This window comes from Podarcis tiliguerta (genome assembly GCF_965153285.1).
Source record: "Podarcis tiliguerta genome assembly, chromosome: 9".
NCBI classification, from domain to species: domain Eukaryota; kingdom Metazoa; phylum Chordata; class Lepidosauria; order Squamata; family Lacertidae; genus Podarcis; species Podarcis tiliguerta.
The window spans coordinates 15,325,065-15,397,000 of record NC_139542.1 but is presented as its reverse complement, the minus strand read 5'-3'; the positions used below and the strand labels follow the sequence as shown (position 1 = coordinate 15,397,000).

General features: G+C 43.3%; 3 protein-coding genes across 4 annotated transcripts in view; all 3 read right to left on the bottom strand.

Annotated features, from left to right (window-relative positions):
- LOC310685134 (uncharacterized protein) overlaps positions 1-10,543 on the bottom strand; it is a 12,587-nt gene extending 2,044 nt beyond the window's left edge. Inside the window, exons 1-5 of one of the 2 annotated variants that reach the window (XM_083456744.1) lie at positions 10,493-10,543; positions 7,685-7,750; positions 5,766-5,819; positions 2,617-2,719; positions 1-649 (exon numbers count right to left, since the gene is read on the bottom strand). The exon at positions 1-649 is cut by the window's left edge and continues 2,044 nt beyond it. In XM_083456744.1, the coding sequence (XP_083312870.1) occupies positions 1-155 (155 nt within the window). In that variant the 5' untranslated portion in view covers positions 156-649; positions 2,617-2,719; positions 5,766-5,819; positions 7,685-7,750; positions 10,493-10,543. The remainder of the gene's footprint in view (positions 650-2,616; positions 2,720-5,765; positions 5,820-7,684; positions 7,751-10,492) is intronic. The other variant, XM_083456743.1, reaches the window with a different exon arrangement.
- Positions 10,544-16,168: 5,625 nt separating this feature from the next.
- Positions 16,169-34,907, bottom strand: IBSP (integrin binding sialoprotein). Its single transcript, XM_083398058.1, has 7 exons — positions 34,839-34,907; positions 31,137-31,202; positions 29,186-29,236; positions 29,015-29,086; positions 24,153-24,227; positions 17,760-17,879; positions 16,169-17,157 (listed from the first exon to the last, which is right to left on the bottom strand). The coding sequence occupies exons 2-7, from the start codon at positions 31,188-31,190 to the stop codon at positions 16,591-16,593; spliced, it is 939 nt and encodes a 312-aa protein (XP_083254184.1). The 5' UTR covers positions 31,191-31,202; positions 34,839-34,907; the 3' UTR covers positions 16,169-16,590.
- A 20,561-nt stretch (positions 34,908-55,468) lies between these two features.
- LOC310657480 (uncharacterized protein) lies at positions 55,469-64,866 on the bottom strand (the record flags this gene model as incomplete). Its single annotated transcript, XM_083398076.1, has 4 exons — positions 55,469-57,152; positions 59,867-59,935; positions 64,112-64,212; positions 64,836-64,866. 4 exons carry the CDS (start codon positions 64,864-64,866, stop codon positions 55,512-55,514), a joined length of 1,842 nt encoding a protein of 613 aa, XP_083254202.1. The 3' UTR covers positions 55,469-55,511.
- Positions 64,867-71,936: the final 7,070 nt, after the last annotated feature.

Sequence of the window (71,936 nt, the reverse complement as noted above, 5' to 3'; positions counted from 1 at the left end):
CCACCTTCTTCTTTTCCTGGCTCCCTATTGGTGGCATCAGTTATGACTTTCAAATGGACTTTTGAATAATCTTTGCTTGGTGGGTCTTTAATTTTCTTGGGAATATCATGGAAAGGATTGTTTTCCCAGACTGCACTGGCATCATTCTCCTTCATCTCTATTTTGATGTAGGGATCTTTTGATGTCTTGGTATTACTAGATAACCCAGATTTGCCATCTTTATCTTTCCCCCGAAGTTTATCAGTGCCTCTTGTGTCTTGATGGTCTTTGACTCGGTCATGATATTCATTGCCAATAATGACGCCATGATGGGTGTCAACTTGGCCTGGAAAGCCTATGTCCCCACTTCCATCTATCTCAATGGTATTATCTCCTGTAGCAATTTCATTTCCTTCCTTGTTGACAATTACCTCCAAGTGATGCTGGTGGAGATCCTGATTTGTGGTGTTTCCATAATGTCTATATAAATTTTGGCTGCTTCCAGTAGTTCTTCTGCCCTCGGTCTTCCTGCCATTTCCAGTTGCATCAAAGTGCTTCTGCTCTTCTCTTGCTTCTTGTGTTGTATCAGTGAAATTGTCAGTGGCCTTCCTTGGTACATTTTTTCTGTCAGACCCGTGAGTGATAATGGAAATGTTATTTCTGTTTTCTTCTTCTTCTTCTTTCTAAATTCCAAAAGAAAATAACGGTGAGCTTGACAGGTGAGTGTATTTAATTTAACAAGCAAGGTAAAACTTATTCATCGTTTGATTTGTTTATGGCTAATGTGTTTATCCATTGAGTAGGTGAGCCACAACCTTTGCTATTTCAGTAACAATTCAGTCTGGAATTTCCATGCTTTGTTCACTTTTTTATTTTTTACAGAGAATCCAGACCATGTCACTGGCAGACTGTTGCACTCTCTGTTTTCTATGTTGTCCTTTTCAGTGTTTTCCTTAGACCTGATTTGTGGGAATTACTTTGATTTTAAACAGTTTTAGAACCATCCTGCCCAGTGCCAACTGGCAAAATGCCAATGAAACATTTCAGGGCCACTGTGTGTGTGTGTGTGTGTGTGTGTGTGTAATTTAAATGCTTCCTGTTTGTAGCTTTGGCCCTTCTTATCATTTTCTGCTGAATGTGGCAGTGGGAATGCTGATAAATAGCTTGTTAATTGCCTCTTGGATTGCCTGTTAATTACCCTTTAATGTCAGTTACTGTTCTTGGGGAAGCAGGGAGCTCATTTCGGCAAGGCTGTTAAATTTGTGGGGTAGTTTTTTTTTAATGAGAATTACTTACAGAAGAATATTGGCCATTGGGATGGGGCATTGCTGGATAAATCAGCAGGACCTGCAGAGCCAGCCCACTTATGAGGCAAACTGTGGAGTTTGCCTCAGGCAGCAGGAACTACAAAGGCAGCAGATCCGGCCTCCAAGGAATGCATTGACTGCTGTTGCTCCAGCAGCGAAAGCTGCTGCAAACTCCTTGGAGGCTAGATCTGTCATCTTTTTGACAGCTCTCCCCACAAGCCACCTCTATAATGGCCTCTTGGCAAACAGAAGAGGTGCTGCTGGTCTCTTCCCACCCTTGTTCCCTATGTCGGTCATTATCCCCACTTGTTCCTGATACAAATCTTCACTCACTCTTTCCCTTGCTGCGAGGGCACCATTTTGTGGTTCACCTCAAGTGCCAAAATGTCTTGGGCTGGCCATGCTTATCTGTGTTGGACCATCATTTAATTCTGCTCCCAGCTGCTTAAAGGTAAAAGTAATGACATGCTCTGGTCCATGGGGTCATGAAGAGTCGGACATGACTAAATGACTAAACGGCAACAAAAGGGACCCCTGACCATTAAATCCAATCATGGACGACTCTGGGGTTGCGGCACTCATCTCGCTTTACTGGCCGAGGGCGCCGGCGTACAGCTTCTGGGTCATGTGGCCAGCATGACTAAGCCGCTTCTGCTGAACCACAGCAGCACACGGAAACGCCGTTTACCTTCCCGCCAGAGAGGTACCTATTTATCTACTTGCACTTCATGCTTTTGAGCTGCTAGGTGGAGCAGGGACCGAACAACAGGATCTCACCCCGTCACAGGGATTCAAACCACTGACCTTCTGATCAGAAAGTCCTAGGCTCTGTGGTTTAACCCATAGCACCACCCCATCCCATCCCAGCTGTCTATGGAAAAGCAAAACACTCCTCTGACATGAGCACCGGACCATGTTTCTGCAGATCTTGCTCAAGAACAGTTTACTTACTCGGCAAAAGCTGAGGAGTAAAGTCACTTTGGTGGCATTGCATCAGGACAGATGAGTGTGCAGATTTCGATACGTTTACAGGCCAGGGGACATTTCCAAGCTTAATAACCCAAGCACTTGTGCTTCAGGCTGCATGAATGCTTGTCATCCTGAAGGCAAGGGGTTGAAAGGTGTATCTCCTCTTTCCCCATGAGCCTTTTTCAAAATAAAATAAAATGGATGGGATGCTGGGATGCTGGGATGCTGTTTCTTGGTGCTGCAAATGAGAATGAAATAGCAACTGCAAGAGAGTTTGTGGGTGAAACTGATGTGCTCCTTGTATACCGTGTGGCGCTACTGCAACAAATGCAGACAACTAAAAAGGTGTATGAGCCAAAACGTTATTCTACCTGAATCTGTGTTTGATTGTTGGTCACTGCAGACGAGTACACGTAATTAAATATGTAAAACCCGTGCTTGGAGTGACGACCTTTGAGCATTATCTGGGGGCAGAAAAGAAGGCATTAAAAGTACTCTTGGAAATACCATGCTTCTGTTCATTTCAGCTATGCCTGCTTCTTGAAATAGGAAAACAACAACAGCGGCAGCAACACCCAATGGACACCAGGATGTTTGTGTGATAATCAACACTGCCTTCTGAATGGTCAGTATAATTATTTTTACAGTACTTTTAAATTTCATTGTAATTATCACAGTCTGCATTATTATTATTAGTCATTTCCCTCTGACCTCTCTGCTCACCTTTCTACCCCATGAAATCTTATGCCACATAATACATCTGTTCTACTTTAAAGAGCTGCAGGATTAACACGGCTACCTCTGTGGAAATTATTACAATCCCCACCAGAGGGCATGCTTAATCTTCCTTCCATATTCCAGAAGGCCGGTCTCTTTAGTCTGTTAGTCAAACCAGAAAGATGCAAGCAAGCTTTTCCAAAGCCGTCGATTTTGGGGTCACGGGGACTGTGCAGGGGGTCGGGTAAAGACTTAGGGATCAAAAGGGGGGAGGTCAAAGATGTGCAAAATAAGTTTAAGAGGTATAGCACAAAAAATATAATTCGTGCACTTGCCAATGAGGAGACTGTATGTAATAAGATGATTTCACATTTCAACAGTATTTCTCATTGTTTTCATGTTGTGGTTCATAGTAGTGGTGATAAATGGTTAATAAATGTTGATTATACTGTGGTACCTTGGGTTAAGTACTTAATTCGTTCCGGAGGTCCGTTCTTAATCTGAAGCACCACTTTAGCTAATGGGGCCTCCTGCTGCTGCTGCTGTTGCTGTTGCTGCTGCGCTGCCGGAGCACGATTTCTGTTCTCATCCTGAAGCAAAGTTCTTAACCTGAAGCACTATTTCTGGGTCAGGAGAGTCTGTAACCTGAAGCGTATGTAACTCGAGGTACCACTCTAAGTTGATATTTCTTGACTTCATTTCATTTATATTCTTAAGAATCTGCGTTGGGGCTAACAACAGCTTTATAAGCTCTTCAAGGGATCAATGAACTCAAGTTTATGAAATCCTGCCTTAACAACTAGGCATTGTATCAAATCCATTTTTCCCTGTCCATTAAAGCTTACACCACAACATATCTATGATTCTTTAAGATGACACAGGACTCCTGTTTGCTTATCCTTAAGTGTGGGAGTATCTCTAGGTAGTAATTTTAAAGGACTTTCCTCTCAACTTAAACAATGTTGATGGCATTCAGAATTTGGGCAATACGGTTCTGGAACATGTATATGTCCCCAGAAATTCTAGACTTCCTCCCCTCACATTTTCTTTAAAGAATAACGTGGAAGCTCAAAAATTGCTGTAACAAAGTGGAATTTATCTGAACTGTGTAATACTCTTCATTTCTAACACTTACAAAAGCTTGTCATTAACTTACAAAATGGCAATGCTACAGCAGTTCAAATATTGCACCCAAACAAATGGAAATGGGGGGGGGGGATTAAACCTCCCAGCAGCCCTCCTCCACATCAGCAAAAGCTTGTCAGAAAAGGATGAGCTGACATTGCTTCCTACCAATGATGTGGTAATCTGGATCATGCCTAGGGTTAGTCCCACCCTTTAACCAAGATGGGCCCTTGCCTCTAGAAGGTAGAGACACGGTGAATCAGTGGCCCTGTCACTCTGACCACTGCATCTGAAAATGCAGGTGCTCTTCGGGGACACCCCATCCTCAACTGAAATACTTTATTGTCACTTGTACAACTTGTATACAGAGAGATTACACAAGCACCCCCCACTCAGCTCTCTTAGTCTTAATTCCCCTCATTTACTGACACACACACACCAAACCTGAAAGTCAGTTGCCCTGTTGTTATCTTTTCATTCAGCAGCCTAACAGCCCACGGATAGAAGCTGTTCTTTACCCTGTTGGTGCGACTAATCATGCTTCTATTTCTTCTGCCTGAGAGCAGGAGATCAAGAAAGTGCCGACCAGGGTGTGAATCATCCCTGAGAATTTTCCTCACTCTCCTGAGGCAACGTTCTTCCGCTATTTCATCCAGTGGATTCACGGGACAGCCCATAATATCCTGTGCTGTATTCACCACCCTCTGTAGGAACTTCCTATCAGTTGATGTCAAACCAGTGTACCACACTGTGATGCGGTATGAAAGGACACTTTCTATTGTGGACTGGTAGAAGATCATCAAATGTTGATTGACATTGTTCTTTCACAATACTCTGAGGAGATTAATACTCAATGCTTCACGCTGAGGAAGGACCCTATGTTCCTCAGAGCAAGTTGTAGATCCTAAGAAGGGCCTTAAGGAACCTCTGAACAGGAGAGGGAAGAGAGTTGGCAGCGGTGGCAGTGGAGGAGGCAGTGGTTGGCCTGTCTTGCCACAGGTGGCATAATATTTTGTGCCAGCCGTGGCGCGGCTACAGAGCTGGTTCCAAAGACGCAAGGCCTCAGGGTGAGAAAAGAAAGGCCCATTCCTGTTCCAGCAATGGAAATTAGCATTAGAAAGCAAAGTGCATTAAAACCGAAGAGTATCCTATTGATTATGCCTCCGCGCAGCATCTTTATATTGAAGCACACTACTCATCCCATGTTTCTGTGGAACAGACAACACTTTCCCGCCTTCTTCTGCTAACAGAAGCTGAAGGAAGCCACGTTGTCATCAAAATACCTGACTCATTTACCTGGTGTATATACGCTCGGTCTTTATCACCCCTGTTATACAGAAAATTCCAGGTGGGTCTGAACCTCAATGCTTAAAATCCCTGATAGAGGATAAGGATCCAGAGATCACGCTAGGGGTGGTCAAATTTTGTGCGGCTGCCATAAAACTCAGGGAACAAGCTGTGCAATCACAAAGGCCAAGGCCTCAGATGCAAACTCTAGAAAATATTTTAGAGACTAAGACCTAAACCACATTTCTAATGGCTGTCATACTTGTATTGTTTATTGTCATATTTGATTGTTAATTCAAACTTAATTCTATTGTGTTTTATGTTCGCTTACTATGGTATGCGAATCTGGTCTGGGACCATAATAAATTTCGTTTCATTTACCTGGTGATCTCCCCGGCACTTCTGCTTTCCTTTCCTGTAATGGGGTTGAAGCTCCTGGAGAAAGATGGGAGGGGAAAAAACAATGTCAGGTAAATCTCTTCTGAATTGTTGGTGTGCTCTGCTAAAGGGTTGTCTACAGGTTTTCAGAGGGTGGCTGGGTAAGAATGTAACTTTGTTTTAGCTCTATAGCAGCAAACTCCTGGTCTTGTTCTGACACTCACCTGAACGTGATCTCAGAGAAGGTGAGGGAGGAGGCCACATATGCTGGCCCCACCTCCATGTTCTCCATCTCCACTGACTGCAGCCTCAGGTCTTTGAGCAGTGAGTGGGAAGGTGTATGCATGTTGGGACCTTCCACACAATTGGGAACCCTGAGCATTCGGGATTCCTTGAGGGATCTTACACCATCCGTCTCTATCCTATCACTTCAGCCTGCATATCTATAATGTTGGTTCTGTGTTTGTAAGGAATAATCCCTTCAGTGTGGCAGCACTGGAACGCACAACCTTCAATGTACTGTATAGCAAGGGACTATGGGACTCTGGGCAGGAAGCTGAAGAGCCTTGGGACACAGGTGGTCTTTTCATCACTCCTTCCTGTTGAAGGTCACGGCCCAGGAGGAGAGAGGAAAATATTGGAGGTAAACCACTGGCTGTGCACGAAGAGTTTGGCTTCTTGGATCATAGTTTCCGCTTCCTTGAGGAAGGACACCTGGCAAAGAGATGGGCTGCATCTCACAGCGGTTGGCAAGGATGTGTTTGCTAAGAATCTCGTGAGCCTGATCAGGAGAGCTCTAAACTAGAACTTGAGGGGGAGGGAGACAACATGGTCAAACCTCACCTGGAGTACTGTGTCCAGTTCTGGGCACCACAGTTCAAGAAGGACACTGACAAACTGGAACGTGTCCAGAGGAGGGCAACCAAAATGGTCAAAGGCCTGGAAATGATGCCTTATGAGGAATGGCTAAGGGAGCTGGGCATGTTTAGCCTGGAGAAGAGGAGGTTAAGGGGTGATATGATAGCCATGTTCAAATATATAAAAGGATGTCACATAGAGGAGGGAGAAAGGTTGTTTTCTGCTGCTCCAGAGAAGCGGACACGGAGCAATGGATCCAAACTACAAGAAAGAAGATTCCACCTAAACATTAGGAAGAACTTCCTGACAGTAAGAGCTGTTCGACAGTGGAATTTGCTGCCAAGGAGTGTGGTGGAGTCTCCTTCTTTAGAGGTCTTTAAGCAGAGGCTTGACAACCATATGTCAGGAGTGCTCTGATGGTGTTTCCTGCTTGGCAGGGAGTTGGACTCGATGGCCCTTGTGGTCTCTTCCAACTCTATGATTCTATGATTCTATGAACATTACAGATGACAGAAGAGCACTTGCTACTGGGGATAATAGCTTCATTGATGCACAGGAAGCCGAGGTGGGGCTCCAGAAACCTGCTAAAGGGCAGGAGATTACAAGAAGGAAGCAGTTGGAAGGAATGACTCGTGGTTTCAGTTGTCTCCATACAATTCTATTATCTAGTTGCTCTCTTTGCTCCATTCCTACTAACTCAAAGCAGAAATGGTGCCTCTCCATGCAAATAAATGTCACTCCTTGACTTTAATTCATGTAGAGGCATTTCATACAAAGGCACATGGGGAAAGGGGAACATTATGAACTACATCCTGTCATGTGAATCTGCCCGAACATTAGAATCAACACTGAATTCCAAAATGTGGAGTCCTAGCCATAGTTTTTCACCAAATGTCGCACTTCTCTGAATGTTGCACAGTCTGTTTACGTCGTGTCTTTTCATAGGTATGCGTTCCTCTATTGAAACTTTCTAAAAACATCTGTCCTCCAGATGTCACTCTTCCCCAAAAGTTACTCTCGGGAGAATCTGTATATCATTTCAGCCTGAAGTTTGGAATACTCACCAACTGAGCCCAGGTTAAGCCACAGAGAGTCAAGTACAAAACAGCAGCCTTCATCTTCAGAGCTTCCTAAGGACAGAGCAATATAACTGAGAAATGTTTTTATTTCACATTTAATGCCTATGATCACAATCCAAAATAACCCCTCCTTGCTCCTGAAAGCAAATCACTCATCGTTCTGAGAATCAACAATTAAAGAGTAATGTATTTTTAATCTTTGTTGGAAGCTGACAAGAGTGGGCTGGGGAAACTCAGCCAGATGGGCGGGGTACAAATAAATTATTATTATTATTATTATTATTACAACAATCATATTTCTGAATCAGAATGAATGGAGCATTGATTTGCAAAATGTGGAGCACAATCCTATCCTTGTTTATTTATTTATTCATGACATTTATAGCCCAATGTTCCTTCAGCGTGGTATACATTGACCCCCCCTCCCGCTTTTACTCTTACAACAGTCTTGTGAGGTAGGCTAGGCTGATAATCAATGTCTGGCCCAAGGACACCCAGCCTATCAGGCTTGAGTAGGGATTTAAACCTAGATACATGGTCAACTCAGCCGGTAGAGCATATATTGGGGAAAAGTGTGCATAAAAATGAAGCTGTTGGTGGAAATAATGTACAAAATTACATTATATTAAGGGGTATTGCTTTACAAAAAAAAATGTTTGCATTAGGCAAAACTGCATATAAAACCGTGTTTATCAGGGAAAAAATTGCACTAAAATGCTGATGAGTTTCCATGAGGATTTTTTTTTAAAAAAGCAGAAATAGTGGAGAACTGAATTTGATATAGGAAAAATGAGAAACTGACAGATCCTTCCAGTCCCTTGTTCTGATTGCAGTTTGCTTCAATAGGAGCTGTCCGCTCCTCCCCCCATATCTACTGCAGGCACTAGCTAATGGTGGTACAAATTGGGACCATTAACAGAGACCAAAAAATTACAGCCCACCCTCCCCCACATTCCCCAAGCTAAGGTCCTGATGGGAATTGGGACCCCGCACTGGCAATTTGTGTTGAACAACAACAGCAACTGTGCACTTAAGGGCACAAATACAGAACTAATGTGACACCTAGTTAGGCCCTTAGTTAATTTTACTCAGTGAGACTTAAGTCATAATTAAATTCTTCTATAGATTTCATTAGGATCCATCTAAACTGAAGACGGTACGCAACTAAGATTTGCTGAAGCCCACTGAAATTAATTGAAACCTGACTAAGTTAGGTCCATTAACTTCAACATGTCTACTCTGAGTAAAACTTGGTTGTTTGGATCCAACCTAATGTAAATTTCAAAGCCTTTGCATGCACATCCAAGCCATGGGGTTAGGTCAGTTGTGGATAACAGAGTATATTAAATAAAACAAGAGCTATTTGCACCTGCCAGCAATGGCAAAAGTTATTGCTGACGTGTCTCTCCTCCCGCTATCCCTCAAACAAGCAGAGTTTGCCTCGAAGCATCTAGCTTAAGTTGAGCACATTGCACCTCCAATCCTCGAATTCTTCAGTGAAGATATACAACAGCCTTTGCCAACCTGGTGTTTTGCAGTCCAAAGCCTCTGAGGGGCAGCAGGTTGGCAAATGTTGAAATGCAACATACCTGAGGTCAATTATGTAGAAGTATTGCTTTAAATTATTCAAATCCATAAAACTGCATAGCTACGAGGGAGGACCCAAACACCATTTAATCCACCTTCTTAAACCTCCACATGTTAAACCACATTATGCATAGCACATTAATTTACTTTTGCTTTATTTGTTAAAAATGTGTGTGCTGCAGTCTCTCTGTCATTGTAGGTTTTGAAGGTATGGTGGCCAGTGGGAAGAGAGCTCCTGCACTTTTAATAGTGGCGTAGAAGAGGAAATTTCTACACTACTATTAAAGGTACAGGAGCCCTGTCTATTTGTCCATTTGGCCACTTCTACTTGAAGTATCAGGATAGTAAAAATATAAAAGTGCAGATAAATTCAAAATACATGCCATTGTACAGAAACAACAGCAATAACAAAGGAAGCAATTAGAAAATCAGTGGCAAGCAGATCCAACCCTAGGCAAAAAGAAAAAGACCAAATTAAGAAAATCAAATCAGTTTACCTACCAAAGATCTGAGCAAATGTAACCTTTCTGGGAAATGATTGGGAAAAGAGGTGAACGAAAATGCAATCATTTAAAAATAAGGACTGACATACATGGTTGACAGGATACGGACTTGGGTGTGAAATAAAGAATAAGAATTGAATGGTTCCTAATATTGAAGGTAATGCTGTAATGTTGTACTGGAGGAGAAATATTGTTGATTATAATATACAACAATAATTGGAGAATCCCCCTTGGGCTTCTTGCATCGAAAGAAACGAAGGAACTGGAGGCTCCTGGGTCGAAGACTGGAAAAATATTGGCCAGCAGAGGAAGGAACAGCTGAATATTAATCTAGATCGAGCATTTGACCACTGTGAAGAAATATTGGATGTATGGCTGACAGATCTGAGCAAATGGGGCAAACTTTGCTTGCCATCTAAATAGTAACATAATACTCTCCTACCCATATTTTTACAGATCTTTACCTGGCATGCACTATGCACAAAGCTAAGTATTCTTTAATACAAAGGTGGAAACCTTCCATTGATATAACTAACATATACTGGCTCAAGGAAATGGGATTAGACTTTGATGGAGGTCCATCCAATTTCCATTTGTCATCATTCAAGCTTTGCAGCGTTAGAGAATGAAAGGCAGAATGTTAGGTTTAGCTGATCCAAGAGGAAGCAGGAGATTGTTATAGAATAGTAAGGAAATAGCTCACGTTTCCTGAAGAAGACAGGGTATCTTCAGCCGATGTTGGCAGCCTTTTGCCCACCTTGCTGAAGTTTAAAGTTTATTATAATGGTAATGGCCAATCAGCTCTGGCTGCTTTTAGCCCTTGCCCACAGATAAGTGGAGGAGGGTCGGTTTTAATCTAAAAAAGTCTTTGTGGTGGAAGCCAGCCATCTCATGTTCCATCGAGGTGGATAAACAAAATGCAGGTTATAAATATCTATTGTGCTGCTGAAGGTGCCTGATAGTGACTGACATTTCATGATGAGTGCTTCTAACTTCTTCAGTTAATACAGTGGTACCTTGGGTTACAGATGCTTCAGGTTACAGATGCTTCAGGTTACAGACTCCACTAACCCAGAAATAGTACCTTGGGTTAAGAACTTTGCTTCAGGATGAGAACAGAAATTGCATGGCAGTGGCAATGTGAGGCCCCATTAGCTAAAGTGGTACCTCAGGTTAAGAACAGTTTCAGGTTAAGAACAGACCTCCAGAACGAATTAAGTTCTTAACCCAAGGTACCACTGTAATATGGGTAGAACTATACTTATGAAATGGGACGCGGGTGGCGCTGTGGGTAAAAGCCTCAGTGCCTAGGGCTTGCAGATCGAAAGGTCGGCAGTTCGAATCCCCGCGGCGGGGTGCGCTCCCGTTGTTCGGTCCCAGCGCCTGCCAACCTAGCAGTTCGAAAGCACTCCCGGGTGCAAGTAGATAAATAGGGACCGCTTACTAGCGGGAAGGTAAACGGCGTTTCCGTGCACTAATCTGGCTCGCCAGAGCAGCGATGTCACGCTGGCCACGTGACCCGGAAGTGTCTCCGGACAGCGCTGGCCCCCGGCCTCTTGAGTGAGATGGGCGCACAACCCTAGAGTCTGTCAAGACTGGCCCGTACGGGCAGGGGTACCTTTATCATTACCTTTATACTTATGAAACAGGGGTGGTCTCAAGAGGCCTGATCCAGCCACCCATCAAGACTCCACTGATTTTGACAGCAGCAGCAAAAAAGAAAAAGAAACTGAAACTTAAGGGAGATAGATGGCTCATTTGATGAACAGAGAGGAGCAATAACCCCACTCCACAGATTAGCTGAGGAGATGAGGCCTATGTTCCTGTGCATATGCTTCTGTGTGTCCTTTGTATGTGAGCATCCTGTGTGCAGGTAAAGGTAAAGGAACCCTGGATGGTTAAGTCCGGTCAAAGGCGACTATGTGGTGCAGCAATCATCTCGCTTTCAGGCCGAGGGAGCTGGTGTTTGTCCACAGACAGCTTTCCGGATCATGTGGCCAGCATGACTAAACCACTTCTGGTGCAATGGAACACTGTGACAGAAACCAAAGCGCACATAAATGCTGTTTACCTTCCCATCACAGCGGTACCTATTTATCTATTTGCACTGGTATGCTTTCAAACTGCTAGGTTGGCAGGACCTGGGACAGAGCAACGAGAGCTCACCCTGTCATGGGGATTTGAACTTCCAACCCTCTGGCAAGCCCAAGAGGCTCAGTGGTTCAGACCACCTGCGTTCTGTGTGCATGCTCATGAGTGAGTGTGGGATGACCACAGCCACTTGAGACCATTACTGGCATGAGACCCCTGGAGGGTTAGCCAATGGTTGGCCCTTGAGACCCCAAAGATTAGCCATTTCTATGGGTGAATATTATGGTTTGATTTTTCTCATTTTCTTATTTTTTTATCCAATCTTAAATTTACTTCTCCATATTTTCACATCAGAAAAGAGTTTTCATGAACATTTTGTTGCAAATGTCTTCTCATATACACACCTTTGAATGTCATTTTTCTTAATATACACATTTCTCAAAGCAATTTCTCCATATATATATATATATATATTGTATGCCATTTACACCAATATATGCATTTATAGGCACACTTTACCTTATCATATGCATTCTTGTACTTGGCTGAAGAACTGCTTGGCTGAAGAACTGGATTTCAAAATTTGGAGATACGCAGAGTTCAAAGGATGGCTGCCTTCTGGTTTGCAGAAAGTATTTCAGAAAGTGAGAATTAAACAGGTTTGTCTTAAAGTGTGAACTGAATGGAATTCCTCCCCCATCACCCCGCCCCTGGCTGCAGGACACGCATGCCAGACCTGGGACCCGATGGCTAGCTACGCCACTGCCCTACATAACAGCTAGTTCAACTTTCCCTGTATCTTTATGATGTAAGCTGCCATATCTGAGCTCCTACTTCACATCATCTGCCTCTGGCCAGGGGCAGAGTAGACACACTTTCACAACATCAGCACATGGGATAAGTTGATATTACAGAGGGGATGGAGGAACCTGGCACTGAGCCACCATTTTTATTGGAAGCTGTTATATGTGACGCAAGGATGGGAGATCTGCAGCCTTGTAGATGATGGTGCTGGACCTCAACTCCCATCATCCACTGCTGGCTGGGGCTTATGGGAGTTAAAAGTACAGCAGTATCTGGAAGGATGTGTACTTCCCTGTTGTATGGCACAGTTCCAAACTCAGTGCGGTTTTGTAGGTTCCCTTCCATCTTATTTACCATCATGGGTGTTGAACTGAAAGCGATAAAGTTAAAAAGGAGGGCTACATCGAGTGAGTCAGAGCAATTATGTTCTGCTTTTTTGAGTACCGGGAATGCATTTTTGCCTAATTGGTTGTAATTGCAGCTTTTATTAAGTATACAAAAAAAAAAAAAAGTTGCTGTGGAAAGTTTAGGGAGTAATTGGTCTATTTTGCTTGAGTATCTGTAGGCAGCAAGTCTGCTTAGCCAGATGCATCAAGCAAATTTGAAGCATGGTAAGGAAATATACCTGTGGGCTGAGCTGAGGTAAGTTAAAGGGTAAGGCAGCTCACAGGGTGAAGAAAGAGGAGGCAGGGAATGAAATAGCAAACACAGCTTGATTGCCAGACCAGTACCGTGCCAAGTCAATACCCGTGAAAGCTTAAATATTTGCTGTGGTATTAAAATAAATGCAGAGCATGGGCAAACGGTAGATAAAATAGGGAGCTAATTGCTCATAATCCCCATTTAGATTTATTAATAGGTTCTGGTTTTCCAGTCTGCTGCTTTTATTAAAATAACGGCCATAATTCACAGTTGTTTTATTGGCGTAAATCATTGCTATGGCAACAGCCAAGGAGTGAAATACTGTGGTTGTGATTGATGAGTAATTTCAAGTAACCTCCTCTGGATTAATCTATGTTAGAAAACCCCAGCAGGTGTATGGAGGTCGTGGGCTGGCTGGACAACAGGACCTCCCTCAGGTAGGTCCATAGGAAAGCAGAGCGATGTGTTTGGCATCAACTTGGCTGCAGGAGTTGCTGGAAGGAGGCGCCATCCAACCATCTTTAAAGCCCTATGCGGCCTAGGACCCTCACACTTATGGAACCGCCTCTCCTGGTATGTCCTGCAGAGGACCCTAAGGTCCATGAATAATAATAGCTTAAAGGTCTTGGGCCCTAAGGAAGCCAGACTATCCTCCACCAGGGCCAGGGCATTTTCAGTGACAGCTCCAAGCTGGTGGAATGCTCTGTCCCACGAGACCAGGGCCCTGCAGGACTTGATTTCCTTCTGCAGGGCCTGTAAGACAGAGCTATTCCACCTGACCTTCAATTTGAATTAGCCTGATCCTCTATTCCCTTTTCCCTTCCTCTTCTATGAAGAAACCCTTTCTGGGACCCCACATTTAAATTCTTCCCTGGTCTCCTTGCTGGCCCTAGTAGGACCAACTTGGCCAGTTAGCCCTGGTGTTCATTTTATGTCTACTGACTGAGTTTTTTTTCTTCTTCCTCAAAATGACCCCTGAATTTTTGAATTTTATTGATATTGATGCTGCATTTTATGTTGTATTTTATGTTGTATTTTATGCTGTTTCTAAGTCACATTTTAATCATTACCCTCCCTTAGCCTGGTTTTTAAACTGGGAAGGGTGGGGTATAAATAATAATAATAATAATAATAATAATAATAATAATAATAATAATAATAATAATAATATCATCTTAGGGACTCCACACCAGATTTGTGGGTGTTTTCTCCTTAGCCTTTTCTTCTCCTGAAGATATCCCACGGGGCAGTGGAGGTTTAGGTTCAGAGTTTTCCTTTTCCTAGACGGGCTAATAACCAGAGTGTAGTTGTTGATAGAGTTTCCTTTCCTCTTCAGAGAAGGGGAACCTGTGGTCCTCCAGATGATGCTGAACTACATTTCCCATCATTCCTGACCACTGAACATGCTGCCTGGGACTGGTGGGAGTCCAATAGCATCTAGTAGGCAACCAGTTCCCCATTCCTTCTCTGTCTGCTTACTGCTAAAGTATTATGGTGGAGCATCAGCTCATAAGTAATGTTAGTCAGGTAGAAAACACTGCATGCATGATGGTAAGACTTGTGTGCTGTTTACTCGGTTGAAGGGAAGTTACCGTATTTTTCACTCTATAAGACGCACCAGACCATAAGACGCACCTAGTTTTTGGAGGAGGAAAACAATAAAAAATATATTCTGAATCTAAGAAGCCAGAACAACAAGAGGGATCGCTGCACAGTGAAAGCAGCAATCCCTCTTGCTGTTCTGGCTTCTGGGATAGCTGCACAGCCTGCATCCGCTCCATAAGACGCATACACATTTTCCCTTACCTTTTAGTAGGGAAAAAGTGAGTCTTATAGAGCAAAAAATACGGTATAATGTGGAAGAGGAAGCAGTCATCAAAGCTAGTTTACATTTTTACACATACACGACTAGAAATGCACAAGGGAATGTGGAAGTTCTACATTGTTTTGGTGGCTGCAACTTGAAAACTTATCTGCAGTGTTATCTGCGTCCAAACATGAAAAAGTGTGTCAAGAGAGGTTTCTGGTCCCATATATTTGTCAGGATTAGGAGTGGAGGAGAAATCCAATCGGATGTGCATTTAAAGCCTGATTATCAAATTTGCACCTTCTGAAACACTGTATGTGAACCAAAACACAGCGGTTCTTCAGAATTCGCGCTTCTCTGAATTTTGCAATGCAGTTCTCCAACCAAATGTGTTTACAAAAATGCATATATTTGAGGAATGTGTGCATGAAAACGACGCTATTAGTGAAGATGACACAAGAAAAATGCATTGCTGTGGGAAACTGCTTGCAAAAATGTGTACATTAGTCAAAAGTGCATATAAAAATGTGTTTATTAGGAGAAATTTGCACTGAAATTCTGATTAATTTCCATCAGGACTCCCCGCCCCCCAAAAAAAATATTGCAAATTGCTGCAAGATGTGTGGAAGATGAAGCTCTGGGAGAACTGAACCTTACAGATCCTTTCATTCCTAGTCAGGATCTGGATGTGAATGTTTTATGGTTATGCCACATAATGTTGACACCAGTACTTGAATTATAAGGGGTAGTGGAGGCTCAGTTACCTTTTATTATAAGTCCCATAGTTCCTATTTTCAGAAGGCTATTGGGGACATAGTCTGGCTAAAGTTAGGGGATTCAGTAGATGGGATATTTCATAACAGAGTCCCCTACCGTTCTCTCATCCTATGTCTTCACCTGTAATTTGAGTACTGGGTTTTACACTGTTCAAGCTAAGCAGATTTCAGCCTGGCTGGATAGGATGACCTCCGGGTGCCCCATGAAAACTGCTCTGTGCTTCCCAAAGGCAATGTGGAACGAAATGAAACTGGCCCAACAATTTCATCATTCTTTATCTTTACTTAGAGCAAATCCAGCCTGCACAGTGTTTCAAAACTCATCTTGACTTTAACAGAAATACACGGGCAGAGCATGTACAGCATACGACACACTTCAGTTTGACAATAACTCCATTTGACACACTTCCGAACCGTTCTAAAAACAAAACTGCAAACCCTACAAAAAGTCCACAACGGGTACATGAATACTGGTCAAAAGCGCAACAAAAACAGTTATTTAAAAAAAAAAAAAAACCAGACAAAAAGAATACATTTTCATAGTTAGCAGTAAAACCAGACAGCAACCTCCACTCTCACTTAAAAGGCACCATGTTATATTGTGATACATCTTCCTGAGTAGGCATTTGCAAAGAACTGCCATGCAAAACATTAAGCAGGCCAAGAGACGGCTTCTTTTCTTCATTGGTTGTAGTAGTACTCTTGGCCATAGACGTCATACCCATGGCCTTTGTAGTAGCTATACTCGTCCTCATAGGCTCTGAAAGTATCCCCGCGGGGCTGCCCATTCTCACTCGCGTAGTATTCTGTTTGAACCTCATAGCCATTCTCATAACCAGTGGTGGTGGTATCGTACGGCCACGGCTCTTCAGAAGGCGTGTCATAGTGCCATTGGTCCTCTGTGGTGGTTTCATATTGGTCCTGATACTCCGTGGTGGGGAGGACTGTGGGGAGCAGGGTGGTGGGAACAGCAGTGGTCGCTTCGTTTTCTTCCCCTTCCTCCTCTTCCTCTTCTCCATTGCCGCCGTTTCCGTTCTCTTCCGCAGTGCTGTTGGTGCTCGTGCCGTTGACGCCGCTTCCGTTCTCGTCCACCGTCTCTGCTTCTTCCTCTTCCTCCTCTTCGTTTTCTTCTTCTTCGTCACTGTCTTCCTCTCCCTTCCCTCCTTTTTCAGGAGCTTTGTCCTTTTCACCCTTTTTAGCTGCTCCTCCGTTTCCAGGTTTCTCCAGGGGCTCTTTCTTTATGGGGCCCTGCATGGACACATCAAATATTGGGGGAGGCAGGAAGGGGGAGAAAACCCAGAGTTAGAATGGAGGTAGGTGATCCAAGGCAATCAATCCAAAATATGAAAGCTAGGAACATAGTATAACAACTTTTCCCACTAATCAACATACCATGTTCGCATGTGATCCCAAATAGCAGTGAACAGGAGTTGTCTAACCCTCTACATGATACAACTTTGACCGTGTATATATTAGCAGCAGCGTTCAAAATTCACCAGGCACATTTTGCACCTGGTTATTGGCCACTTAAGGGATGCGGGTGGCGCTGTGGGTTAAACCAGAGAGCCTAGGACTTGCCAATCAAGGGACAGATATGCCCCTGTCTGAGTTGGATGAGGACCATGGCATGGGAGCGGGGATGGAAGCTTCAACCCATTGCCCCCCACAGCAGTTCTGATCTGAATCATCTCCCCTCCACCCCACTATTTGCAATGGGAGGGGAACTTGCCTTAACGCTATTAAGAAGAAAGCACCCCATTATATGGGATGGTTTGAGGCAACAGGCTGGTAGTAGCAACCTGTACAGCTTTCCATTTATTGCAGGGGTATTAAAGGTCCACCAATCTTACCTGCTTAGGAGGTGTGGCTTTGCTAGTGCCCTTTTTATCTGCAGTCACTGCTGCAGTAGGAGCCTCTGTCGCCTCTTCATTCTCCTTTCCACCTTCATTGTTTTCTTCATTTGACTGTCCCTGGAGATGTATCAAAAACCAGGAATATCAGAATTGATTTATAGAATGGTTTATAGAATGGACAACTCTCTCTCTCCTTCCATTTCTTATGTGTGCAATAACCATATATCTGTTTAGCTTCCCTGTTTAGGGAAGCTTTTAATGTTTAATAGGTTATTGTATTTTAGTGTTTTGTTGGAAGCCGCCCAGAGTGGCTGGGGAAACCCAGCCAGATGGGCGGGGTATAAATTTATTATTATTATTATTATTATTATTATTATTATTATTATTATTATCACATCAGATTATGACGGGTGCATAGAGAAGACATTAAACAGCTCTTTATGCACTATATGAAGAAGACCTTTGTGATGCTCAAAAGCCTTCACTGTCATCAGAAAGTGACATAAATTATAGCACCTGTCTACCTTCCACTTTGAAATCGTCCCAGCTCAACAGAGTCTATGGTGTGTGTGAGAGAGATCTAGGACTCAGCTATACAGCTGCAAATAAAACGTTTTGAATGTGTTGTAAAGTGCAATATATAATTGTGACACAAGATGGTGGTTGTGAGCTATAACGAATTCAAAGCATTTTCCAAAACGATTTTTTTTTATTAAAAAAAAACCATTTTCACAACGTTTTTAACATGCGTGCAGATTCCACCAGATAGACAGACAACGAGACGGCTGATAGATAGATCCACATGCCAGATCAAATGAAATGGAAACACTGCTAACCATATTTTATAAAAAACAACAGACGAAGCTTGAAAAAAATGTTTCCAGGCTAATATTGGAATGATGATCCAAATGCACGCATGTTGCATTGTGGAATCACAACTAGCATCTGGTATTTATTCTAGAGCAGGGGTCAGCAAACCTTTTCAGCAGGGGGCCGGTCCACTGTCCCTCAGAACTTGGGGGCGGGGCGGGCGGACTGTATTTTTTGGGGGGGAAATGAACGAATTCCTATGCCCCACAAATAACCCAGAGACGCATTTTAAATGAAAGCACACATTCTACCCATGTAAAAACACACTGATTCCCAGACCGTCCGCAGGCCGCATTTAGAAGGTGATTGGGCCGGATGCAGGCACATTTTAAGATTTAAATTAGTTTGACTGAGAGATGGGGGATTAGAGCACTTTCTGCTACAGCTGTCATCAAGGCATCTGATATCTGAAGGGCGAACTGGGAAAGTGAACCTCAGGTCCTGGATAAAACTTGATCTCAAACATTTGCACTGGCACCAGTGCCCCCAATGCTGGCACAACCTCACCGCAAACTGGCATAATGTCATGTTTTGCAGCATTGCTCTGGCATTGCTGTTGGTCAGAGCAAGCTAAGTACTTCTGTGCCGGGACATCAGTTCTTAGGATCAGGCGGTTAAAACACTTAAAATAAGATGTCGTGCAGTGCCAGTAAAAACCTACGTTATTTTCTTCTCTGTTGCGAGAACTTGCAAAATTGCATGGTGTGGCTGGCTATTTGGATAGCAATCTGAGAGCATCACAACCTCTATAAAAAGCAATTATAGTATTCTTGTTTGTTTAAATGTTCCTGAGGTTCTGCTTTTGTCGAGGCTGGACACAGCCAGTAGCAAAACCATTGAGATGGATCCGAGAAATACAGTGGTGCTTTCTGAATATTCGCAAGTGACATTCTGCTTTTCTACATACTGAGGATTGTGAGTAGAAGCCTCCAGCTGTCTGCTGTGGCAGCTTGGAATCCCAAGAGCCCTCTTTCAACTGCAGCATTGCATTACTACCACTTACATCCTTGTCAGCACCTGACAGAAGAGTGGAAGAACAAGGAAGTGCTGCCAGGATAGGTAAATAGGTGAGCAACAGCTCTGAAGGAAGGGATGTAATGAAGCACCCCACATCCCTGTAGCAGCTGTCAGCTACTACAGTCAACTAGAGGCTTCTATGTGGTATTTTTCCATTGTTCCTTTGAACATATTTTCAAATGACTTACAGTTTTTTAAGATCGCAATAAAAAATTATTGGGAAATATAATGCTTTCATTTAGTGCATTTCCATCCACCCCTGAGGGGCTGCTTGTAATGTAAGTCTTACCAGGATTGGTAAGATTTTGCAACCTAATTCAAAAGATCTAGAGGACCCTCACTGTCCCTTCCAACTCTACAATTCTATGATTCTATGACTGTGCTAACTACCTACTATTTCCCACTTAGAGACCCACATGTCTTCAATTCCCCCTCCCCACTTTGTTCCTTTTAAAACCCCCAATTTACACCCCCACCTCTTTGAATATATATATATATATGTAATCCACATACATTCAGTAAATTGTGTTTTAGAGTACCTTTCTCCATACCGTTCTAGTTACTAATTGCTTCCCAACAAAATAGATTATGGACAGAGGGTACAGTGCAAACATTGGCTCTGATGTTCGGACCTCCTGCTCCCGTCCCCCCAAAAAAGCATTGACACAGGATAATTGCCTCTCATGTGTGCAAATTACAGCCTAGCAGAGCTGGTAACAAATAGATCTTTACCTCTAAAGCCCTATTCTGCTGCAATTTGGGTTTGCCAACTGTGAGCATTATTTGTTTGTTTGCTTCTTTGGAAAGACAGTCCCCACCTTTCCATTTTAAAGACTATACTCAAGGCAGTTTACAGCAAGTATTAAACACACACACACAATATACATATATTGCATGAATCTGCCATTTAAAAAAAAAATCTGTTTGCAAATTTGTATTTAAATATATATTTCTGAATGTATTTTCTCACAAGAGATGCATTTATCAGTACAGTGGTGCCCCGCAAGACGAATGCCTCACAAGACAGAAAACCCGCTAGACGAAAGGGTTTTCCATTTTTCGATGCGCTTCGCAGGACGAATTTGCTATGGGCTTGCTTCGCAAGACGAAAATGTCTTGCGAGTCTTGAGATTTTTTTCCGCTCCCCACCCCCTTTTTCTAAGCCGCTAAACTGCTAATAGCCTTTTAGTAGCTAAGCCGCTAAGCCGCTAAGCCTTTAATAGCTGCTAGTAGGGTTTAATAGCCGCTAAACCGCTAATAGCGCTAATCCGCTAAGCCGATAATAGGGTTGCTTCACAAGACGAAAAAACCGCTAGACGAAGAGACTTGCGGAACGAATTAATTTCGTCTTGCGAGGCACCACTGTATCCTTTATCTCACTGTACACATTTATAAACATATTTTTATCCAAAAATACATATTTCTAAAGGTACTTTCGTACATTTTATGGTGTTCACACAATATATTCAATAAGTGTACAGTCTGTACCTGTGTACACAGATAGTTGAGCTGCATGCTTGTGGAGTCATTCACATGTCAATTTCACTGGGTGTACAGTTTGTGTGCCTGTGTACACAACAGCTGACCTGTCCAAATCAACAAGTGTACACTCTTTCACACAAACCCTTGTACGTGTGTAGAGACTGCTTGTGACTTAGCAACACTAGCAGCCAAGAGAGACAACTCCTTTCCTCAGAAAACTTGGGAACTGTAGTTAAAGGTGCTGGGAATTGTAGCTCTCTGGTGGGGGAAACTACAATTCCCAGAATTCTTTGGGGGAAGCCAAGTGCTTTAAGAGAGAAAGGGGGGTTGCCTTACTAAAGACAGGAGGTTAACTTTTTATTAGGGACCTGTCCAACTCTCCTTCTATGACCAGAAACTCCTTCCATTCACACAGCAAGAAGTTAGGATGCAAAACAAGGTGTTTGTCTCCCACCCAGGAAGAATGGCAGATGAAGCTGATGGACTACATGGAAATGGTGGAAATGACTGGCAGAATCCGAGACCAGGGAGAAGAGTCGATGGAAGAAGATTGGAAAAAAATTAAAGTATATTTACAGAAATATTGCAAAATTAATGAATGTTAGAAAAATACTGGAATGAAGTTATATGGTTTTAGCAGAAATGTTATAAAGAATTAAGCAAAAACTGATTGTTAATGGGTTAAGGTGGAAAATTTAGAGTAAGATAAATTACAGAACAAAAAATTGAGAAAGAGGGAAAGGATTTGCTGAATTAGCTAATTTGAACTAGAATACAAAAAAGGGAGGTGTGAGGAAGTCGAGGAAACAAGTAAATGAAAGATAAAGATATGGAATTTGGATGTGTTTTTAAATGTTTTTGTTTTTTCTTGTTGTTTTGATGTACTGTTTTTTCTTTCAACCTGGCACTTCTTCTGATCCACCAGGTACCATTATTTACCCTCAGTCACCAGGCACTGCTCTGCTCTGCCCCTATCCTACCAGGCTCCACTTTGTGATCCATCGAGTCTCATCCTCTAGTTTCCAGATTCTGCCCCTAAATCTCAAGGCCTGTGCCTCAGGAGAGCTGGCTAATTGTCACAGTGACAAGGAGAACCCTACTCAGAAGTAAATCCCCATTGCTGAAGCCACAGAGAACCTATGAAAGAGCCTTTGGGGGGAAAGCCAACAAGGCTTTCTCTAGTAACCAGAGAAATAATAAAAGGTTGGGCGAGATGGTGAGGTCTACATTTAACTTAGACCCACCCCAATATTTTCTACATCAAAACAACACCCTAACAGAATGGGCCTAGAAGGCTCAAGGCTTGAGACAAATGTGTGTAAAGTTCTGATTCTCATGCAGGAACTTCATTTACATGGGAGAAAACATCTTCCCCCAAAGTACAATAGAACATAGTGGCACTCTTGTAGCTTTTGACATCCAAGTCAGGCCAAAAAAAATCATTTTTTATAAATACTCTTGTGTCTAAGCACATATTGACCCAAGAGACCATAACGGTACTGAAATGAAGAAGCTATTCCAGGCTGTTCAGGTAAAATATGTGTTCCCCAAATAACATGTATACCAAGATACATATTTACTTAGGAGACTATATCGGCTCTCAGGGAGCTAACACGGTCCTGAGGTAAATACAAACATGGAGAAGATGCATAACAGCCAACACTTCAAATACGCCAGCGCCCAGACCTGTGTCAGGGACCATTGCTCCTTGTGGACACATTGTCCCTTTTTGTGTTAATGGGCTTGCTTTCTGTTTGACTGAGGTGGGTCTTGTTGTGGATGGCTCTTTGGGGACAATCCAAAGGAAATAAGACTCAAGTCCACTGGCTTAAGGAGACCTAAGTCCTATTGAGTACAGTGGGGCTGAGGAGTAATGGGAAAGCCCTTCCTGGAATCTGCCAGGTTGTGGATTGGGTAGACTTCGTACAGTTGAGGGAGCAGGCGGAGACGCAGGGGAAAGGCTAGGCTGAACCTTCCTCCTTAACATAACTATTTTCTTGATGTAGGAAGTGATATCTGGTTTTCAACATCGCAATATATCACCAACTAAACATCTAATATACCAATACCTTGAAAGTCGAACGGAATCCGTTCCATAAGTCCATTTGACTTCCAAAATGTTTGGCAACCAAGGCGCGGCTTCCGATTGGCTGCACGACCTTCCTGCAGACAACCAGAAGCCATGGAAGCAGTGTCAGACGTTCGGGTTCCAAAGAATGTTTGCAAACCAGAACACTCACTCCGGTTTGCGGCATTCAGGAGCCAAAACGTTCAAGTTGCAAAGCGTTCGTCAACCAAGGTATGACAGTATATCACAATGTCTAAAATAAGGATGGAGCTATTGGCTGGCTTCATGGTTTTCCCCACATTGTTATTTTTGCATAACACACACACACACACACACACACACACACACACACCATGATTCATGATATATTGCCAGGTCAAAAATTATGAAACCAATGTCACGATATGGACTTCAAACCTGCTTTGAACTATATATCGTCCAGTCCTCACACTCATCATGATTCGCAATATATTGCCAGGTCAAAAATTATGAAACCGATATCACAAAATGCACTCCCAATTGGTTTTGGATGATATATCGATCGTATATATATCACAAGGTGTTTCTTTAAATCATAATTCTTTAGTTATGTGATTATCCTTATAAAAGAATGCCTGAGGGTGAATTAAAGCTGACCTGCCCAAGTACTGAAGAACAAAATATGATTGAATGGTTCACCTGAGGACCATAACAGCTGCATTGGTATAAATGGACAAAAGTCACATCTGTCTCTAAACCTTTGGCTCTCACAATCTCTCACTGTGTCTTTAAGGGTTACTTCTTGTTTAGATGACTTGAGACTTGAAAAATATTGCGAGGAACCAGAATGGAAACTTGTGGGCAGTTAGTAATCGTCACCATGGACGCTCGCAGAGTACAGTCTATAAAAACAATCCTGGTTGTTTTCTTATGCTCCTTGGTTTGCTGTGACCAATGCCAAACATGTCTCTTACCCCTTCTTCTTCTTCTTCCTCCTCCTCTTCTGAACTATCACCACCATAGCCTTCTTCGGATGAGTCACTGTTAAACTAAAAAGAGATACAATTGTGAGGCATTTCCCGTATTTCTATCACAAAACAGAATGCTGAATTATACACATGTAAATGGTCAGCTTCAGTTCTCAGAAAAACACCCACCCCCCAAACAGCAACAATCCCATCTGCACTATACATTTAAAGCAGTATCATCCCACTTTAAATAGTCACGTCTTCACCCAAAGAATCTTGCGAACTGTAATTTGTTAAGGGTGATGAGAGTTGTTGGGAGACAGACACGCACCCCATTCCCCTCACAGAACTACTATTCTCAGATGTCCTTGGGAAAAGGGATTGATTGTTAAACCAATTTGGGAATTACATATATAGTGCAGAAGGAGCTTGGTAATCCACATGCTTGTTATGCATATATATATGAGGCCAGTGGCGTAGCGTAGGTTGTCAGCACCCGGGGCAAGGCAAGTAATTTGCGCCCCCCCCCCCTCTGCACTGTCCCTCCCCCAGGTAGTCCCTCGCTCTCTCTCCGCACCGCACCGCACGCCTGGCACCCTCCCCTCCACAGTAGGCGGCGACCCGGCTGCTCGGATCGGATTCACACAGCCAGCACTGCAGTGAGAGAGAGAGAGAGTGAGCCAGGTAGGGGCAGAGAGCTGCGAGTGCGAGCCCCCCCCCAGATGTTGCGCCCGGTGCGGCCGGCCCACCCCTGCACCCCCCATGCTATGCCACTGTATGAGGCTCCACATTCAAAGTTTAAAACCAGAAGGTCTCTGGTTTGTTCTTTGTCCTGCTGATACTGTGAAAGTTATTTCTTTTTTAATGAGATTTACAGTGGGACCTTGGGTTACAAACACCTCGGGTTACAGACTCCCCTAACCTGGAAGTAGTACCTTGGGTTAAGAACTTTGCCCCAGGATGAGAACAGAAATTGTGCGCCGGCAGCAGCAGGAGGCCCCACTAGCTAAAGTGGTACCTCAGGTTAAGAAGGGTTTCAGGTTAAGAACGGACCTCCAGAAGGAATTAAGTTCATAACCAGAGGTACCACTGTATAGACAGCCCTTCATCATAAGAGCTCAGGGTGGTTCACAGAATAAAACACAGGATAAAAACAAGTAATTATTAAAAACAAAACAGTAAAACAATAACCCATAGACACATTTAAAAGGTTGTAGAATATTAATCAGCCAAAGGGGGACATTTTTGGCTGACGTCTGTCTATCTATCTATCTATCTATCTATCTATCTATCTATCTATCATCTATCTATCTATCATCTATCTATCTATATCTATCTATCATCTATCTATCTATCTATCTATCTATCTATCTATCATCTATCATCTATCTATCTATCTATCTATCTATCTATCTATCATCTATCTATCTATATCTATCTATCATCTATCTATCTATCTATATATCATCTATCTATCTATCTATCTATCTATCATCTATCATCTATCTATCTCTATCTATCTATCATCTATCTATCTATCTATCTATCTATCTATCTATCATCTATCTATCTATCTATCTATCTATCTATATCTATCATCTATCTATCTATCTATCTATCTATCTATCTATCTATCATCTATCATCTATCTATCTATCTATCTATCTATCTATCTATCTATATCTATCTATATCTATCATCTATCTATCTATCTATCTATCATCTATCTATCTATCTATCTATCATCTATCTATCTATCTATCATCTATCTATCTATCTATCTATCTATCTATCTATCTATCTATCTCTATCATCTATCTATCTATCTATCTATCTATCTATATCTATCTATCTATCATCTATCATCTATCTATCATCTATCTATCTATCATCTATCTATCTATCTATCATCTATCTATCTATCTATATCTACCTACCTACCTACCTACCTACCTACCTACCTACCTATCATCTATCTATATCTATCATCTATCTATCTATCTATCTATCTATCTATCTATCTATCTATCATCTATCTATCTATCTATCTATCTATCTATCATCTATCTATCTATCTATCATCTATCTATCTATCTATCTATATCTATCTATCTATCTATCTATCTATCTATCTATCTATCATCTATCTATCTATCTATCTATCTATATCTGTCTGTCTGTCTGTCTGTCTGTCTACCTATCTAAAATTATGCGTCTAAACTTAAACAAAGAAGCAAGGATTATGAAAAATGGATGCTGCTCAGCATCTGACCTTCAGCCAAAAAGTTCAGAGGAGCTTATCATAGAATCATACATCTGATGCCCAGAGAGACTTCCATGCAGGCTTTTTATATGGCGACAGGCCCACTGAACTTCAACCATAGAGCTGCATATTATGCCTTCAAGACCCCTTTTTAGTGCCATGGGCTAGACCACACTTCTCAGCTCACATAGCACCTTGGCAATGCTCTCAAGGGGGGCGTGGAGAGATGTCAGTTTCTTCCTATCACCCATATAAAGATCAGGAATCTTGCAGAAGCATCCTGTGTTTTAGGTTAGGAAATGTTATCCCATTACAAGCGTCAGGGGTCTGAACAGTGTACCTAGAACTGTACCCAGACACCCAAGCAATCTACATATGTTTGGGTTGTATGTCTATATTGGCCTTAACCTAAAAGCCATGCCTGTTTTTTATGAGGAGGCAAACAAGAAAGATATGAACAGGATTCATCTTCTACACAGCGAAGCACAAAAATATCTCTGTACTCAAGAGACATGCCAAACCACTATTCTGCCGGCACAACATTCCCAGAAGCAGGGCCATTTTTAGGCTTCTTGCATGAGCTATCCTTGAAACCATGTAATTAGCGTCCCCCTGCCCCAGCTGGAATCTCTCTCTTATGTGCAAGAGTAGGGGTAGAGGGACAATGTCAATTCTGTTTGCGTTTCAAAGGGAACCTGAACTTACTTAAACAATATGAGACCCGAAACACAGCCGTCCTTTGACATTCACAGTAATCCAAATTTTGCAATGCACTACTCCAACAAATTAATGTCTACAAAAATGCATATTACTTAGGTGAAAGCATGCATAGATTAAATCCAGTTGTGAAAATAACATGCAAAAATGCTTTACCTTACAAGAAATGGCTTGCAAAAAAATGTGTACATTGGTCAAAACGACATACAAAAATCTGTTTATTAGGAAAATTCTTTAGGAAATTTCCTGAGGATTTTTCCCACACCCCCCCCCCCAAATGCTAAAGAAATGTGGATAACTGAATAAGACTGGGGGGAAATGAGATACTGAAGAGAACCAAAATTGTGGGATCCTTCCATCCCTATTCAAGAGACAATGATCAAGACTCCTCCATATGAAACTGCCATGGGAATAGCTGCAGGCAAAGGTTTTGTTTCCTTTTCTTATCTTTACAGTGGAAGTTGTTATTATAAGAAATATTGTGACTTGTATTCAGAGGCATGAGGCAAGTTATCTCATGCTCTCCCTCCCTGGGCCATCATCACTGATCTCACGGGGACCAGCTTAAAATTCTAAACACGCACACCCCTTTTGTGTGGTGTATGTGGCAAGGACCTGAAATTACAAAAGAGATTTCACATAGGGCTTGTGGGTTTCATGGTTCTGTGACTTATATGTCATTTCTGAGGGCTACACATAGATGGAGATGGTCTATTAGGGTGAATGGCAGACCCTATTTTCCAGGGACAGCCCTGGTTTCTGATTTGGTCCTGGAATGTCCTGCTTTTCCTTAGGACATCCTTATTTTCATCAGAGAAATGTTGGAGAGCATAGAGTTATGCAGTGCTTTTTTTCCTGGGGGAAATGCATACCCCTAAACATGTTGTGAGTCTTTGTACTTTTGTCCATTTACTGTATTTATTTCCCCCGATTTGAACTATAAAATGGTGATATTCTTGAGCCAAAATGAGAGTACAGTCATACCTCTGGTTGCGAACATGATCCGTGCGGGAGGCACGTTCGCAACCCGCAGCGTTCGCAGCCTGAAGTGCCACGTCTGTGCACACGTGTGATATCATTTTGCGTTTCTGTGCATACATGAGCGCTGAAACCTGGAAATAACCCATTCTGGTACTTCCGGGTTTGGCGTGGTCCGCAACCTGAAAATGTGCAACCCGCAGCATTCGTAACCTGAGGTATGACTGTACCCCTAAACATTTTTTTAGGGGAAAAAAGCACTGGAGTTATGTGACCCCTGAACCAAGGAGATAAGCAATACTACAACATTTAGAAGACATCTGAAGTTAGCCCTGTGTAGGGAAGATTTTAACATTTAATGTTTTATTATGTTTTCATATGTGTTGGAAGCAGCCCAGAATCGTTGGGGCAATCCAATCAGATGGGTGGGGTATATATAATAAAATTATCATTATTATTATTACTATTACTATTACTACTACTATTATTATTATTATTATTATTACAAATGTTGAATGGTATGGAATGGTGCACTGTTCAAGCAACCTCATTCTGCCTACTTGTCTGCCTGCTTACCTACATCCAATCCAGAAGGTGGCAGTAGCTGTGGCTTCCGCCTCCTTAATTTCAGGATTGCCATTATAGAACTCAGAAGGGAGGAGAACGACAGCAAAATGATAATTTCTTGTCTGTGCCTCTTATTGGCTCTGACTTCTCCTACTGTTGGCCTCCTAGCATTCCGCCACACCAATCCCAATGGACACCAGTCGCTACTACACAGAGGCAAAACACTAGAGCCATCATATAATAATTAATTAGGCTCAAAAAGGCCTCTAACTCAGCGTCTGTATTTGCCTTTATTTTGTGTCTCAGTAATGGTTCTTACATTTTGAAAAGGAATTGCATTTACCTGATATCTCTTTACAGGTGGGTAGAGATAGGGGTACCTATAAAGAAAATACCTATATCTGTTCTTGAATACCTGTCAGAAAAAAGATAAAAGAATTTCAGCTGTCGAATTTAAGGAAAGCATCGACACATTTCATTCTGAACTGAGAATTTGATTTAGTTGACAACATACTGCATTTTCTTCAGAATCCTCTGCTTTGAATCTTCTTCTGAAGTTTTTTACCTGCAAGTAAAGAAGAGATTACTTAAGGCGGTGGTGATTTTCCCTTTTTTCCCTGCTCGCTTAGCTGGGTTTGGGTGCAGGCCTTAGTGGTTCCTAGGTGAAACACATATCCACAATAGAAAGGAAAGTGTTCTTTATTCCTTCCTCACTTTCAGGCTTCTGATCTGGGGTTGTGTTGCAGTAATTGTATTTTGTCCATACGTTGCACTAAAGTTTGCTTCTGCTTTAGCTTCACCCCACCACCACACACACCCCAAACAACGACACTAGAGTGACACCTAGTGATGTATGCATGATTGGCCTTCATAGATCAAAGCTATTCCTGCTGAGCAAAGAACCAAAACAGTTATCCTTTCTTTCTTTCTTTCATTCATTATCTGTAGTGGACCTCTCTTTATATCTGTGGGATGGAGTTGGATGGGATATAGAAAAGAGCAGCAGTGTGATAAGAGAAAGAAATATATCATTCTAAACTGTACAATGTACTATGTGCAGGGATATAAGAAGCCAGAGATTTCCACCCCATCCTGTGGTGTTGTTGTTGCCACCAGCGTTGCTTCCATTTTGCTGCAGTTCACCTTCTTCTACAACCTACATTATTCACCTTGCTATTTGCTGTGGCCAAAAGCAATCAAATCAGTTATGTAATTAATTTCAATGCATTTCACTGGCAGGGAAACATCAGAAACATTTGCAGACTGAAAAAGACAGGGCCAATTTCGCTTATATTCTGTTTCGTGATTTCTGTTCCTAACCTCAGATGAACATGTGAATTGCAGCAATTTCTGGTCACATTTCCATTTCCGATGGAATTATCTTGCATTCCTAAAGGAGGCGATATTTTCATTTCTGTGAGTTAGCTGCAAATAATCAAAGCTCTAGGTGGGATACAAATTCACCCACCCACCCAAAGGCCACATTCCCTTGGGGGTTATTTATCACGGGGGTGCAAAGCAGCACCTCCCAACCATCTATTCAAATTGACACACAAGTGCATCCTATTCATCCATCACCCATTTATTCTCTGAGAGAGAGAGAGAGAGAGAGAGAGAGAGAGAGAGAGAGAGAGAGAGTTATGTACTGAGTTGAATAGGATCCAAAATACAGCAGTCTGATTGGTCCTAGAACAATAGGATCCAGAATGCAGCAGTCTGATCGGTCCTAGAACAATAGGATCCAGAATGCAGCAGTCTGATTGGTCCACAGGAGCCACCCAATCCAACTCCATGTGGAAGTGAATCCCCAACCTGATTGGCCTACAGGAGAATCCCAGAATTAGCCAATCACGTGGGGCCCATTATGTAAATAATGTATATAAAGCAGACATTTTGGGGGAACTTCCATTCCTCACTACTATAAGCTGGATAAAGAGCATGAAATCCACTCTCGACTCAGAGTATATTTCAGAAGTCAAGGAGAAAAGATGGAGCTGAGAAGCAGAGGACCCCTGGAGCCGAATGGGAAGGCTCCTTGTACACTTCTTCCTTGGATGCTAAGCGGCAGCTCTTTGATTTTGCCTCATGAATGATAATGGTATGTCTTTCTCCTCAACCATGACTTTTGTGGTTGTGGCTGTGGCTAGGCAACTCGGACATCAATCCATGACCAGTCCCCACTAGGGACCTCCTGCCAACTTATCCACACACACAACCGTTCTGTTTGCATATGGCTGTGTGACCTGAGCAAGAGACAGGCATATTGCCAATATACACAGAGTTTTCTTGTAGCATTTCAACGGTCCACCAGCCGGCAGGGCCAGCCGGCAGGGAATTCCATTGCTAGATGCAAAAACACAGAATGGAAGGGTCAGTACCCTTCAGAAACAGTTGTGATAAGTGTCATTGAAGTAGATGCTCACAATGCATCCTGTGCTACGTAAATAATTGCTAATTTTACTCACCGAGAAGGCGCAGGCTATTCCCAAAATGCAGAGGAAGATTAGGGCTGCCTTCATTTTTTCTGATTTCTGGAAATAAAAAAAGAAAATACACTTGTGAATCTTTTAGGTTGGGAAACCAGGCATTTATATATGACAGGTGTGATTTCCACTGTCCTATTCACACAGCAAATGTGTGTAGAGTAAACACACGGAAGAGGAAACAAGGCTGTGTCCACTGGGCCCACAAATGACCTCCACATGTTCATTGAGAAATCCTGGTCAGTGTAGACAGAATTGATCTAGATGGACCAATGATCTGACTCTGTATAAAGCAATTTCCTAAGTTTCGAACAGAGCCTACATGCCCATTTCTTGGCAAACTTACAGAGCGTTGCAGCCTCTTGACTAAGAGCCAAAGACCAAGAAGGTGAGAGTATTAAACCCACCCTTCAAAAACTCAGGGCGAGATCCAGCTAACCCCCCACCATCAGATGCTGAGGGGACAGGGAGCTAAGGTAAAGTGTCGGAGGACAGAGTTGTTGTTGTTGTTGTTGTTCATTGAATTTATATACCACCCTATACCCGCAGTTCTCAGGGTGGTTCACAGAAAAGATCCCAATATATAAAATCAAAGTAAAAACAATACCTCCCTCCAAAAAGCAGCATTTTAAAAGGGTACAGGATGTCGATCAAGTCAACCAAAGGCCTGGATAAAAAGGAACATTTTTGCCTGGACCCTAAAGGTGTTTAATGAAGGCGCCAGGCGAACTTCCCTGGGGGAGCATTCCACAGTTGGGGAGCCACTGCAGAGAAAGCCCGTTCTTGTGTTGCCACCCTCCGGACCTCTCAAGGAGGAGGCACAAGAAGGAGGGCCTCAGAAGATGTTATGTAGGCCATGCACGCTTTGCCATGAACCCACTAAGCTAGCCTGCTGCCTTCAGATAGATGGAGGATGAACCGTCTTGTCCTCCTTTGCCTCAGGCAGCAATGTTCCTTGGGCTGGTACGGCCTACCATGTTGATGGCCTCCTATCCCAGTGTTGGTGAGTGGTCCCTCCTCTTATATATTTCTGCTTGGACATGGTAGAAGCTCCACAGGTGGAGGAGAGGGCAAGGGCAGAGGTGGCACTCCTCTGATGAGTGCCTTTGCAATTTTTCACAGTGCCCCACAGCAATGTGATGTTGCGCTGAGGCACTATGAGCAGTCCCAGAGGCAGCCACCCTGCTGGAAAAGGGAATTTAGGCCATCAGCCTCAACAATGGCAGACCTTTGGTTGAGGTTGCTGCCTGCTTGCGCCAGGTTTGAAATGGGCTGCTGCTATTGCATTGATATATGATCTGTTCCCTTCATCTGGTGCCCCTCCTCCTCTCTCCCTTGGTCATATTTCAGTGTGACCAACATGCTTCATCACATTTCAGCATTGCCAATATACCACCAGTCTTTATACATGCGATGAGAATGGCTGTTTTGCACCGTGAAGTTACTATTTCTTTGCAGCGAGGAAACTTAAGCAAAGCAGAGACATAAAAAATGTTGTACTTGACCTCACATTTGCTGTCAAGACGGAATTAAAAAAGGGTTTTTTTCTGAAATATGGTTGCTAAACATGTCCTATACTCTTGATCCTATCATAATCACATGTAATAGTATAGACATCTATTATGTTATCATCATCCTATCATGTAATGTAGACCATCATAGCCTCATGTGATATAATAGGCATCTCTTATTTCACTGTAGCTCCAACTACCCATTATTTTTGAGAATTTGGCAGTGATATTGTGAGGAACAGCTGTCCTGGAACAGCTCCATGGATCTCAGTGGGATAGGAAGTAATACAAAGTTAATTGAATGAGGTTGGTGCTCCTCAAACCTCAAAACACCAACTCTGGACTGATTCCATGGGCCAGCGGTGGGGAAGGTTGAGAGAAGATGATATCTTTATCTCATTCCAGTCATCTAGCCCTTTAACAGACTGATATGCCAATCCATTCCTTAACAACTTCACTGTTGATATAAGGCAGCAGGAGTGGCCATTTTTTGACCCAAAGGTCATCCTTGTCCAATTATTGGAGACCTCATGTCAATGGTAAGGTAAAGGTAAAGGTACCCCTGCCCGTACGGGCCAGTCGTGTCCGACTCTAGGGTTGTGTGCCCATCTCACTTAAGAGGCCGGGGGCCAGCGCTGTCCGCAGACACTTCCGGGTCACGTGGCCAGCGTGATGAAGCCGCTCTGGCAAGCCAGCACCAGCGCAGCACACGGAAACGGCGTTTACCTTCCCGCTATAAAGTGGTCCCTATTTATCTACTTGCACTTAAGAGTGCTTTCGAACTGCTAGGTGGGCAGGAGCTGGGACCGAACGACAGGAGCTCACCCCGTCATGGGGATTCGAACCGCCGACCATGTGATCGGCAAGTCCTAGGCACTGAGGTTTTACCCACAGCGCCACCCGCGTCCCATGTCAATGGTAGACATTGCCAATAATGGGTGTGGCTACCCACATGCTCTCTTGAACACAGCTCCTCCTCTTCCTCAACTGATCAGGGTGGATTAACACCTCTTCTCTGCTCAAATAATCAATCTGATGACTCAAAGGGGATGTCTGCATCTCGATCAAGGCACTGGCCTCTGCCTACCCCAGTTCTGTGTCCCCTTTGCCACTACAATCAAAATTGCTGGAGTCTTGGGAACCAGAAAACTTTCTTGTGCGGCTGGAGCAGACCTTGAATTTGGGAGTTAGCCACCCATGTTAGGTAAGTTCCTGGCCAGTAAGGATTGAAATCATAGTACGGGGGCTGGGTAAACGAGTTTTGAATATTCTGGAATAAATCACAATGGTTACAGCTTTATATGCATTCACTTCATTAAAATAGACCAAGGCCCCTCAATAAACGGTCTAAAGTAATTGATGGCACCCACATTCCTAGTCTGGTTTTCTCAGCATAAAATCTTCACAACTTGGTGCCTTCCACCTGTTGTTAGACTACAACTTCCATCAGCCCCAACCAGAAGGGGATGATAGGAGCTGTAGTCTAAAACATTGGGTGGGGAGGGCACTTGGTTAGGGAAGGTTGATATAAAGGTTGATCCAGGAAGTCCCTCATCATTTATTTTACTTCATACAGCAGATGAGTTCTCACAGTGTGTTGCTTATGGCCTCCTAATGAGATTGTGGCTGGTGTGATGTCTGAGGAACCCAAGTAGCTTTAAGCAAGACAGTTGCCTGCTAGGCTCAGCCTTGTCTACAGAGAGAATGACAGTGACCTACCCAGTAATGTATGGATTGCTGAGTACATGAATGGAGAATACTCTGAACATGCACAAAATGCTAAATAAATGCTAAGTATTATTACTGGATGTATTAGCACAGGATCATTACATAGAGCTAGAGAAAACTTTTGCCATTGTGGTTGTTAATAATTTTGGACTTCCTGCCCTCCCTCCACCCACTAGTAATGATGTAAAATAAAGTTCAGCCAAGCGTCTTTGAAGCCAAAGAGCTGCAAAATACTACTAGCTTGTAAAATGTAAAACATTCCAGGTCTTATTCTGTTTAAGCAATTTCTGGCTAGCAAGAGAATGATTTAAGTAAGAGAAATTGTACTCTTAATAAATAAATTTGCACCTATAAAACGAAACATAGGTTACCTCAAAGCTAGAGTCAGAAATCCAGAAATCCGTGGTCTAAAGAGGAGAGAAAATTACAGTTGCCAGTCACTTACCAGCTTGCAGTCCTGAGAGTTTACAGGCTAGTCTCAAAGGAGTGAGGGGACAGAGATTTAACAGTTCGTCTGTTTGTTCTCGGCCATCCTAGTGGGATATAAGCACTATTTTTACCCTCGACCAGCCAATCAGTGCTTCCCTTGAATGATGTCATTGAGTGGACTCTTACCAGAAATTCTCCAAACTTCAACATTTTTCTAGTCACAGATTTCGTTTATAAACACACAGTGCCATTTTAGTGCCCAGAGTTTTGGATCATTCCACTTAATTGAAGGTTTGAACCAGAGATGAATAGGTTCGGATGCCGAGCTGCATAATGATGGTCTGGGTTTAAATTAAACTAAATATCGGGAACATTAGTTGGGTGGCTTTTTTTAAAAAAAAAGAACGTGGTTTTTTTTTCTTTGGGGGGGAGGCAGAAATTGCAAAGGGATGGAGTGAGAATTTCTCCATTTCCTCCTGTAATGCTCTCTACAAACAGAGTGAAGTCATTTGAATGTGAATTAGAAATAACTCTGACATCAAAAGGGCCACTTCACCTGTGATGTTATTTCTGCATGGAGCTGCTGCAAATAAGCATACGTTGCATCAAAATAGACATCTGTACTATTTTATCAATCAACAGTTAGCAGCATATTTTATTTAGCGTTTAGATGGCACTTTTAAAAGAGTTCAATGCACTTTGCATATGAGACCTTTCTGGTGATGCTAGACTACAAGTTCCATCAGCCCTGACTATTTCCCATGTTGGCTGGAGCTGATGGGAATTGGTGTCCAACAGCATCTGGAAGACCATAGGCTCCCCACCTTTGATCTCATTGAACATCCTGTTTTCCACACTGTCCAATCAGATGCCTATGGGAAGCCCATAAGGGCAACAATATCCTCCTGAGTTGCTCCCCAGTAAATATTATTCATTGGCAAACTATTTCTGAACCTTGAGGTTGCATAGAGCTGTCACAAACAAGAACTATTGATAGACTTCTCCTCTGTGAATTTGTCTAATCCCCCTTTAAGTCCATCTGAACGAGCTGCCATCACCAAATCCTTTGGCAGGGGGACATCCGTAGATTAATTGTGCAGGATATGAAGAAGTACTTCCTTTTGATAACTACCCCCTTCTCCTGAGAAATTTCAGTAGCCTCAAAAGAGTTTCCCCAGCTCCTCCATCAAAATACCTATCCAAAGTTTCTCCAACCTTCAAAATGCATTTCAAATTTTCACAATGCCCAAAATGACACTAGGTTGCGGCATTGTGGATGAAACAAAATGGTGGCTCGGTTGCCAACACAGTTCCAGCAGCAGCAAGGGGAAAACAATACAACCTAGGTTAAAAAAAAGAAGGAAGCTGTGGTGGGATCCTCAACTTTGAGAAACCTTTGGAGAACTTTTCTTTCTCCAGGAGAAAGTTGGTGAAATGTTCCCTCATATTTTTTTCTGCCCATTAAAAAAGTGGGGAAATTTTGATGGGTCATTTGCAGGCAGTTCTAAAAGCAGTCAATGAAGATTGAAGATGCTAAATACTTCATATATGTGGAACAACGGTGTCGTCGTAAATTACCAAGTCAGAGCACAGACACTAAAGTTGGATTATGGTCAGGACCCCAGGGTCAGCTACCCTAATCCTGAAGAACTGCAACTGGCCACAAGTGATGTTTTCAATGCTTTTTGGCTCCTTTGAAGACTGTCACCTTCTGAAGCTGTGACCTCGCAACACAATTCTAGGCTTGGGACTCCATGCTGACTCAGAGGGAAAATGGCCACCTACATTCAGGGCAACTTCCAGAAAACATGCTCCTTGGTGGTCTGGCACTTGGCTGGACAACCAGCAGAAAGCAGTTGGCTGGGTTTTGCGACGGACACAAGCTCCTAAACTGGAATTGCCTTGGCGGATATTTGCATGTTATGCACATTCCAAATTTGAGAGAAGCATGCTAGTGCTACATTTGAAACAGCATAATACGTGTCATTCTGATGCAAACGTAGGAGAACTGCAAAGCAGAAATGGATTCTAGCATGCAACCTGTGTCCAAAATCCAGATGGGAAGGTCATTTCCTGCCGAAATAACCCCAGTTGACACTAGGTACATTTTTGTTGCGAACCCAACATGATGGAAAGTAATTGTAAGCCACGCTGAAAATAGGAATCTCTCTAGTTTCTCCTGGGATCTAGTGTCTGGCTGGAATAAAAAGAATCTTTATAAGACGGTGTTGCATAAAAGTTTCAGTACTGGATGTTCTGACTTGAACCAAGATTTAAGAATGAATAGAGGCCTGGAGAAAGGTCTGAAGGTAACTATTGTAGTGCCATCTCTGCAGTTTTGCAGATATTGACCCAGTCAGTACCAAGGTGGGTGATGTCTTGGGTGGAAGGAATCCCATGTATCTCTGAGGCCTAGGATACAAGTAATAATACTAAGGCTGCAATCCTATACCCACTTACCAAGGAGTAAGTCCCAGTAAACTCACATAGAAAAAAATGGCATTCTTTTCTCTCTCACTCACAAGACGACACAGGCCCCTGGACCGCTGCAAACTCATGCAATTTCAGGCTGCACTTTTTTCAGGCATGGTGTGCAAAAGCACATGTTTTGGGGTGTTCTGCCTGAAAAAAGTGCTTTATGGGGGCTCATGATCTTGCATGAGACACTTGACTCACAGGAGTGAGGCCCTGTAAGTTGGGTTCTCCATTTCCTCCATTTCCATAGCAGTTTATGTTTTTTAAAAAATTCACATGAACATTCACCAGCATTTTAGTGCGAATTTCCCACGATGTACACACACTTTTGTATGCAATTTCCCCGAAAACGCACTTTTTTGCAAAGCAGTTTTCCCTAATACAACACATGTTGCGTGCTATTGTCGCCATTGTATGCATCTGTGGGCACATTTCACCCTAGTACAGTGGTACCTCGGGTTACATACGCTTCAGGTTACATACGCTTCAGGTTACTCCGCTAACCCAGAAATAGTACCTCGGGTTAAGAACTCTGCTTCAGGATGAGAACAGTTTCAGGTTAAGTACGGACCTCCGGAACGAATTAAGTACTTAACCTGAGGTACCACTGTATGTGCATTTTTGTACACACCGCTTGGCTAGAGAACTGTACCGCAGGTTATATGGTCTTAGCAGAAATGTCATAAAGAATTGAGTAAAAACTGGTGGTTAAGGAGTTAAAGTGGAAAATTTAAAGTTAGATTGTGTTAAGATAAATTTTAGAACAAAAAATTGAGAAAGATGGAAAGGATTTGCTGAAATAGCTAATTGAATTAGAATACAAAAAAGGGAGGTGTGAGGAGGTCGATGAAACTAGTAAATGAAAGGTAAAGATATGGAAATATTGGATGTTTTTTTTTAAAAAATCTTTCTTTCTTTTTTGATGTATTGTTTTTTCTGTCTTTCTTCTTATTTTTGATGTATTGCTTGTTAAAAATTTCTAATAAATATTATTTAAGAGAGAGAGAGAGAACTGTACCGCAGAATTCGGAAAAGTGCAAATGTCAAAGGATGACTTTGTTTCCTGTATTGTTTCAGGAAACATAAATGAGGAAGCTTTGGGCTGAATTATCTTCCATCCTTAGCACGCACAGTGCTGAATGGGACACTAACTGTCTCTGTTGGTCCTTGAAGGCAAAGGTAGACATTCCTCTCCTATGACTTTCTCATAGGAGCCACCAGAGGTTTTGTCTAGCAAACATCCACTGTGGATGCTTCTTCTTCACTGTCTTTTTTTGTTTTCAGTGATAGGAGAAGTTGCGGGGAGAACTGAACTGCTTACCTGAGAGTAAGCCCTATTGAACTCAATGGGACTTATTTCTGAAGAGACGTGCATAAGATTTCACTGCCAATTGCTTAAACTGTGATCAGAAATATTTGTGTTTGGGGAAATGATTGTAAGATGCACGGAACCCACCGGTGGTATTTGACTCCTAGTAAGTTGGCAAAAACGTATAAGACAAGTACAAATATCTGCTGGAAATGTAAAGAAAAAGAAGGTACCTATTATCATATGTGGTGGACTTGTAAGGTAATAAAAGCTTTCTGGGAGATGATATATAATGAAATGGAAAAAAAAATGTTTAAAATAACCTTTGTTTAAAAAAACCAGAAGCATTTTTATTAGGAATTACAGGTACCGACATTCCAAAGGAGCAGAAAAGACTTTTTATGTATGGAACAACAGCCGCATGGATGTTACTAGCCCAGAGATGGGAAGAAGAAGAAGAAGAGAAGGAGGAGGAGGAGGAGGAGGAGGAGTTGGATTTGATATCCCACTTTATCACTCCCCTTCAGGAGTCTCAAAGCAGCTAACATTCTCCTTTCCCTTCCTCCCCCACAACAAACACTCTGTGAGGTGAGTGGGGCTGAGAGACTTCAGAGAAGTGTGACTAGCCCAAGGTCACCCAGCAGCTGCATGTGGAGGAGCGGAGAAGCGAACCCGGTTCCCCAGATTACAAGTCTACCGCTCTTAACCACTACACCACACTGACAAGGTCCCTGCCAGAGAGAAATGGCAAACCAAGCTGATGGACTATGCCAAAATGGCAAAACTGACTGGAAAACTCAGAAACCAAGAGGACAAAAACTTTATGAAAGAATGGGAAAAATGTATAAGTTATTTAGGGGACCACAGTAAGCAGATGGAAACATTGGCAGGATTTTGATTTCACTTGTAGTGTAACAAATACCGTGGACAATATGGACTGATATAAAAGTTAGAGTGTGGAAGAATGTTGTTGTTGTTGTTGTTTAGTCGTTCAGTCATGTCCGACTCTTCGTGACCCCATGGACCAGAGCACGCCAGGCACTCCTGTCTTCCACTGCCACCCTCAGTTTGGTCAGGTTCATGTTTGTGTTTGTGTGTGGAAGAATATGCAGTTGTAAATGTTTAAAATGGGACCCCATGGAGGGGGTGGGGGAAAGTCTTGAGATTCGGAGGAATCTCTGTAAATGGATATATATATATATGGATTTTTATAACTCTGTACAGTGGTACCTCGGGTTAAGAACTTAATTCGTTCTGGAGGTCTGTTCTTGACCTGAAACTGTTCTTAACCTGAATCACCACTTTAGCTAATGGGGCCTCCTGCTGCTGCCACACTGCCGCAGCACGATTTCTGTTCTTATTCTGAAGCAAAGTTCTTAACCCGAGGTAATACTTCTGGGTTAGCAGAGTCTGTAACCTGAAGCGTCTGTAACCTGAAGCGTCTGTTACCCGAGGTACCACTGTATTTGTAAAATCAAATAAAAATGATTTTAAAAAGAAGAAGTAAGATGCACTGAATCCAGGCGACATATAAAACCAATAAATGCATACATAAATAAAAGCAGTTTGCCAAGTAGTCATGGGGAGGAGGCTATTAGAGGAACACAAGTTCAAAACCCATTTTGGACATATGGGACCAGTTGCAGTGAATGATTTAAAAGCTGAGCAACTAAATCAACCAATGGAATGTAAGAGAGAAATGTTATAGCTTCTCCAGAATCTCGACAGCGGTTATGTCAACAGGCTCCAATTGATTAAGCACTTTCTCTGCAGGGACCTATAGAATTTTAACTAGCTTTTTTCCAGCAGCTAGGTAAGAGTATGCATCCCACAAGCATAATTTTAATAATTAGTGATTGCCCCGGTGAGGTTAGCAATGAAAGTGAGCCTTTCAATGCCTATGGGGTAAATCATGTCAAGAGCGTAGGAATCCCACAGAGACAAGTTTATGCTTGATATTCTTCAACCCAGCAAAGCAAACAGAAGAGAGTGAAAATTACCTATTGGTGTGTTTTTTATTATTATTATTTTAAAAAAAGACAAACCCCAAGAGTAAGACCGTATGTCCTGTTTCCAAATCAAAATGGAAAACTCCGTAGGACAGGAAAACCAAGGTTATGTCACTTCAAATTCCTTACCCCTGGCGGATTTCCTTCACAGCAATGGCTTATAAACACCTGGCTACGAAACCCAAGTTTTTGGTAAAAAAAATTAATGTGGTTGCTATGGGTTGGGACATTCTGGCAAAGATGGCCACTAGCCTTGCTGCTCCCATTCAAAGTTTGCTGAGTTACTGAAGTTATGCCACAGATTATTAATCATGAGTTTTCAAAGGCACACCTCAGCAATGGCATTATCAAACACAGCACTCTTCCTTCGCGCATGATAATGAGAACCACGAAGTATAATCCCTTAGTGTTAAACCTGGGTGTAAGGAGAGCTGAGTTCAAGTCCTTACTCAGGTATGAAACTCACTTTTTTAAGTGAGGGCCTTCTTGGTAGTGGCACCCGCCCAGTGGAACACCCTCCCATCAGATGTCAAAGAATTAAAAAAACTATATGACATTTAGAAGACATCTGAAAGCAGCCCTGTATTAGTTTTTAATAACTGATGTTTTAATGTATATTTAACCTTCTGTTGGGGACGCGGGTGGCGCTGTGGGTAAAACCTCAGTGCCTAGGACTTGCCAATCATGTGGTCGGCGGTTTGCATCTCCACAACGGGGTGAGCTCCCGTCGTTCGGTCCCAGCTCCTGCCCACCTAGCAGTTTGAAAGCACTCTTAAGTGCAAGTAGATAAATAGGTACCGCTTTATAGCGTGTGCTGCGCTGGTGCTGGCTCACCAGAGCAGCTTCGTCACGCTGGCCACGTGACCCGGAAGTGTCTCCGGACAGCGCTGGCTCCCAGCCTCTTAAGTGAGATGAGCGCACAACCCTAGAGTCGGACACGACTGGCCCGTACGGGCAGGGGTACCTTTACCTTTACCTTAACCTTCTGTTGGAAGCTGCCCAGAGTGGCTGGGAAACCCAGTCAGATGAGCAGGGTAGAATTATTATTATTATTATTATTATTATTATTATTATTATTATTATTATTATTATTATTAAATTTGGGTGCTGGCAAATGAGACAAATAAACAAGATCCTGAATCCCTGTTCAGTTACCCAGATGCACACTTTAACATCCAGTCTAATTAGGAGTTCCGGAGAATTTGAAAGCTTACTCACTATTTTATGACATGTTAGTTGGTTGTAAGAAAGGTGTTGTGTCTGTGTGTGGTAGATTTAGGAGTTTTTTGTATGGACCCAGCATCCTTTGAGGGGGGGGGGATGCCTTTCAATAGTTTACAGAGACAAAATAAATCTCTTTCACAAGACTTCCATTATACTTTTCACTAAGAACTTCCCTGTTGCCTTTTCTGATAAAGAGACTTTGCATAATCTGATCTCATTAGCATGGTCTGTACCAGGCTAAAGAAAAATGGGGAAAGGCATTAAGTCCAGAGGACTTTAGCTCATGGGCTAACACAGCATTTTTGGTTCTTTTACAAGGACAGCTTAGGAACCCTTAACGTCATCAGGAATATTTATAAGCCATTTTAGTTTTAATCCCTGCTTTCCAGGGAGTTTGATACTTCCCACCCATCCCCCAATATATGGTGCTACTCTCCACTTGAACCTCAGATCCGTGATAGGCTAAGGTTGAGAGGAAATTACTGGCCCAAGGAAATCCAGTAAGCATCACGAATAAGCCGGGATTTGAACTTATCCCAGCCCAGGTACAACATTTTAGATAGATTTGTACATAATGGCAAAAACATGGTTTGTAATTGCACAGGAGAGAGCCACAGGCCTGAAGCTTCTTCTTCTCTCTTCAACTCATGCGAGAGGAGGAATTTAAAGATTCTAGTCAAACGTTCTAACAAGCTGCAGTTTTCCATTTCTTCTGAATCCAGGAAACTGTGGTTTAGGTGGGGATAAGTAATAAAAAGAGGACAGAAGAATGGAGGGAGACTGTGGAGTGGAGCGTAAGGAAGTAGTAGAAGAAGAAGAGTTTGGATTTGATATCCCGCCTTTCACTCCCTTTAAGGAGTCTCAAAGGGGCTAACATTCTCCTTTCCCTTCCTCCCCCACAACAAACACTCTGTGAGGTGAGTGAGGCTGAGAGACTTCCGAGAAGTGTGACTGGCCCAAGGTCACCCAGCAGCTGCATGCGGAGGAGCGGAGACGCGAACCCGGTTCCCCAGATTACGAGACTACCGCTCTTAACCACTACACCACACTGGCTCTCTCTGGATTCTTCTGAATCCAGGAAACTGTGGTTTAGGTGGGGATAAGTAATAAAAAGAGGACAGAAGAATGGAGGAAGACTGTGGAGTGGAGTGTAAGGAAGTCTAACAAAGTTCTGATTTCCCCCACAAAGACTGAAATATCAAGTGTCTATTTCTTTCCCAACATATTTCTCGTTTCTTATGGTGCCCTTGCTTTGCTGGTGTCCTAAGCACGTCCTTAACCTGCCTATTGGCTAATCCAACACTGCCAGTTATTGGTAGGGAGGTCTTCATATCCTTTTGATTTCACATTCCATAAATCGCTAAATTTCAGGGAGAAGTTTCAGCTGGGAGGGCTGTTGTTTCCTTATCTTAATCAGCCATGGAGCCTCCCCTCAGATTGTATTCTTCTCTCCGTATGTCTACTGCTTTGACGAAGAACGTGCAGAGCCATTCCAATGGCTGGGGTTGCCCCAAGGCTTTTGGAACCAAGTTGGCTGTGTCACGCTAGTGTTAACAGTTACACAAACCACTTGGTTTATTGAGGCATTTACTTCAAAGCCTAGCTGAAGCCCATTGTGCTGTTGCAAGGGAGGCCTAATTATAAGGATCTGAAGCTCAGTTTGGGTTTTGATTGAAGCTCCAGTCCAAAAATATCCTACAAAATCAAAAGTAGACCTTGTCATCTGATGCCAGCTCAGCACACTTCAAGTGGAGAAAAGAAAGGACTGGTGTTCAGCTTTCTGCTTTTTTCATGGACCCTGAACAAGCATATTAGTCAAATGCCCGGACTGCTATGTTGTTGTTGTTTTTAACTTTCACTGAAAACATGTATAGCTTTAGTTTGTGAAGTTGTGTGATATTCTTTTAGCTTTCCAAACAGAAATATTGTGTATTTCTCGTAAATCATGAGCTTGGTATTATGTACAGTGGTACCTTGGGTCACATACGCTTCAGGTTACAGACTCTGCTAACCCAGAAATAGTACCTCGGGTTAAGAACTTTGCTTCAGGATGAGAACAGAAATCGCGCGGCGACGGCGTGGCAGCAGTGGGAGGCCCCATTAGCTAAAGTGGTGCTTCAGGTTAAGAACAGACCTCCGGAACGAATTAAGTACGTAACCAGAGGTACCACTGTAGTCTATTGAGAGTTGAGTATTGATTTTTGTTTAAAAATGTTGGTGGGTAGCTAAAGAACTTTACTAAATAGAATCCAAACTGAATATTCATGGGACATTATTCTAATAATTCTATGATGAGATCCAAAAGGAACTGAGCTGTGTGAAGACAACACCAATTAAGACAAGACCGGGCCGTCTCCAATAAATTTTGCTGCCAGGAACAAAAGACAAGATTCTCCCCTCCCTTTCCATGTACAAATGCCAACCCAACTGGCCGTTAATTTTTATTTAAATACTGGTGGTGAGCCACTGTTTCCCACTGCATCCGAAGTGCAGAGTGCATTGGTTGGAACAAACTCTCTTTCTGTCTCCTAACAGAGAACCAGTGTGGTGTAGTGGTTAAGAGTCTCGTAATCTGGGGAACTGGGTTCGCGTCTCCGCTCCTCCACATGCAGCTGCTGGGTGACCTTGGGCCAGTCACACTTCTTTGAAGTCTCTCAGCCCCACTCACCTCACAGAGTGTTTGTTGTGGGGGAGGAAGGGAAAGGAGAATGTTAGCCGCTTTGAGACTCCTTAAAGGGAGTGAAAGGCGGGATATCAAATCCAAACTCTTCTTCTTCTTCTTCTAACACCTCGCTGCAAATCCCAAGCTTGCTTTCTGAGGCTTTGCCTAATGGCAGTAACAACCCTGAGACAAGGTAACAGGATCAGGTAGCAAGTCAGGATAGAGGAATCCACCCATTTCTCTCATTTTCACATTTTCCTTATTATAAATCCAGTCCTCCACATTTCTGCAGCAATTTGGATTTTTTAATTAAAAAATTGCATTATAATTTATCTGCATCTTAGTACAAATTTCTTCTAACAAACCCATTTTTATGTGTACATTTTTCCAAGCAATCTTTGCTTATATAATGCACTGTGTATGCTATTTGCACTATTGTATGCATTTCTGTACACCTTACTTGCACTGCAAAATTCGGAGAAGTGCAAATTTCAAAGGATGCCCTTCTTATAGTTCGTGTATTGTTTTGGGAAGTGTGAATTAGGATGTTTGGGGCTAATGTTCCTCTCCATCTTGAGCTCGCACAGTGCAGACTAAGACACCCTCTGTCTCTGCTGGTACTTAAAAGCAAAGCCAAGAACTGGTCTTTGCTTGACTTCCTCACAGAAGCCATCAGGGATTTTGGCTAGCAAATATCCCCACTGCATGCTTCTTCTTCTCTGCCTTCTTTGTCTTCAGTGAGGGGATGGGCAGAATTAAACTGCTGACCATTGTTCAGTCGGCCAACTGGCTCAAAAAATTCAGATGAGCACAAATTTCGAAGGACAACTTCAGTTCACAGAAAGAGTGAATTTGTTAGATTTGCCTTTAAATGTGAACTGACAGCGATGTGAAGACACCTGCCCTGGAGAGTTTCAGCCAGTCAGATTGGACAATGCTAGGTCAGTAAAGGATTCAGAGATTGCTATGAATGTTGATTAAGCTGAAATGCAAAGAGTCTTAGATTTGTAGCCTAATACTTCTGTTCTGGACAGGGTTTTGTTTTTTTACTTCTGTAGGGACACGGGTGGCGCTGTGGGTATAACCTCAATGCCTAGGACTTGCTGATCGTAAGGTCAGTGGTTCAAATCCCCGCGACGGGGTGAGCTCCCATCGTTCGGTCCCAGCTCCTGCCCATCTAGCAGTTCGAATGCACCCCTAAGTGCAAGTAGATAAATAGGTACCGCTTTATAGCGGGAAGGTAAATGGCGTTTCCATGTACGGCACTGGTGCTGGCTCGCTAGTTGTAGCTTCGTCACGCTGGCCACGTGAACTGGAAGTGTCTTCGGACGGCGCCGGCTCCCAGCCTCTTGAGCGAGATAAGCGCGCAACCCTAGAGTCGGTCAAGACTGGCCCGTACGGGCAGGGGTACCTTTACCATTTTTTTACTTCTGTTCTGGACACAGGGTAAGTCCCATTGAAATCAATCATACTTAAGTAAACATGCAGAGGATTGGCTGCCCATTGTATTAAACCCTCCACTGTTTCTCTATGAAATGTCAACACATTTCTTTTGGTTAACGCTCACCAGTTTGCTTTAACTACAATGCTAATGCCAAAAATGTGGTAGAAAGGGGACACACATACACCCAATTTTAAAGTATCCTTCATCCTAACCACAATTACTCAGCCTGGTTGATTTCAATTGGGTTTACTTCCAAGTAAACATTGTGGCATAAAGCTCCCCTTCTAAACATGCCTGCTTTGAAGCCAGTTCCATTTGACTCCATGGGCTTACACAGAAGTAAACTGCTTAATGAGGCATCTGTATTTATCCACGGAATGAAATATGGAACAAGGCTTGGGCAAGAGACACATTAACAAAAATTCTACTTGGACGTGTTTTTATTTTTAATTTCAATAATAGCTAAAGACACGGTGCAGCAAAAAATATCCCTGTACTCACAGAAGACGCCAAACCACCATGCTACTGCTGAGACATCATTCCCAGAAGACAGACCACATTTAGCTTCTAAGGAGCCTTCCTTTAAAACTCCAGCCAGTTGTTTGTCCCACCCCCTCCATGCAAGTGCATTCCAGTATGGGGAAATGCAACTTCTGGGGCAGCCTGACCCACTGGTTTTCAGTATTGTCTACACCAGGGGTCAACAAAAAAAATTAGCAGCGGGCCAGTCCACTGTCCCTCAGACCATGTGATGGGCAAGTAGTTTTGCTCCCCAGCCCCCAGCCCCAGTCGCTGCACTTACCTTCCCAGGGACTGCCGCCACCACCGCTGCTTCTGCTTCTCATGGGTAGGCAAAGTGAGCTCTTCCGCTCCACTCTCTGGCCCACAGGAGCACCAGGGCAGCGACGGTGACGGCAATGGGAGGAAGAGGCCGTGCCGTGAAGCCAAAACCCGCTGCGAAGCCGAGACTCCCGGTGATGGCAACGGGAGGAAGAGGCCAAGCAGCAGTGGCTCTGCTGGCAGCAGGAGGAAGAGGCCAAGCAGCGGCTATACCAATCAAACACTGTGCCTGGTTTACCTCAGCGTGGCGCATGGACGTCTCTGCCAATCAAACGCCGCTGAGGTAAACCAGGCTTTTGAGTGGCAGAGCCACCACTGCTTGGCCTCTCCTTCCTGTTGCTATCACCGGGAATCTTGGCTTCGTGGTGTGTTCCAGATTTGCGACACGGGCCAGATTTACGAGCCTGTGGGGCCACATCCGGCCCCCCGGGCCTTAGTTTGCCGACCCCTGGTCTATCCTGGCTGGCAGGATTTCAGACATGGAGCATTCCCAGCCCTACCTGAAGATGCTAGGGACTGAAATGTGGACCTTCTGCATGAAAAACAGGTAGACTAAGCTACAGGTGCCTGACAGATGCCCAACTTCACCACACTCCAGAGCAGTAAGAAAGCCCACAGAAATCTGTCTTTTTCTTCAGCTGACATTAAAACTACATATTTTCTCTTGAATATAAGGGTGCTGAGCATTCATTAAGAATATTTCTTTTTGTTTATGGAATTGGGATTTAAAGTTCACAGCATGTTACACATTGAAAGAAAATTACCGTATTTTTCGCTCTATAAGACGCACCAGACCACAAGACACACCCAGTTTTTGGAGAAGGAAGACAAGAAAAAAAATATTCTGAATCTCAGAAGCCAGAAAAGCAAGAGGGATCACTGCGCAGTGAAAGCAGCAATCGCTCTTGCTGTTCTGGCTTCTGGGATAGCTGCGCAGCCTGCATTCACTCCATAAGACGCACACACATTTCCCCTTGCTTTTTAGGAGGGAAAAAGTGAGTCTTATAGAGCAAAAGATACGGTATATGAAAATGATGTACCGGTGGTATTTAACTCCTAGTAAATTAGCAATAAAATGTATGAAACATGCTCAAATGTATGCTGGGAATGTAAGGAAAAAGAAGGCACCTTTTATCATTTGTGGTGGAATTGTAAAGTAGTACAGTGGTACCTCAGGTTACAGACACTTCAGGTTACAGACTCTGCTAACCCAGAAATATTACCTCGGGTTAAGAACTTCACTTCAGGATGAGAACGGAAATCGCACAGCGGCAGCGGGAGGCCCCATTAGCTAAAGTGGTACCTCAGGTTAAGAACAGTTCTGGTTAAGAACAGACCTCTAGAACGAATTAAGTTCTTAACCCGAGGTACCACTGTAAAAGGATTTTGAGAAATGATATCTAATGAGTTGAAATAACTTTTGTTAAAAAGCCTGAAGTCTTCCTTTTAGGAATTCTAGGTGCCGAAATCCCAAAGGAGCAGAAAAGACTACAGTAGTACCTCTGGTTATGTAACCCTCTGGTTACATAAACATCAGGATGAGAAAGTGGCAAACCTGGAAATATTTGACTAGGTTTCGCCGTGCACCAATGAGCAGAAGCGGTCGTCAGGTTGCAGAAACCTTGGGATCCGACCGGACCTCCGGAACAGATTCCGTCTGCAACCGGAGGTATCACTGTATTTATGTATGCAACCACAGCTGCGTGGATGTTGCTGGCCCAGAGATGGAAAGAAGATAAAATTCCTACCAGCGAAAAATGGCAGATGAAATTAATGGACTATGCTGAAATGGCTAAAATGACTGGAAGAGTCAGAAATCAGGAAGACCAAAATTTTAACAAGTAATGGGGAAAATTTATAACTTACCTTAAAGACCATTGTAAACAGTTAAAATCATTAATAGGATTGGAATATCACTTGTAGTTTAAGGTTGAATTCTGGACATAACGGAAGAGCTAAAGGATTTGGATTATCATAAAAGATGCGGGAGGAAAGAATTAATAATAGGACCCACAAAGGGGGAGGATGGAAGTCCAGGAGATTCCTTGGGATCTTGTTTTTATGATTTATGTTATGTAAAATTTTAATTTGAAAAACTAAATAAATAAATTTTATATATAAAAAGAGAGAATATTTCTTATTGTTATTGTCAATCTGTTTAATTCATTTTTCAGATAATGAAAGCACACCCCACACAAAGCAGCGGTGCATATCCCAATAATGGATATCAAGGTAAGTATTGGGCATAGAAAATGAGTAAAACTTGAAATAATAATAATAATAATAATAATAATAATAATAGCAGAACTCAAAGAAGCCATATGTTGCTGAATACTGGGGTCTCCGCCAATGAAGAGCCCCTTTTCTGACCTCTAACTGTTCGTAAATGTTGAGATAGCTTTTCAGTCAAAGCAACTGAGTCCTTTTTAAGCCTTCCCAATGATGTAAGAATATGAATGCTGGAGGTTATTTCTTTTTTTGGGGGGTGGGGTAAGCTGAGGAGTAATAAAAGAAGCAGTGACCAAGTGTGCCAGACCTTCAGTCCATTTCCTATAATGCCCACAACCTAGCGTTGCTCAGTGCATTGTGGGACATTTTGGCTAGGCCCGGGAGCGCAGTGCTGCATAGAGCAACCTTTGCTGTGCCTCCTGGGGTCGATGGAAATTGTAGTCCAGTAAATCTGGAAGAGATGCGGGTGGCACTGTGGATTAAACCACAGAGCCTAGGGCTTGCCAATCAGAAGGTCGGCGGTTCAAATCCCCACGACGGGGTGAGCTCCCGTTGCTCGGTCCCAGCTCCTGCCAACCTGGCAGTTTGAAAGCACCTCAAAGTGCAAGTAGATAAATAGGTACTGCTCCGGCGGGAAGGTAAACGGTGTTTCTGTGTGCTGCTTTGGTTCACCAGAAGCGGCTTAGTCATGCTGGCCACATGACCTGGAAGCTGTACACTGGCTCCCTCAGCCAATAAAGCGAGATGAGCGCCGCAACCCCAGAGTTGGTCACGACTGGACCTAACGGTCAGGGGTCCCTTTACCTTTACCTAAATCTGGAAGGTAGCAGGCTGGTAGAAACTGACACAAAGCACAGTCACCACAGCAAGGAAAACCGACCCTAACAGAGTAGGGGGTTCTCCAGAAGACACTTTGCCCAGTTTGTCCTCAAACCTGAAGCCAGCCCAGAATACACGAGTCAATTTTCCCTCTACCTCTCTTTCAAATCAGAACCAGTGAAGGCGGTGAAGGTCCTGTGTGAGTGCCTGGAGGCGGTTGGAGGATGGATGGCGGCTAATGGACTGAAGTTGAATCCTGACAAGACAGAAGTACTGTTTTTGGGGGACAGGGGGCGGGCTGGTCCTGAATAGGGTAACTGTGCCCCTGAAGGACCAGGTGTGCAGCCTGGGAGTCATTTTGGACTCACAGCTGTCCAGGGAGGCGCAGGTCAATTCTGTATCCAGGGCAGCTGTCTACCAACTCCAACTGGTACGCAGGTTGAGACCCTACCTGCTCACGGACTGTCTCGCCAGAGTGGTGCATGCTCTAGTTATCTCCCGCTTGGACTACTGCAATGCGCTCTACATGGGGCTACATTTGAAGGTGACTCGGAAACTACAACTAATCCAGAATGCGGCAGCTAGACTGGTGACTGGGGGCGGCCGCCGAGATCACATAACACCGGTCTTGAAAGACCTACATTGGCTCCCAGTATGTTTCCGAGCACAATTCAAAGTGCTGGTGTTGACCTTTAAAGCCCTAAACGGCCTCGGCCCAGTATACCTGAAGGAGCGTTTCCACCCCCATCGTTCTGCCCGGACGCTGAGGTCCAGCACCGAGGGCCTTCTGGCAGCTCCCTCATTGCGAGAAGCAAAGCTACAGGGAACCAGGCAGAGGGCCTTCTCGGTAGTGGCACCCACCCTGTGGAACGCCCTCCCATCAGATGTCAAAGCGATAAATAACTACATGACATTCAGAAGACATCTCAAGGCAGCCCTGTTTAGGGAAGTTTTTAATCTGTGATATTTTAGTGTATTTTTGGTTTCTATGGAAGCCGCCCAGAGTGGCTGGGGAAACCCAGCCAGATGGGCGGGGTACAAATAATAAATTATTGTTATTACTATTATTCCAGTAAGCTCTGGAACCTGTATATTGAAGCCATGTTCAGTGCTGGTGATTCACCTGAAGGCAATATGGCACCACGCTGGAAAACATTACCAAGTACCCATGATCACTTTGACAACTCCTGCAAAGTAAAGGGACATCTCTCCAAATTATATACGGCTCTATGGAAGGATCAGTTTGTATACTTAAACTGCACTTTCAGCTTTCTCCTGATCCCTACCCCTTGTCTATAAATACTCCATTTTTTCCCTGAAAGTAAGCATTTTAGTGAGAAAATTAGGGAGGGAAAGGAAAGGGGAATATGGGCTGGGTTCCAATCTCGTGGAATCAAACGCCTATGAGGTGGAATCAAACGCTTTCTGAAACCAAGTCTTTTGCACGGAGGGAAAAGAGGCGACATTACTCAGGGCAGAACCATGTATTATAAAGAAGGCAGGATGCGCACTGCTGTGGAAGCTGCAGAACCAGTGTTCTGTTGTATCAGATCAAATCTCCACCTAATCATCTAACTTTCTCTACATTGGGCATAACTTCACAATTTTAAATACCCAGCCGTGTTTTTTTAAAAAATAAACTTTGCCCACTTCCCAAGAATGGGAGGACATGCCAATCTTGCCTTTTCTCTCTGTTTCTCATTTTTTAAACCAAAAGTCCAGTCTTTCACATTTCCACATCATTTTGAAATTATTGTGTTTTTCTTTAAAGAAAACACTCGCCAGCATTTGTGTGAGAATGCAATTTCACCTAATACAAATGCTTTTTGCAAAGTAATTGCAAAAATGCATTTCTGTGTCTTATTTTCCACCAATATACACATTTATTTGCACACTTTAATCAAGCGTATGCATTTTTTGTGCACATTATTTGGATGGAGGAAAGCACTGCAAAATTCAGAGAAGTGCAGATTTCCAAGGATGGCTGGTCCATGTATTCTTTCGAGATGTACAAATTAGGCAGATTTGCCTTTCAATGTGGACAGATTGCCTTTCAATGTAAAATTCCTTCCCTATTTTATTACTGCTCCCCACCCCCCACCCCAGGTAACAGCTAGGTCAACCTACCTGATGCCCAGACCTCATTGCTACATATACTTTCCCAGCTTCTTGTTCTTTGTAAAGTGTAGCTCCATCCTCAAAGGGCTTTTCTCACCACCATTTTCTTCCTTTCCAGTGTTTGGTTTATTTATTGACATCTCACCTGTTCAGGACCTCAGTGGTTTTTTGTTTTTCCCCCAGTTATATTTTATTAAATTTCAAAAGTTTCACATATACACTCCCATACATAATACAGTTTTCTTTTGTTTCGTCAACTTCCCACCCCATTTTCCATGGTGCTTTCCCCCCCATTTCTCCCCCTTTGCTGCAGCCTATCTTCTATGCCATAACAACAATACAATAATCTCTAATTCCTTCTGTTGCTCGTGGTTCAAATCCTGCCCATGAATTCATCATACTATAGTATTTCTTTAAGTAATCCAAGAAAGGCCTTCATTCTTCCACAAGATTATCATCATTAGGCTCTCTTATTTTGGCTGGTAATTTTGCCAATTACCAGCCCACCACCTTACTTATTCATTCTTCTTCTTGCTTCCTGAAGATTATGACCCAGTCTGTAACTGGACTGGTTAAACCATGAATGTAGCCAAATACACAATAGGGTACTATTTTGTTTAATAGCAGAAGCTTTGAATAAAGCAGCCACTGAGGCTTACAAAAGACCTTTGTTTGCGGCACAGTTTGCAATCTGGACATTTAATTTTTTATTATTACTTTTCCGAAGCATGTTGAAAGCGGGGTGTGTTTTTTGTTGTTGTTCCTTTTCTGCCAGGATATTTACAGCACAGCCTGGGCTTGTCCTTCTGACAGCTTCAGCACACTAGCTTTGTTGTGCTGTCAAGTTTCCACGCCCTAGCTCAAAAAAGGAAGCCACAATCCCCAAAATAAGTAAAAAGAAAACAAATGCCCCAGAAAAACCACAGGGAATACAAGAGTAAGGGATTTGTCTGCCGTACCATTCCAGCAGGTCCCTTTCCCTCTCTCTGTAGTATTTGGAGGAAATCTCTCTCTGTGTGTGTCCAAAGCTTGTTTGAAGGATAGCTACCCTGATAATAGAAATCCGCCTGAACTGGTGTGGTATCAATGTGCAGGGATATATGTCCACAGGGTTTGGTGGGTATGCATGGCAGAACAAACTTATGAGCAACATCCATTCTGCACTAAGAGGGACTGCCAGGGACTGGACCTCAGAGGAGGTATGGTGGAGACATCCCACCCTCCTTCTCCTGAACCATCTCGAGAAGAGGAGGCTAGTACAGTGGTACCTCGGGTTACATAAGCTTCAGGTTACATACACTTCAGGTTACAGACTCCGCTAACCCAGAAATAGTACCTCAGGTTAAGAACTTTGCTTCAAGATGAGAACAGAAATCGTGCTTTGGTGGCGCGGTGGCAGCAGGAGGCCCCATTATAGCTAAAGTGGTGCTTCAGGTTAAGAACAGTTTCAGGTTAAGAATGGACCTCCAGAACGAATTAAGTACTTAACCCGAGGTATCACTGTATAGATTTACAACAGTGGTTTGCAGAAGGTCATGACTCTGAGACAGAAGAGGGGAAAAGCTGGGAGATAACGGAAGAGAAAGACAGAAAGCAGCAGAGCTGGAGCAGCTGGCTGACACGTTATCATTAGAAAGCATTCCTGACCCTGCTCCTCCTGGGATCCGGCGTGCATCAAGAGTAGTAGAACAGAAAACTCAGAGGCAGAAATAACAGATTAGCCTGTGCAGGGATGACGTACAATAAGCGAGATGGAGGGGGTGGGACTTTACTCAGAGAAACGCCATTACTGGGATGGAGAGGCATATTGAATAAAGGACTTGGTAAGACCTCTTCCTGTTATCTGCTTCTTGGCTGCCCACTGGGGGAGGGATTAGATTTCCTGAAGCCTGACAGGTACCTGCAGATGAACCGTTCACTGAGCATGTGTCCTAATTTGTTTGCAAAAGGCTTCTGCATACAATGCCCACTATTTATTTGTTTACCGAGCATTCATTCTGACTTGTCTGCGTGGAGGTTATATGGCCTGACTACCACTCCATAGTTCTCCCACACTTTCTGGTGGATTTCACTATCACTTTCATTTCCACAAGAAGTCTGGTGATTTTCAAAGCTGGCTTGTTGCACAAGAGGACCAGAGCGCTTTGAACCCCAAACTTGCCAAGACCACATAACACCAGTCCTGAAAGACCTACATTGGCTCCCAGTACGTTTCCGGGCATAATACAAAGTGTTGGTGCTGACCTTTAAAGCCCTAATTGGCCTCAGTCCAGTATACCTGAAGGAGCATCTCCACCCCCATTGTTCTGCCCAGACACTGAGGTCCAGCACTGAGGGCCTTCTGGCAGTTCCCTCCCTGCAAGAAGTGAAGTTACAGGGAACCAGGCAGAGGGCTGTCTCGGTAGTGGTGCCCACCTTGTGGAACGCCCTCCCACCAGATGTCAAGGAAATGAACAACTATCTGACTTTGAGAAGACATCTGAAGGCAGCCCTGTTTAGGGAAGCTTTTAATGATAATTTATTGTATTTTAATATTTTGCGTGACTGCGGAAACCCAGCCAAATGGGCGGGGTATAAATAATAAATTATTATTATTATTATATTATATTATATTGAATCCCTCCCGCAAAATAGTGACAGGCTGGAGGTGAGCAATGCCATGGCCTAGTTACACTTCCTCAACCACTAGACATGCTTTGCACCCTCGGGTATTTTTGTGGGGCTGGAATGTGTCCTCTCACTGGTCTGGATGGAGGGTAGGGAGAGGAGTGCGAGTTCTGTGTAGAAACCAGCCTGCTGTATAAAAGGGAAATCATCATTCGTTGCCCCTCCCACTTTTGCCTCTGGCCCCGCCCACCAATGACATGTGGCTCCTGGAAGGTTGCTCAGAAAGGTATCTGGAGATGATTCTCCCTCCTGCCCTAGACAAATGTAGTTTCATAATGATGGCAAATGTTTCTTCTTTAGAGGTTGCCCTCCATTTTGCTGTGGCCAAGTCAGGAGAGCAATCAGGATGGAAGATGCTCAAAATCTGTTCATGGATATGTGAAGGGGATATGTGAGGCCAATGTGGCTGTGAGGTCCACCACGGTTGTCACGTGTCATTTCCAGCTCCCCTCATGCACGGTCCCTGCACCATCAAGGTTCTAAATTGTGCAAGGAGACCCCCTGAGTACAGCAGGCTCCATGCTGAAAACGTTGGTACAGAATGTGTGGGAAGCTGGAAGGAGCCATGTGACAACAATGGCAAAGCTCCTTAACTGCCCCTTTATACAACTGAGCAGGGTTCATGCGTCATTTGAAATGGTTGGAAATTCATCTTTAGACAGAATCATCACATTCGCCTTCCATGCCTCGTGGAGCAAGGCGGGCATTTCAATTGTGAAATGCGCTTTGGAACTCCACAAAATATTGCCTCAGTACTACAGGACCTGCTGTCCCCATTCACTCCCCCTATTGCAATTTTGTCCCAAATTCTACAATTTTGCCCACAGGCTTCAGCTTTTGCCTTAGTACTGATATCTATGGGTGGCACCAGTACTATCTGAGCAACTTCTCACTTATTTGGAAGTGCTAGAATTACTGGAATCAGCAGGGTCACTGGAGGTGCTGCTGTCATTGGAACTATCAGAATCAGTGGAATCAGTGGAGCTGCTGGAATCACTTTGCCCACTGGAGTCACTGGAGTCAGAAGAGTTGCTAGAATCACTGGAGTCACTGGAATCACTAGACTCAGAAGTATTACTTGAGTCACTGGAGCTGCTGGAGTCACTGGAGTCACTAGAGTCACTAGAACTGCTAGAGTCACTGGAATCACTGGAGTCACTAGAGTCACTGGAATCACTGGAGTCACTGGAATCACGGGAACTACTGGAGTCACTAGAATCACTGGAACTGCTGGAGTCACTAGAGTCACTGGAACTGCTGGAGTCACTGGAATCACTGGAACTGCTGGAGTCACTAGAGTCACTGGAACTGCTGGAGTCACTAGAGTCACTGGAACTGCTGGAGTCACTAGAGTCACTGGAACTGCTGGAGCCACTAGAGTCACTGGAATTGCTGGAGTCACTGGAATCACTGGAGTCATTGGAGACACTAGAATCACTGGAACTGCTGGAGTCACTGGAGGTGCTAGAATCACTGGAGTCACTAGAGTCACTAGAATCACTGGAACTGCTGGAGTCGCTGGAGGTGCTAGAATCACTGGAGTCACTAGAGTCACTAGAATCACTGGAACTGCTGGAGTCACTAGAGACACTAGAATCACTGGAACTGCTGGAGTCACTAGAGTCACTAGAATCACTGGAACTGCTGGAGTCACTGGAGGTGCTAGAATCACTGGAGTCACTAGAATCACTGGAATCACTGGAACCACTGGAGGTGCTAGAATCACTGGAGTCACTAGAATCGCTGGAGGTGCTGGAGTCAGGGGACCCATTGGAGTACTCTGGGCTTCCAGAGTTCCCTGAAGTGCTGGCCTGTTTCACCTCTTCCTCATTTGAACCACTTGAACTATTTGGTTCTCCAGGCTGCTGACTGAAATTGCTCTGGCTCTCCACCTGCTGACTAGACTCAGAGTCATCAGTACGACCTGGGTCATCTCCTTGCATGCCTTCATCACTGAAATGGTAGCCGTTCAGATGATAAGGGACATTTTTTCTCACATCAAACTCATGGCTGGCCTGGAAATCCTTGATGTTCTGTTTGCCAGCAAACAGATCTACTTCCGAAACGATGGACTCCTCTGTGGTCAACACTGGACCATGAACTGCATTCTTCTCTCTCAAATGCTGCGAGCCATTTTGTTCCGCATTGCTAATTGTTTTAAGAAGCGCTACATCCTGGCTGCCAACCTCCTTCTCTGTTGGATATTCAACATAGGTCTCCCTGGTTTTTTCCGTGTTGGGTTGACTGTGGCCTTCGGCCTGCACAAAGCTGTTGTCCTCATGGAGCAGCAGGCTCTCAGTTTCGTGCAGATAGCCTCCTTGGGAACGGATAGGATCGACAGTAGAAACTTCTTCAGCAATGGCATATTCTTTGGTGAGATCCAGAAATATTTCTCCTTCCTGGAGACCCTCATCTCCATTCTGCTGGTTCCCATTCGCAACGGCAGAGCTGGTCTCTAAGACTCCTTTATCTGCACTGATGGAATTAATATTGCCCTCATAGCCTCTCCTGAATAGAATTCCACTTCTTTGGATCTGCCACACGGAAGTAAAATAAAACATCATTCCAGGAAAAGGAGGAGATAGTCAGTTTAAATCTTGCCATATTGACACTAATTCACTCACTAATTGCTCCTAAGTACCAGGACATTTAGGGACATGGGTGGCGCTGTGGGTTAAACCACAGAGCCTAGGACTTGCCGATCAAAAGGTCGGCGGATCGAATCCCCATGACGGGGTGAGCTCCCATTGCTCAGTCCCTGCTCCTGCCAACCTAGCAGTTCAGAAGCACGTCAAAGTGCAAGTAGACAAATAGGTACTGCTCCGGCGGGAAGGTAAACGGCGTTTCCATGCGCTGCTCTGGTTCGCCAGAAGCGGCTTAGTCATGTTGGCCACATGACCCGGAAGCTGTACGCCGGCTCCCTCGGCCAGTAAAGCGAGATGAGCACTACAACCCCAGAGTTGGCCATGACTGGGCCTAATGGTCAGGGGTCCCTTTACCTTTACCTTTACCAGGACATTTATGAAACTCACCAGGGCCAACATTTCCTACCTTTCCAGCACTAGGCAAAGGTGTGTGCCCCCCCAGCTTTTAACGGCTTTATTAAACTTGTTGCTGCTGTTTTAGGCTTCTTTATATTTGCCGTTATTGGTTGTATTTTGTATACTGCCCTTGTCTCTTTTTGTAAAGCGCTATTGATGCTGAGCAGAAAGGCAGTATATGGCCTCATCTGCATTGTACTTTTAAAGCAACATCATACCACTTTAGCCCAAGAATCCTAGGAATTGTAGTTTGTTAAGGGTGCTGAGAGTTGTTAGGGGGCCCCTATTCCCCTCAGAAAGCTACAATTCCCAGAGTTCCCTGGGAAGAGGAATTGGTTGTTAAACCACTCCGAGGAATGTAGCTTTGGGAGGGGAATAACAACTCTCAGCAACTTTAACAAGCTACAGTTCCCTATATTCTTAGGGATAGAGAAACTATGACTGTTTGATACCGCTTTAAATATACACTGCAGAAGGGCCAGGAAGCCCATTAGTCAGCTATTGTTTATATCCTGCTGTTCTGCAGTCACACTCCAAGTAGCAGTCAACAACAACATACAGTGGTACTTCGCAAGATGAACGCCTCGCAAGACGAAAAACTCGCAGGACGAAAGAATTTTTCGTTTTTTGAGTTGCTGCGCAAGACGAATTTCCCTATGGGCTTGCTTCGCAAGACGAAAATGTCTTGCGCCTTTTTTAAAAATCCAGCAATGCATTCCTATGGGAAACCGTCAATGCACAGTGGTGCTTCGCAAGACGAAAAAATTCACAAGACGAAAAAACTCGCAGAACGAATTAATTTCGTCTTGCGAGGCACCACTGTACCTAGAAACCAATCTATAAGATTTAAACAATTAAGCAATATATGATACACAGCTAAAAAAAAAACACTGAAGAAATTGAGATGACTCAGACGGTAGAGTGTGACACACTTAATCTCCCAGTACATTTCCGAGCACAAGTCAAAGTGTCGGTGCTGACCTTTAAAGCCCTAAATGGCCTCGGTCCAGTATATCTGAAGGAGCGTCTCCACCCCCATCTTCCAGCCTGAACACTGAGGTCCAGTTCCGAGGGCCTTCTGGTGGTTTCCTCGCTGCGAGGTTACAGGGAACCAGGCAGAGGACCTTCTTGGTAGTGGCACCTGCCCTGTGGAACGCCCTCCCACCAGTTGTCAAGGCAATAAACAACTATCTGACTTTTACAAGACATCTGAAGGCAGCCCTGTTTAGGGAAGTTTTCAATGTCTGACACTGTATTGTTTTTAATATTTGGTTGGAAGCTGCCCAGAGTGGCTGGGGAAACCCAGCCAGATGGGCGGGGTATAAATAATACAATATTATTATTATTATTATTATTATTATTATTATTATTATTATTATTTCAGGTTCATGTGTTCGAGCCACACATTAGGTAGAAGATTCCTGCGTTGCAGGGAGAAAACTAGATAACCCTTGTGGTCTTCCAACTCTATGATTCTGTGATTGTCGGTGAAATAGCAAAATCCACCAAATGGATGTCAATAGCATGTCAAAATGAACAGGTTTTCCATTCTTGTTGAAAGGTGCTACCATGGAATTAAGTCCATATTCTGCAAGTAACTTATGCATCCACCTAGTTTTCAAGCACGCAAGTACAGTGGTGCCTCGCAAGACAAAATTAATTCGTTCCGCGAGTCTCTTCGTCTAGCGGTTTTTTCGTCTTGCAAAGCAACCCTATTAGTGGCTTAGCGGATTAGCGCTATTAGCGGTTTAGCGGCTATTAGTGGCTATTAAAGGCTTAAGGGATTAGCGGATTAGCTGCTAAAAGGCAGCTAAAAGGTTTAGCGGCTTAGAAAAAGGGGGTGGGGAGCGGGAAAAAATCTCAAGACTCGCAAGACATTTTCGTCTTGCGAAGCAAGCCCATAGGGAAATTCGCCCTGCGAAGCACATCGAAAAATGGAAAACCCTTTCGTCTAGCGGGTTTTCCGTCTTGCGAGGCATTCGTCTTGCGGGGCACCACTGTACTGCAATTAGCAGGACTCTTAAGATGTTTGAAGATTGAAGCACTTTGGATTGCATCCAACAGAGCTAAGCTGCGAAAGGAAGCAAGGTGGAAGACACTGGTCAGTCATGAAAGACCTGCTCTTGTAAGCTAAGCAGAAGCTCAGAACATTCCTTAAATCTTTTCATTTATCTGCTGTTAGGACTTTTCATATTTTGTATACTTACCGGGGAAGCAATGGCTATACCAATGATATATATCAGCAAAAGCAGAGTCTTCATGCTTGAGATTGCTTTCTGTGAGGAAATGGAAAGTGTATTATATAGTTCACTACTAACACTGAGTATTTAATTACATAGCAGAGATATACAAGGAAGGCTCATATAGCTTGAATTGGGGCAGGGGGACTATACCAGAAGAACCAACAAGTGAACCATTAGGGGGAATAACTAAATAACGAAAACATATTATTCATATTGACCAGCAATCAAAACTGACATTATAATATTGCCATAGAATGTAAATAGCACCCTCAGTTGAAGTATATAAAAAATCCCAACAGAACAACTATACAGCAAGTATAGAAGCAGATGTGTTATGTAAGATTAGTTTTGAGGATCTGGTCAAAGCCTCTGAAATTAGAAAAAGTAGGATAATTTTTTCAAATATAAATAAAGTGGACGTATACAAAAATGAACATTATTTTCCATCTTACTGTAGGCTTCGTTTCATTTCGAAAAAATAAAATTTTATTTTATGGTTTATTATTGTTTATATTTTGATTTTTTTGCCAACTTAGCAGTTGGAAAGCACACCAGTGCAAGTAGATAAATAGGCACCGCTGCAGCGGGAAGGTAAATGGCGTTTCCGTGCAGTCTGGTTTCTGTCATGGTGTTCCGTTCGTCAGAAGCAGTTTAGTCCACATGACCCGGAAAGCTGTCTGTGGACAAACGCTGGCTCCCTTGGCCTGAAATGTGAGATGAGCGCGACAATCTCATAGTCGCCTTTAACTGGACTTAACCGTCCAGGGGTCCTTTACCTTTACTATTTCCCCCCTTTTACCTTATATTTTGAATCAGAGACAACGAAGGACAGAGTTTGGCACATCATTCCGTGTAACCCAGACTCCCAGGGCTCACTGAAAGGTGGCAGTACTATTCTGAGACAAGCCACCACCCGTCTGAAAATATACCAGCCTCTCCAAAAAGGGGCAGAATTCCTGGAAATGTCGAAGTCTGCTAAATGCAAAATGTAGCCCTCACAATTACATTAAGTCCTTGCTTCTACCATGTCGTTTATATATAGGACAGAGCCCCCTGGGTGGCTGAAACTGAGCTCTGACTGTGAGGGCTCCTAATCTGTTATTTCCTCTCTCTAGAATATTTGACAGGAATTAGGGTGAGAACTGTATGTTGCAAGTGCAGGGTATTTGCATGCAATCCTATAAAATCCTCTTTGTTGCTCACCTGCCGGTCTCAATAAGCCTATTGAGACGACTTAATATGATACTGCCTGAGTAATAATACATTTTCCTTGCAAAGTCCAGGATCCGGGTTTCCCTTCTTGTGTTGAGAGAGTGACACGATGACAAACAAACCTAGTCACTTTTTAGACTGATTAATGTTCACTGCCCATTTCTTCAAAAGTGTAAATTACACTGAAAACATCTGGCAGGGGTAACAATAAACACTGCTGCAGCTGGCAGAGGTTTCTTGCTTTACTTTTTTTTGTTCTCAAGCAGCAGAGCACTAAATGTACACATCTAGGCCTCAATTATTGACACCAGCCCTGGGGCTTGATGTGCCACCCAAGGCCAGAGAAGCCACATCAGTTGGTTAATCATAACTTCTATGGCTGACTAGAGGATTCTGCATGAAGCAAAGGGCAATCTTAGCTGGGCATTTTCCAGCTAGCACAGGGTTCTAGGCGTTGCAAAACCACAGGGGAGGCAGAAAACTCATAATAATGGGTTTCCTTCGGTCATGAGTGTGACATTCCCATTTAGGTGGAGAAAATGCTCTCCTTCTGTGGCTGGAAAGAAAGCAAGCAAGCTGCAGGGGAAATCTCCAGACACAAGAGAAAATCCACTATTCCACATGGTAAAAAAAGGAGGGCTGGGAGAAACCAACGTTCTCTTTTGAAAGTAGCTAAGAGTTAATTATTGTGCATGGTTTAAACCAATGTACCTATTGAGAAATTCTTTTCAAACCATTTTTGGCTTTTACAGTTTCCACAGACGGGTGGGTGATTCACAAGCAATCGCCAAGGGAGTCAAGTGGGTTTTGTTGGTAAGCATTACCCAAAGGGCCACAGTTCAGTGGTTGAACATCTGCATCCCAAATTTCCATCGCCAGCATCTTCATGCAGGGCAGTGAGAGACCCTGGTCCAAAGTCTTATAGTCATGGCTAGTCAGTATGGACCATACTGAGCTAGATGGACCAAGGATCTGATTCCATATAATGTAGCTCCCTATTCCCATATGTTCCAAATGGAAATGTAAGCAGATGCTTCAGAGGAACCTTTAGAAAGGGGAACCCGAGATGAACCAAGTTTTAATGAAATCTAAAGTTTGCATTTTTGTAGTATCAGTCACTGAATCAGATGGCCACATCTTAATGTGGTAAGCTTCCTGCCACTAAACCTGGGTAACTCCCCCACTCAAAACCTATTAGAGAGCCAGTGTGGTGTAGTGGTTAAGAGCGGTAGACTCGTAATCTGGTGAACCGGGTTCGTGTCCTCGCTCCTCCACATGCAGCTGCTGGGTGACCTTGGGTCAGTCACACTTCTCTGAAGTCTCTCAGCCCCACTCACCAAACAGAGTGTTTGTTGTGGGGGAGGAAGGGAAAAGGAGATTGTTAGCCGCTTTGAGACTCCTTCGGGTAGTGACAAAGCGGGATATCAAATCAAACTCAAAAAACAAATTGGGGAGGGGGGGAATTCTGGAGGGCACAGCAGGAGCAAAGTATGTTTCTAGGTGGACAAAAAAAATATATTACAAATAAGGCAGTCTTGTAGGTAAACAGGTCCCAAGTAGTTAAGGGCTTCGTTTACTAATGGTAATAAGGGGAGCGGGTGGCGCTGTGGGTTAAACCACAGAGCCTAGGACTTGCCGATCAGAAGGTCGGCGGTTCGAATCCCCGCGATGGGGTGAGCTCCTGTTGCTCGGTCCCTGCTCCTGCCAACCTAGCAGTTTGAAAGCATGTCAAAGTGCAAGTAGATAAATAGGTACCGCTCCGGCGGGAAGGTAAACGGCATTTCCGTGTGCTGCTCTGGTTTGCCAGAAGCAGCTTAGTCATGCTGGCCACATGACCCGGAAAGTGTACGCCGGCTCCCTCGGTCAATAAAGCGAGATGAGCACCGCAACCTCAGAGTCGGTCACAACTGGACCTAATGGTCAGTGGTCCCTTTACCTTTACCTTTATACTAATGGTAACACATTGAACCTGAACTGGTAGGAATTCAGAAATGGAGGGCATGTGGGGGATGAGCTCATTGCTTGTGGGGGCTGCTTGCCCCCTGCCTAGCACCACCAATGCAATCTAGACATGGATTTCATGTGCAGAGACATCAAAAGGGGGGGATTTTCCACAAGACCACAGCGAGGGAGAAAAGAGTTACATTTCACCTCTGTCCCAATGTCGGCACCACCAGCTGATGCTATTTGCATTTTTATCAAAACAACAACAACCCAGAGACATTTTAGATGCAATGATGCATTTGATATCATGCATATCACCCATGCCTGGCGTGCTCTGGGCCATGGGGTCACGAAGAGTTGGACATGACGAAACGACGAAACAACAACAACATATTGTAGCCCTAAGTAAGACCATTGCTTCTTCTGATCCAGAATTGCTTGCTCTGGTGGTGTCCGCACTAAGCAGGTATCTCTCCCAGTTCTGCTACTTGAGAAAGTTTATTTTTCAATGGCGATGCCAGCTATGGAACCTGGAACCTTCTGAATGGACAATAGCACAGGGGCTGCTATTGCCATAGTGATGATCTCCTACCAACCTGTCCTTATCCGAGGATGCCACCTTTTTAAAAAAAATATGCCTCCTGTGCCTTTATCTGCCTTTACAGCAAACAGAAATTCAACAGGGAGCATCCCTCCTCACAACTTCTCCCTGCTTGGAAAAGCTGAAGCTGTTGAGATTTCTGCCTGCTGAGTAGAAATGATCATGTAAACTGTTGACACATATAATTGTGTGATAAATTTGCAAAGTACCTCTACCTCCTTCCAGTAAACCACAGAATGCTAATTGCTGTTAACCTTCCTATGCAAAATGGTTGATTTTTTTTAAATAAAAAAACTAGCTTTGCTACCTGCTAAATGTCAATGCACTCATACAAATGATCACTGTATTAGTTGTAGGAAATATTTGATATGTATACATTGTTTGTCCTTTTACAAAATTAAATAAATTCAGCAAGAAACCGTCTGTTTCGAAGTAAAGCATGTTCCACTTACCTTCTTTGCTGTGCTGCAGTGAACAATCTTAAAATCATTAGTGATGTTTTTTTGATGCCTCTGTGCCTCAGTTCTCTGAGGTAAGGACCCACGGAAGTACCCTGCAAGAATTTAAATAGTGTTTTAGCTTCTAGGCAACCAATCAAAGCCTAGCAACTTAACTGTGACTTCACACAGGGTCTTAAGCGAAAACCCACTAATCCCCCCCTTTTGTCCTTGAAATGATTATGTGCCTTGTGCACTAAATTGAAATTCTCCACTTCTTCCCCACTCAGGCAGAATGCTAGATAAGTATATTCCATGGCTTGTTTTTGCAAGATAATATATATTATGAATGCCAGGCAAATCCCCGCTTCTGTGATTACTATATTCCTTTACCTACGTTTTTCCTTTTGAGATATTCAGGTGCATTCTAACTGAAAGGTAAAATTTTAGTGGCACTCCTGATCCGGTTAACTTATACATCAGCCTAACCTTTAATAGCTATTTTTTGTGATGCTCCATAATCAAATCTTCTAGCCTGGCTATTGTCACAAGCCTTCCACTTGTTCAGACAACCAGGTTTCCCACTGCAATGTCCCTTGATTTTTGCAGTCATCAAAGCCTTCTCGGCAGCTACTTTTTTTACACATCACTTAGCATCCCATCTCTGAATAGATGATAGACTTTAGCCACGCTAGGTTTTCGCACATGCAGTCAAACAAACTGTGTTTTCACCACACACCTGGTCCTGGTTTTTCAATGCATGCTGACATTTTGCGATGTCATAGCTGACAAACCTCTGGAAACCTTTGTGGTGGCACAGCAAACTTTCAATAGTCACCAAACAATTGGAATGTGGAAGGGCTTTGAAGCAGCCCTGTTAATGAAGTCATGTTTCACTAAAGTCTCATGTATTTAGGGCCTCAAAATCTCTGAAAGTAAGAAGGTACCGTAGAAAAGAATTTCCCCCAGAAGAACAATGTCCAAAACTCATTGGGAGTCAGCTTGTCAATAAAGCTTTCTCTCTTTTTTGCACCAAATAGTTTTCACTTACTTAAAAAAAAAAGTGTTTGTTATATATTTAACTGTACAAACTCTAACCAATAATAGAGGGTTGTTTTTTTAATGTAAAAGATCTAATCATTGAATGTTCAGGTTAAAAATCTAAACAGAGTCTTCATGCTCACAACATTACAAAACAGTACTGAATATGTAGTCAATGATCTCTCCCTCAATTTTGGGCATAAAGATAAAGGTAAAGGGACCCCTGACCATTAGGTCCAGTCGTGACCGACTCTGGGGTTGCGGCGCTCATCTCGCTTTATTGGCCGAGGGAGCTGGCATACAACTTCCAGGTCATGTGGCCAGCATGACTAAGCCACTTCTGGCGAACCAGAGCAGCTCACGGAAACGCCGTTAACCTTCCCACCAGAGCAGTACCTATTTATCTACTTGCACTTTGACATGCTTTCAAACTGCTAAGTTGGCAGGAGCAGGGACCGAGCAACGGGAGCTCACCCTGTCACGGGGATTCAAACCACCGACCTTCTGATCAACAAGCCCTAGGCTCTGTGGTTTAACCCACAGTGCCACCTGTGTCCCTTCAATTTTGGGCATACGTCCATGAATTTTGTCCATGAATTTGCCTTATACACTTTTGAATCCACTTAATGCTAAGGGCAAGCAAATTCCATAAACCGGTCATTTAAATAAGTGCTTCCTGAGGTTCCCCCAGACATAACTGAATTTCCTGGACATAACCAAAAATCGGCAAAATCCGGACGTATGGCAACCCAAAAATTTTGGTCAGTAGAGAAAGATCTCTGATTGCTGGGCAGAGCAATCACAGAAGGCCACAGACCTAGTTACAGTGTGAACAGCCTCCATTCTTTACAAGCCTAGATGACCCTCATAGCTTCTTCCAATCTACAATTCTATGATTCTATTAATTTTTTTGTATGTTGTTTGCTCTATGAGCTGCCCAGGGAACTCTTTTTGTGGGGCAGCTATAAAAATATAAAAAAATAAGCACAGGGTTGTGTGAAACTGTTCTAACATATTTCTTGCTCATTTCTGACTTCACATTAACTTTTCAGCCTTCTCTCTTTCTTTTTAATTAAAAAAAATCATACTAACGAAATATAAAATATAAAGACCTTTTTTCTAGCAAAGTAGCTCCTGGTCCTGCTTTCTTTTCTTCTTCTTTTTTAAGCCACTGATGTGTTTGTTCAAAATAGTTATTATATACTATATTGTAGATTTTGCAGGTATGTGATATATATATACCTAATGGGCACCCTTGAGGGAACAGTAGTCATTACACTATTGAAAAGCGAAGCCCTGGAGGCTCTGATGAAATTATAGATTTGCATTCTCAGGAAGCCAGGGCTTCAAATAGGAAGGGAAGTCTGCCACCATTCAGCACATAGACAAAGTGCTTGTTTGTAGGAGTCCCTTCTGCTAACAAACAGCCATTTCCCAGGTTTTATTGAAGGGATATGAGACAAGCCACCCTCAGCTGCTCAGATATTTCTGCTCTCTTAAATCAGTGGCGCTCAGGGAGTAGGAAGAGATGGAATTGCCATATTTGTTCATCTACCCCAGTGCCTCTCACAACTTAGTGTCCTACAGGTGCTGGCTAGAGCTGATGGGAACTGTGGTCCAAAACATCTAGACAGTAATAGTTTGGGGGAGGCTGATTGAGCTCATATTATCCCCTCCAGCCTCCCCAGCTGCCCTCTAGATGTCTAGGCCTTTAGTGTGGTAGCTGCCATGTGTCTGGAAATTCCTGGACATATATGAGATTCGTGAGCCGAAAATAGTGTCTGGGTGGAATTTACAGTAACCAGTTGAAATGTCCAGGCGTATGGCATCAGAAGTGTTGTTTTTTGGTGAATTTCCTTTAAAAATAGCTTAAAAACGGAATTTTCACTTTTTGAAATATGGCAACCCTATGATATTTCCCAGTCTGTATCTGTATTGGAGTTGTTTTGAATATGTTTTTGTTGTTACAGGGGCAGGGGTGGGGGGTAGAAAGGAGAATTCCCAGGATGCCACAATCCAGGTTTGGGGCAAGTACTCTCTTGTGAAATAAGCCCAGCAGAGATTTAAAAGCACAAAATATGCAGCAAAGTAAAGCATGGGAATATAGGCTGTTAGACCTTCGAAATGCACCCTTCCAAGCTCCTTTGAATGTTTCTCACTTCCCCTAGTGTCAAAAAAGACTACACATTTAGTAAAATGGTTTACTTACAAATTCTTCAAAGGTCTGGTTCATGTGCTTTTTCTATACCTCAGTCAGAAAAGTTGCACAGGCAGTAAAACCTGATTTAGTTAACAAAGTGGTGAAAGTTCCTAAATTATTGGCATAGGAACACAAGAATGGCTGTTGAGAACCATACCAGCTTAGTCTCTTCACATGCTGAGTTCATCAGGTAGACTAGGGAGGGAACAAAGGCTTGATTACCTAGTTCTTTGCAATGTGAGAGGAAGTGAAGGTCGCTAAGCCTGGCTGGGCAGATTACTCTATAGCAAGGTTTCTGAAACTTGGATCTCCAGCTGTTTTTGGACTACAACTCCCACCATCCCAAGTTAGCAGGACCAATGGTCACGGATGATGGGAATTGTAGTTCAAAACCACTGGAGACCCAAGTTTGGGAAACCTTGCTCTATGGTATTAACTCCTTCATGCATTAATTAGACTAAAGTGTGATGGTTCTATGAGGCTACTTACAGTATTCCACATTTTATTGTTTTATTGCTGTATGTTGGCAACCATGGACTCCTTTGGGAGGAAGGTTGGGATATGAATTAATTAAATAAACAAATAAATATAAACACACAGAATTTATTAGAGGGAGAGAAGCAGACAAGTGAGATAATTTTTAGATAAGTGAACTCTTCTAACTAAATTTATGAAGAATAGATATAAGGTAAAGTTTCTCTGTGTGGATAAATAGACATATATATAGTAGCATGTATTTAAGTATTTGTTGTAATTACATTATATTTCTGAGATTTAATAATAGTTAATAATATTGATAATAATTACAATTAATTAGTCAATGCAAATTTTATGCAGTGTTGTGGAGTTCTGCCCCTGTGTCTCATATAGATACAGTGCTTTTTTCTGGGGGTACGCAGGGGTACGCATACCCCTAAACATTTTGTGAATCTAAGTTTGGCCTCATTGAGGGGCAGTATTTCAATAGGAAAATGAGAGTACCCCTAAACATTTTTTTTTAGAAAAAAAGCACTGTATTTGTTTGAAACCTGCTTTGTTTGGATAGCAAATATTTCCGACAGGGAGTGGGAAGTAGTTACTTAAAACAGCATTTTCCCTTTCAATGTATCAAAATACAGCCATGGGTTTGATCCAGAGCTGTTCAAACATTTTCCTTTCTGCTGGATTGATTTTCTATTTCTATACAAGTCCTTATCCTGAATTAGTGTTTCCCAAGAGCAACAAGCAAAAGGTTACAAAAATACCCCCACCCCTCCAAAATGAAAAGGATAGGCACCTCCAGCACAGACTCCTAAAATACCAGGTGCCAGGTAAATGTTCACATCTCAATGCAAGGCATGAACTTAAACAGAGCCGCAAGCAAATATGACAGGGGACTTTTTCTGCACGTCAAACAGTGTGGGCACAAATTCTTCAAGTTTAGGGATGGCAAGGAAATAACATCACATAACCAAACAGATGGCCAAACCTCTGGACTTGTTTACAGCCACTGAAGAGCCTTTTGATTTAAAACATGGTGGTGTTAGTAGCAAGGCCGGTGAGATGTTGCATAAGGCTTTTGAATAGCAAAGGGCTGGTGTCTTCCTTAATATAGAAAACACTCACTGTGGAACACTGGGGCATAGCTGTCAACTTACAGATTTGAAAATAAGGGACCAGCAGCCTCAAAAATAAGGGATCAGCAGCCAAAATAAGGGATCAACAATTACTTTGATAAAATACATATTTTGTTGCGTGCAAATGGCTTTAGATACCTATTAGGTCCATAAATTACCATGTAGCATATATTCAATACAAAAAAACAACAATTTGTTATTGACAAAGTACAGCTGGACATAGAAAGGGCCCCATTACCTTCAGTAGCTTATTTAAGGGACATCATCAATAAGGGACAGCAGTGGGACATGGCGCTGGGATAAGGGACTGTCCCGCCAAATAAGGGACACTTGACAGCTATGATCTCTTGCCTTTATGCCACACCTTTGACAGGCAGCTGTTTATCATAATGCTCTTTGGGGCTTCAAGGAAGTCTGGCTCTCAGGCTGTCAGGGGCTGGACTGATGAGGAATGGTGGGGACAGCCGCCCCTCTTCCTGCACCGTCCCAAGAAGAGGAGGACAGTATAGATTTAGAACAGTGGTTTGCAGAAGGCCATAGTTCAGAGGCTGCAGAGGGCAGAAGCTGGGAAATATTGGAAGAGGAACATCAGGAAAAAGAAGCACCAGGGGAGAGACTCAGTGTCCTTGGAGAGCATTCCTGACCCCCCCCCCTTCCTGTTGCGATGCGTCCAAGGAGACGGGGGCAATTGGCAGGCCCCCAGCTGGCTCCAGCCCACCGGCCAGCAGCCGGGCGATCTCCGGTTCTTGGATCAGTATGTAACTGCGACGCGAGCTTCAGAAACCTTCAGAAGCTGAGCACGCAAGCCAGCAGAGAATAAAACTCTTCACAACAGAAGGGCAGGTAGAGGCTGTGTAAAGCATATTTACAGGCGTTTTATTCAGTATCAGGACAAAGGGGAAAACATGTCTTCTCCCCTTCGTGTCCAAACAAGCAGCATGTTGTTGTTGTTGTTTAGTCATTTAGTCGTGTCCGACTCTTCGTGACCCCATGGACCAGAGCGTGCCGGGCACTCCTGTCTTTCACTGCCTCCTGCAGTTTGGTCAAACTCATGCTGGTAGCTTTGCGAACACTGTCCAACCATCTCGTCCTCCGTCGTCCCCTTCTCCTTGTGCCCTCCATCTTTCCCAATATCAGGGTCTTTTCCAGGGAGACTTCTCTTCTCATGAGGTGGCCAAAGTATTGGAGCCTCAGCTTCATGATCTGTCCTTCCAGTGAGCACTCGGGGCTGATTTTCTTCAGAATGGAGAGGTTTGATCTTCTTGCAGTCCATGGGACTCTCAAGAATTTCCTCCAGCACCATAATTCAAAAGCATCAATTCTTCAGCGATCAGCCTTCTTTATGGTCCAAGCAGCATAAGCAAAAGCTATACACACAACAGAAGTTCCCAGCAAGCTGTGCTGGAATGTAAACAGACATGTGACATACAACAACTCCACACATCTGTTAAGGTGGAACAGAATATCATAACACTCCCAAGACCAGACAGGCATTGAGGGTATTAGAACAGAGAGCTCAGAGGCAGAAAGCTCAGATTAGCCAACGCAGGAGTGACGATGAATAGGGTGGACGTAGGAGGGGTGGGACTTTACTTGGAGCAATGCCATATTTCGGGAAGGCTGCATTCCTTCGTCACTCTCTGTGAATTATTGCGTGGTAAGAACTTTTATCGTTTCTCGATTCTTGGCTGCCTCCATGGGAAACATCTGATTCCCTGAAGCCTGACACAGGCCCATTTATTTGAAACAAAAAGAGCTAGAAGCCTTGCAGCAAGGTCAACCTGATCTCCAGTTGATATAGTCCTCAAACTAGACCATGGTCATTGCTAAGCAGGAAAGTGTGCCATTTAAACATAATCATTTTTCACATGGCTCCTAAACATTCACCACCACTGCCTGAAATTGCCGTTCTGCACCTGGCCTTACTAGATCCCTTGGAGTTCTAGCAAAAAACACGAAGTTGATAGCACAAGTGTGTCCATCCCTAGACCAGAACGGGGTGGATTTAGGGCTGTGCGAGTGGTAAAGACATATTGGGCACTGAGCCAAGGGGACTGAGCCAGGGACTGGGCTTTGGGAAGGAGGTGTGAGGGCTCTGGCAGGGCCCTCATTCCCAAAGTCTAGTTAGCATTTCCCAGCTTTAGGAAGGAGGTGGGGGCTCTAGGACTCTGCCAGAGCCCTCACACCTCCTTCCCAAAGCTTGATGTCTCCTTACCCACGTTTGGGAAGGCAGAGCAAGGGTCTCGTAGTACCACCAAGAGATAAGGGAAACCTTGCATAAGCACTGCAGTGAACATTAGAGTTGCTGTATTTAAAACTTTGGGTTTGAGTTGTGGCAGGCTTGGCTACTGATTTAGACCAAGGGTACAAGGTGTAACAGTAAGGGCAGTGGTTGAGGAGAAAATTCTCTCATTCTCTCTCTCTCGGCTGCATTCCTGTGGTGTTCCAAAAATATGGTTCTCACTAAAAGGCAAAATGAGAGAGTGGTCTTGTGTAAAGAACACTTTGAAATCCTTTTCCTTACTTTTCCTTCATCTCGCTCTTGGCGCTGTGTTATTATACTTGGGAAGCTGGGGCTCCGTGCAATGGGAAGACATTTGTCTGCCGAAACAGTTTGAAAGCACAAAGGTTTACTATTGCCATGGTGTCCTCTTGGGCTCCCGAAGATGGAAGAGAGAGCTGTAGCCATGTGTAACAAACCTTAGCTTGAGAACTTCTCTTTTTTAAATCCACAGCATTGTGGTCAAACACAAGAAACATATTTAGAACTCTGTAGGACGTTTTGGAGTGGGTACTTCAGTGAGACTCTGGCATTTTTTCTGAGGCAAATGCTCCATGTTGATGGCGAAGATTGTATTATACCAAGAGTTGTGTTGCCAGGGTGGTTTGGTGGGCTTGAATTACAGGAGAAATGCAATTTTGAAGCAATTTAAAATTCAGTATGAAAATTTTGAAGATTCACATTTTAAACCACTGGGAGATA

What these genes read in the sequence shown, in the direction of transcription:
- IBSP (XM_083398058.1), bottom strand. Translation starts at nt 31,190, where the DNA reads ATGAAGGCAGCCCTAATCTTCCTCTGCATTTTGGGAATAGCCTGCGCC. An exon ending in GAATAGCCTGCGCCTTCTCG is followed by an intron (nt 29,237 to 31,136) that starts GTGAGTAAAATT and finishes CTTTACTTGCAG; the next exon opens with GTAAAAAACTTCAGAAGAAG. An exon ending in CACCTGTAAAGAGATATCAG is followed by an intron (nt 24,228 to 29,014) that starts GTAAATGCAATT and finishes ATCTCTTTTTAG; the next exon opens with TTTAACAGTGACTCATCCGA.